The 72,089-nt window shown below is 31.9% G+C and overlaps 3 protein-coding genes across 4 annotated transcripts in view; 2 read left to right on the top strand and 1 right to left on the bottom strand.

Annotated features, from left to right (window-relative positions):
• LOC123692680 (guanylate cyclase alpha-like) overlaps positions 1-5,547 on the top strand; it is a 7,298-nt gene extending 1,751 nt beyond the window's left edge. The window contains exons 2-8 of the mRNA XM_045637453.1: positions 91-621; positions 766-1,902; positions 2,059-2,102; positions 2,327-2,609; positions 2,795-2,829; positions 2,914-4,288; positions 5,531-5,547. Of these exons, the coding sequence (XP_045493409.1) occupies positions 91-621; positions 766-1,902; positions 2,059-2,102; positions 2,327-2,609; positions 2,795-2,829; positions 2,914-4,288; positions 5,531-5,547 (3,422 nt within the window). The remainder of the gene's footprint in view (positions 1-90; positions 622-765; positions 1,903-2,058; positions 2,103-2,326; positions 2,610-2,794; positions 2,830-2,913; positions 4,289-5,530) is intronic.
• Positions 5,548-5,972: 425 nt separating this feature from the next.
• LOC123692776 lies at positions 5,973-11,835 on the top strand. Of its 2 annotated transcripts, none has more exons than XM_045637566.1 (12): positions 5,973-6,261; positions 6,352-6,514; positions 6,608-6,805; positions 7,063-7,173; positions 7,252-7,353; positions 7,496-7,646; positions 8,531-8,635; positions 9,085-9,201; positions 9,603-9,730; positions 10,111-10,243; positions 10,463-10,564; positions 11,415-11,835. In XM_045637566.1, the coding sequence occupies exons 1-12, from the start codon at positions 5,978-5,980 to the stop codon at positions 11,492-11,494; spliced, it is 1,674 nt and encodes a 557-aa protein (XP_045493522.1). In that variant the 5' UTR covers positions 5,973-5,977; the 3' UTR covers positions 11,495-11,835. The 2 variants fall into 2 exon arrangements, with proteins under 2 accessions (XP_045493522.1, XP_045493523.1); XM_045637567.1 differs by having other exon boundaries at positions 6,150-6,261; positions 6,347-6,514.
• Positions 11,836-22,178: 10,343 nt separating this feature from the next.
• LOC123692679 (zonadhesin-like) lies at positions 22,179-53,288 on the bottom strand. The gene is made up of 30 exons (XM_045637451.1): positions 53,208-53,288; positions 52,527-52,709; positions 52,111-52,224; positions 51,589-51,648; positions 50,865-51,059; positions 50,411-50,596; positions 49,571-49,759; positions 48,955-49,146; positions 48,736-48,813; positions 48,402-48,608; positions 47,667-47,855; positions 46,987-47,181; positions 46,431-46,628; positions 45,901-46,080; positions 36,053-36,280; positions 35,705-35,896; positions 32,066-32,176; positions 30,810-30,995; positions 30,378-30,391; positions 30,042-30,204; positions 29,095-29,232; positions 25,766-25,816; positions 25,471-25,553; positions 24,999-25,142; positions 24,387-24,590; positions 23,975-24,073; positions 23,729-23,869; positions 23,435-23,650; positions 22,678-22,822; positions 22,179-22,349 (listed from the first exon to the last, which is right to left on the bottom strand). Exons 1-30 carry the CDS (start codon positions 53,266-53,268, stop codon positions 22,216-22,218), a joined length of 4,476 nt encoding a protein of 1,491 aa, XP_045493407.1. The 5' UTR covers positions 53,269-53,288; the 3' UTR covers positions 22,179-22,215.
• Between the last annotated feature and the right edge of the window lie 18,801 nt (positions 53,289-72,089).

Below are 72,089 nucleotides of genomic sequence, written 5' to 3'. Positions count from 1 at the left end.
TATTTCAGTTTATAACTATCGATTGATCAATGCACAATGTTATGATTATAATCATTATATGTTCATAAAATTTCTCTATTTAAATTTCAGAAGATAAGAATAGCGTTGGAAATGCCGCTAATTCTAATAAAAAGGGTTATGTTGATATCACCATGATACAAAAACCAACAGATATAAATAAAACTTACAAAAATAAAGACCACGGCAAACTTAGACTTTTTCATAAAGAATTGAGATTTAATAAGCAACGTAAAAACAAAAATAGTAAAAGAGACGTTTTATACCGAAAGACAAGGTTTAATCCATTCAAAAATTTAAAAGATATATTCAAAAATCCTGGATCGAATACTGCAATTACTAAGATATTTGATTACGACATAATATCTTCCAGTTCGGATCCATTTACATCATTTAATTTTGGTCAAAATCCCAACATAGAAGCTATGATAAGACAGATACCTAATATCACAGGTAGTTCAGAATCACCATTTGATATTGATGACAACGAACATTATGTATCACAAAGTATAATGGGTAGTAAGAACTACCTCCACAATGATGGTTTCTATAACTCACGACTAAGAAATGATAACAAAATAAATAGATTCTCTAATCTTCACGGTACGTTTCTTTTTCTCTAAGTAAACATAATAATTGTGATCGGACCATGTTATAAATTGTCTTTAAAATATACCTGAGAAATATATAACTAAAATTTACACTTTTTGTGTAAAACTTGATTTAATTTATTATATTTCATTTTAGAAAATCGTATGGAAGATTTAGAAAGATCTCTAAACCAAAATAAAATAGACAATAGTAATTATTATAAATATATTGATCACAACAAAAGACTCGACGATATAATAAACGTAAGAATAAAAACAGAGGCCCCTTTAGTGAATCCATGGAAAATGACATTACCATCATTACCTACTGGGAATCAAGAAAATGATGACTTAGATAATTTAGCAGTAAGTATTACATACATTGGTGATGATCCATTGAAGAGGTTTGGTATTATGACTGGAAATAACTCACCCAATAAAGTCGATTACGATAATGTGGAAGCAAATTTTCATAAGTCAATAACGGATATCAATGACATGAACAATATTTACCAAAAGTATTATCAAAATATACCGTTTAGATTAAATTTACCACAAACCACAACTAAGGATGAAATAGAAGATGATAACATACAAGATTATAGAAATAACAATCACCCCAAAGAAGTGAATTATTTTTCTAACAGTAATAGCGCAGGAAATCGTTTAAGTACTGAGAAAGAAATTGCTAATAGTCGTAAGCTTTATAATGTACAACTTTTTAAAAATGGTGTGAGAAATGATAATTCCCACAAATATAAGTCATTTGATAGGAACAAGATTATTTCAAGTGCTCACTTTAAGCCTATGAAAGATAGTTCACTGTTACCACAATCAAATTTGCAGATTCAAGATAGAATGAGATATCAATATGAAGTAAAACAAAATAATAATGTGCTCAATGAAAACATTAACCCCATTAAAACGGTTGCACAAGGAAAACCAGAAAACAACAATAAACCAGTCGCTAAGCGTTTACATATGAATGATAAAAATAGTTATCAAGCGTATTTAAAAACAATAAAATATAGCAAGCCTAATGTTGATAATTATAATTTCTACAAAATACCAGAGACAAATTATGATAACCATAAGATACACAATAAAATGAAAGTTTTGGATCGCCGATATACAGCGGGATTGAGACCCAACATTTTACATGGAAATTTACAATCTTCTAAGAATTTAGACAGTTCTTCTCATAATAACCATATTATAAGTAAACATAAAGCTCCTTCTGGAATAAAGAAAAATCCCACCCAATTTAATAAGACTCACACCTGGAATAATATTGGTGAGTTTCTATTCTTTGTAATTTATGTATAGTGTCATTCTCTTATCTATTTATGAAATCCTAAATAACGTCATGTAAACAGAAGACTTGTCTTCACCTTATTGATAACCAGCAATTTTACACTATAAAGATTAATGATGAATAACTTGTTTTCAGTAAATAATAATAAGAAATTACCTCACAATCACCGTGGAATACAGGTAATCAATAAATAATAATCAATATATTTTATCAATAGTCATTATTTCCTGTTAACATTAATAAAACCGATATAAATTAATATTCTTTGGCCTAATAATTATAATTTATATTACATACGTTATGTATTTCCAAACAAAACAAATTTTAGTCAAATTTAATGTCGGGTTCTAAACCAAAAGCAAATTTGCACAAACCTATTCGATATGACTATGTTCAATTCCAGAAAGCAGCGCTAACACAAATAATTAAAGTTCCGCAACAATATTTCATAACACCCTTGCCAATGGATGCGGATGATTTTGACAGATTTCTTAAGGAGCATGAAATGGACGTGGAATCTGTTACTGCATCTTTAAAAGACGGTTTTATTTCGAACAAAAGTTACACGAAAGCGGATAGTGTTACCAAACCGTTTATTTCTTATGTTAGGAAAAATTATCACATCAATAAAAGTAAAGAACGTCACGAAAAAAGGAAGAAGCGGAAATATACCAGGCTACGACGAGGTATAATAATTATGTATATTAAACAAATTCAATAAACGTTCATTTAAGCAATAAAAATTTATGGTTACGTTAAAAACAATAACTTTTCAGTAGGTCATCTTTTATAAATGTATTATAATCGTCACTATACTTTTTTGAAACAAAAAATACTATTATGGTTTCATTCAAACGATTACTAATTTCAGACCTAACAACTACAGCTTCAAAGCTAGTTCACGAGGTAAGATTTTTATATTCTTAGTTAAACTAGTTCGTTGGAAAATAATAACTTAACTTAATTGATTCATGAAGTTATTGTTTCTAGAAATCTAAAAGAAAGCGAGAGTTAGTACGAGAACATACATTTACTGCGAAAGATGTCGCTGCCTTAGAAATTGTTATAGATTTGAGTAAAAATAACCAAACATATTGTAACGAAAAGGAAATTACTAGTACGCAAACAGAACGTATGAGTAATATTGTAACAAATACGGTTGCAAGAGACAAACAAAAGCTTATCACAAATGCTATTCAAGTCCATATATCTCTACCCGGTAACTCTGATAAAAGAAAAAGATCTGCTGAGTCCGTCCAAGTAAGGAAAGTGTTTTCTGCAAAGTTTTCATCTCCAGTTGACTTGGAATATCAAGTAAATTCATTTGAAAACGAAACAAGTACAACAACTACCGTACCCAACGATTCATGTTCACCAGGTATCTATTTATTAATTGAGAATTCAAATCTTTCCGATCCATCCGGAAAATTAATATTAAGGCCTATGCAAATTAAGAAGTCTGATATTGAAACAAGAAACATTGCTGATGATTTAAATAACTCTTATAGTTCAACAAGTGCAGTAGCAACTTATAAAACTGGAAATTTAACAAAGGTTGCTATTAAACGCACAATTAGAGATCGTAAAACAAAAAGGTACATTAAATGGGATCCTATAAAAAAATTCTTTGGACATGAAAGAGTTTGTAACTGTCGATGTAAAGCCAATAAAACAATGTGTAAGCCATGTGCAGCCGGTGATGTTATTATATCTGAATTAGTTTTTGAATTAGATAATTTGGCAAAATTTATGCAAGATCATTGCACAGAAATACAAACATTTTTCTGGATGAATCCAACCGGTGGAAAGAAACTGAGAGAGGTCGTAAATAAAATAGACAAATCTTTGAACCATTATTATAAACGAGTTAAAGGGAAATGCCAGGGTCGCCCTTGTAAAATGTATTCATCAGGAATAGACAAAAGAAGATCACAAAGAGATAAAAATAGTTATGACAGAATCTCCAGTGTTTCTTTACTAGTCAAAGATTTGAATATTCTTGCCAATAATCTTGAAAAGGCAAACATTTTGGATAAAGTTAATTCAAATGTACAGTATTATGGTCAAAATTTATTGCATAACATACATAACTGTATGCCGCAGGTATTAGAGAAACGCTCAACTTCTATAGATAAAAATAAACAAACAAAAAGTTTTCGTAGTGTTTACTCTCTCGACAATGTCAATGTCAATTTAATTTGCAGCCCCAGGCAATATACAACGTATTCTACAGCTAGTATTGAGTCATCAAGTACTTTGTATAATTTTCCTTTCAAAAATAATCCCCGTATAAATTCCTATGATTATGAAAATTATAGGTACAAAATGGATGGTGTAACAGCACGAAATGAAAGAGCAAGAGCAGGTATGAAAAATTTCTTTAAACGTCGTTTTCATTCTAAGAAGAACAAGGAATTATCCTATAAACTGAATAAAAAACATTATAATAAAAAGTTCTTTAACGTGGATGCATCAACTATGTTACCCGAGGTGAAAAAAATATTTTGGGCAGACGGTTTACAAAATAATATTAAACAACATAGATCCAAAAGAAAGATAAGGACTGATACACCCATTATAAAAGTTTTATTTAAGAAAATTAATAACGGGACTACACATAATGACGAAACTGTATCAATAAAAAATGAAAATGCAAATTATTTAAATGAATTTAATAATATAACTACTGAGATAATCAATTTAGACCAATTACTCAAAAATATAAACTATGGGGCCAAAAATCTTTCGCTAATAGATAATTTGAATGCTCTTTTTAAATTATTGGGGTCCAATATCTATGATTCATATACACAAAAGCTGGACGGAAACAAAACGAAAAGAAAACCACCTACGAAACAAAATAAGGTATTTAAAATGAGTCGAAAATGCTATACAAAGAGCATCGTCGAAAATGGTGAGTCAAATAGAGATAATTGCATTGTTAAAAGCCGATTACGAAATGTAACTAAACATTTGGACATTGTGCAAGGTAGATATCGCCAATCTACACAATACGAACTACTTGGTTCAAAAAACACAATTGAAAATAGGAAGGGTCGGAATGTAACTTTGATGAATACAGAAATACCCTTCAGAAACTTAAATTATTTTTCTGATAGCGAAAATGTTTCCGATGTGATTTCGAGCATGACGACAAACGATAGCCCAACAATAATAATAATTGACGATAATAATAATCATTCAAACGATCAAAGTTCGTTTTCTACGAGTTCGAATGCACAAAATTTGTATGATAAAAAAACAAACGAAGGTATCCGAAGTCTTCTTCTTTCTATCTTGAACTTTAATTCAAAATTGCTCAATAATGAATGGGTCAAGGCATCCAAAGTCAATCATGATAAATTTTTAGGAGTTGCCAATAATTCATTATATCAGGATGTCAAAGAAATCAATGACGAATTCATAAACTTATCAGCTTCGGATAAACCGACAACAATTAATGAAAAGAGAGGCATTGTTAATAAAATAGCTCATAAATTTGCTTGGAATTATGTGTACAATAATAAAAAGAATAAGGTACATTATTTAAATTAAATATGCAAATTATGAGAATCATTGATTTATAATCCTTAATTATTTAATACAGGCACACAACACGATTGAACAATCAAATACTAAGCCTCATTACAAAACTTTATCCAATACGGGAAGGATAAAAAATGTTACAGGTATTTTTGCTAATAATGAAATAACAGTAAAATGTCTTGTGTTGTAATTTATTTTATTGTTAATTTCTAATTTAACAATAACTAATATGTATTTTATTAGAATCGTTAAGAAAGATGCCTAAAAAAATTACGAACATATCTCACAAGACAACATTACCCGCTACAAAAACTACAAAAAAGGTATGTATCTGATATTAATATGGCTTACCTAATAGTGAATAAAATTTTGTCTTATTTTTGTGATAGTAATTTATATCTTTCAAAATAATACTCTCAAAATTTTTCAAGAGATTGGCGACAAGAAAGTAAGATCACTCTGTGACATAGCCTCAACAATTGGTAACGTTATAAGCGTTCAAAGGGTGATGAATAAAATCAACTTTGAACAATATGTGAAGAATGTTAGGTGTTACAAATACCAAACACTTCCGGCACACTTCTTTATTAAAGCTAGTAAAAGAAAGGAACAACGAAAGAAAAAAAGGTGCTATAGATGTGCCAAAGTGCACCGGAAAAATAGACGATATTTCTACAGGCAATTTATTGAAAATAAAAGGGAAGATGCAAGAGTAGAACTTGAAGATGACTACGATAACGGTTGTGATGAAAGTGATATTTCGGATAACCAGCCATATATAGACGTCTCTCGGTATGTGCGATAGTGAATAATTGTTAACGTAGATATCATTAATTCTGTGTAACATTTTTACAATACACTTATTTGTTTAATCGAGGATAGACAAGGATTTACTTACAAGATAATGGACGGAGGTCAAGATGTTTTTGAGAAGTATCGTATAGGGTTGGCAGGTATATATGAACCTATGACAAGAAATAAAAGAGATACAGTTAGTGAATTGGAAAAAGGTTTGACCAATTTATCACCCTTGAGGCCATTAACGGTAAGATTTTATTTCTGGATAAATTAATTAGTTCCTGATCAGAGACTGTATGAAATTTTCTTTTGATTCTACTAATTTTTATTCATATTTCAGGATGAAGTATTCATTATGGTTGGAGATTCATTTTCTACTGATTGTTCTTATCCTGATGATATGCAGAGTCAATCTGATTTTGTTTGGACAACAGATCGTGAAAAGATGCTTACGGTCGGCAACGTGTTTATGAATGGATCTAAAATAATAATTGAAAATGCTCAAACAAGAAATTTCGGGACGTATACTTGTTATAAAGTAATTTAATCTGTTATAATTAGCGTTACAGTGTTCTTCTTGTGTTCATGTTTATATATACTTTGGTAAAAAGAAAAAAGTGATTGTTTAAATTCAATAATACAAATAGAGATTTGCCATAAGTTCCTACGAAGTGACAAGCAAAAGCAAAAAGCTGCTCTGATTTGGTTTCTTCGAATGTCTTAATAAATTAATTGATATAATGCTAAATTTTTATAGCAAATACACAAGCAATAAGATATTATTTAAATTTTCAGCACAATGTCGTTGTAAGAAGTGTCAAACTAAATGTGGTAGATGTTCCAAACTTTAATATAGTTTTCATACAACTTTACACACAAACAGTCTCTTCGACTTGTTCATATGACGTAAGATAAATCGATCATGTATTTTGAGTATTATCCATTATTATTTTTTATGTATAGATTTTTCTTATTTTTATACAGGATTTAAGAGCGATACAAAGTCTTGGTTTGATAATGACACAATTGTTGTGCGGTAATTACTGTTCCGTGAGGATAGACGAACCGGTTTGCTTAAGAGATCGGGTAAGAACTTTAATCTGCTCAAAATAAAGGGACCCTTAAAAAGGATAATGGTCGTAGAGCAGATCTATACATTTGCATCAATATTGGAAATTTTAACTATCCACTCGGGTATTATTTATTTTATTATTTTCACTTTATGCAGGTTGACAACTCATCTCTGATGCGTATAGTTCCCGTAATATCGTTTGATGCGTCATTTAGTCTAAGCTGCTCTGTAGAGTGTCAAAGAGATTTAAAATGTTCTCTAGCTCTGCTTATTGCTAAAAATGCTCCAGCATTAGCAACGATTCCAGGTACATGACTAATCAATAATTTTTAACTTGAAATTATAGATTAACATTATATAAGGTATTTTAGTGGGAGGAGATCATCCTTTGATATAAATTGGACTATATTTCGATTTAGGACTCTTTAGTGAGACATATTTGCTTTGTTATTTGATATAGAAGGAAGGAGTTATTTAACATAATCGTCCTTTATATTTTCGATTTTATTGAAACCTTATCAGTCTAGTTTATCCTATTGTGTTATGTAAGGGTTAAGGTTGAAACGCAAACGAGGCTCTTAAAACACATGATAGGGTTTTAAGAGCCTTTAGCTATTATTGGTGTTTATTTTCAACCAGTAATTTGTGAAAATAAAATCAAAAGTTCAGTTCAGTCAGAAGTTTATAAATTTGTTTCTAATTTGCGTTGGTATAATCTTAATTTCAAATATACCTACTTGTACAACATTGTTCCATTAATTACTTAATTACCGGTTATAAGGTAAATGGATATTTGAATAAATTATGTGACCCTAATCACATCAAATGTACCAAAGTATATGAAATATTATTGCTTATTTTTATTCCTCGTTGTATATATAAGCTGCTATGGTCACTGTGAAAATGAAAATCCATACTATAATATTATAAATGCGAAAGTAACTCTGTCTGTCTGTCTGTTACTCAATCACGCCTAAACTACCGAACCAATTTGCATGAAATTTGGTATGGATATATTTTGCTAGGTACCTGAGAAAGGACATAGGCTACCTTTTATTGCGAAATATGTACAACGGGCGAAGCCGGGGCGGACCTCTAGTTTGCTATAAATAAGTTTCACCTTTTCTATATTTTTTAGTCAAGTAAAAAATAAAAAATGTACTTGAAGTAAAGTAGAATATTTAATTTCAGTTATTATGCTCCATAATGAGGGATCATTGTTAGAGGAAATAAAGACCTGGGAACCGTCTTTCCAACAACATGAGTACTTTGTTACACATACGCTAAGGAGGAAAGGTGATTAAATAACATTTTCTTTTCATGTAGAACTCTTTGATATAATAACAAATGTATATCTTATAATTAAAACTACTTTCTATTAATTTGCGACTCTGGAATCAGTAAATGTTAATGTTAAAATTAAGCTATTTTAACAAAACTGATTTTATGAGCACTATATTAAAACAAAATATATTAAGATAAACTGGAGATTATTGAGCAAATTTAACAATTTTCCTAAGCCAAAACAAGAAACGTTGTCACGGAAAAAAATACATTTATTTTCAGAATTTACTTATTGGATCTACCAGGACTATCGAAATTTCTTGCAAAACCACAATATTAACATAAAAAATTATATAAAAATTAAAATTAAACAATTCAATTCTATTACTAATCTAATATTACTACTACTACTACTAATTTAATTTTAATGATTTCCATATTCATTTCATCACGTTATTTAGATTCAAACGGTCACACCGAGTACCATACGCTGGCATCTTATACGGAGCCTGCGACCGTTCACGTCATCATTCTTTGTCCAGCTGGCTTCTTCTTAGTGGCTGCGCAGAAGATTTGCAGTAATTATACATTCTATTACCTTTTTTAGAAATTTTCGTAGATACTCAATTATGAATGTCCGGTTTATTGATGTAGGTCTGTCAATTAGTAAGCCTTTTTAATTTTTGTTTGTTATTAAAACATACGCTTTTTGATTTATTTGTATAGAATTGAAATAAAGTTGGATGGTCTTAGAAATTAACACCACCAAACCATTAAAAAATTCACTCCTAAACTGATTTTCAACATACTACTGTACTGTGTTGTGGTGAGTAAAGTAGGTACTTTTAATAACGCTGCTGCTGTGCAGTGTTGTGATTAGTTACAATGATTTATTTAATCGTAATATTATTTTTCATGGCATTTAGTTAAATGATTTTCCCAATAAACAATTATATTAACTGTATCTAAACACTTGTAGGCATATGTCCGCCAGACTCTTATTCAACAGAGGGCACAAACACATGTATCCCATGCGCAAAGGGTTGGACATCCGACCCAGGGTCTCAATCCTGCCATCTATCAGTACAACGTCTCCGTCGTTCAGCAGTATGGCCAATTTTACTTATTGATGTATCGTTTTGCCTTCCAGTATGACTTTTATTCGTTTCTCCGGAAACTACGTCAACTAAGTTGATAGTTTATTATGATTGATCTGTTTAGTTTATACGCTGGTTGGATACGATATTGAGCGCGGTTTGAGTAGCTTTTAAATTTTAATTGTACTATTTTAGTACATAAAAATAATGAAAAAGCGTAGTTTTGAATTTTTTTTTGAGCTTTCAGAACCACTAATTTTTTTATCTATTTCTAGTATTTCTTTTTGTTTGAAAGTCATAAGCTTTATTATCTACTAATTTATGATTAACTTCTAGTTTTCTTTTCCCATGATAGCTAATAGTAATAATATTCTATTTGTTCTCTAACAGTGGCAGTGGGAATCATTAATGTTGTTGATTATTATCACAATACTGAGCTTCTTAACGTGTTATGGTGTGCTAAGAATCATACGTAGTATTGCAGTATTTACTATGACACACGAAAAACTGGAGAGGAAAAGACGTAAGCACTTGTTTTTTCCTCATAGACTTTAAATTTATGTAAAAATTTATTAGAGGCAGTTAACGTTAAAAAAGACAAAAAAAATTTTAGGTCCATTCTTTCCCTTCAGGAAATGTTTATTGAGTTATTTGTTTAATCTTTTTTTTGGTAAATATTGTTCAAATATTGTAATGAAATATTTGTCAAATTTCATGTTTCTTTTTCTGGGTTTTATAACAGCTAAGAGAACTGAAGCACAGTATAGTAATTTTCGTGAAATATCCCCTTCGAGGGTTATTCTGAATCAACTGCTTCGAGTATCATCCATTCCACGTGCAACAGGTATATTTTTAACAATGTTTACTATTTTTGTGCCTGATCAGTAGATTTCTTTGGTTAAAATAATATGTATTTATAGTCCTTTTCAGCTATGATGATTCCTGTGACACTTCATCGTGTTCCGAATTACGTATTTTATGTTTAAAACGCCAAAATAATTTTAGTGCATAATATTTTTATTTTATGGCGGCATTATTACCAAAAATATAAAAATGAAACATCTTAAGCTTATAAATCAAAAACAGTATTGTTTAGTTTAATATAATGAAAAATAAAATAAAATAACACAAAAATGTAATACCTACGTAACTCGTGTACATGAAATGGATCGTTGAAAAATCATAGAGTTGGAAAATCATATAATCGGCGCCCATCTTGTGATCGTTTGTCAATCGAGTCAATCGTCTGTACGAGTGCGTCAGCCTTGTATACAAGTTGTATTTTTATATTGATACTTTACGTGGTATTCTGCTATTGTTACTAATTGTTATTGTTGACTTTTTGTTGTTGTTGTTTGCTAAATTTCCTTAGTTAATTGATGGCGAAATGCCGAAAAAACTAATTTTGGTACATTACTCAAATCGATTTCATTTCCATATAAAATATTATCGATTATCGGAAAGAATTGATATGATTTCAGTACAGACATCTCTACACGTGTCAAAAATCGATGTGTCACAGAAATCATCTTAGGTGGAAAGGACTATAGAAAATCCACGTTCCGTCAGATTTCTTTTTCCTGTTCTTTGGTTATCAAAAGATCCTTAAGAAAATTTTATTTTCATAGTCATTTATTTCTATGTTGAACAAGATTTGAGATACAAACTTGTACTTTTAATAATATGTTTTTCAGATTTCCAAGAAACCCGTAGAGAAATTTGGAAAGAGAAAAAGCCGCATCCTCCATTACCACCCATAGATTTCGATTTATAGAATTAAAAATTGTTCCTATCATTATACAATATTTAATTTAAAAATGCTGTATCACATGATTTTGTTGAAAGTTGTAAAATGAAACTTACTTTAGATACACGAGTAAATATACGGGTAGGTTTTCAGAACTAGGACAAAATATATCGATAGCGGATTTAATCAGGTTAGTTATCATTAATATGGATGTCATTAAAATAATCCATAATGTTTTGTAGAATATATATATTATGTTTACGAGTGTACGTTATTTATGCTTTTAGATATAGGGTGTATGTAAGAGAGTACCGTAGTACTGGTAAATATTTGTAAGTGGGTTTTTCTTTGTAAGTCTATGGTTTAAGATTTCGGAATAAATTGTATGATGAATAATACTCTTTTATTACCTACATTTTATTTTAGGCATATTTTCAATACTATGAATATTACAAATAGCATGGTTTAATTAAAGTATTATATTATATTGTGCAATAGAGTGTAATGACGTCCGTATTCACTGAATAGAGACTGATAATAAGGAGAATGCGCTAGATATTATACACATACTAAGTGGAATCTCATGATACAAAGCAGCTATTATACTTAATTCATTACCCTTTCTTCCTATTGTTTATTTCTTGACAAATACCGTAGTAAAGTTGAATTTGCAAGCACTTTGTGTTTCCAGAAGTCTAATACATTAGAAAAGAGACTAGAGAAAATGAATGCGGTATACTTAAAATTTAATATATGGCTTCAAAAAACATTTGTGCTTATGCTGTAACATTTAAATAAGCCCGATACACGTATAACCATATTTTTATCAGCCTAAAACAAATTTAACGAAAGTAAGAGGAACATTAGCGTATTAAATTCACCTCGTCTTGTTTCGTCTTTCTCGTCAAGATGTTTATCGAATCGCAGGAGCCTTTCATAAAACACGGTAATTTGCATAGCTTTTAACCGAAGTATACCTACGCACTAGAAAACCATTCCGTCGGGACAAGAGTCATTAATACCTAAAGCAATTTGACCTCATTTATTCAACACCAAGTAAAGTTGTGTCGTGTAAAGTGAAGATTTACGATGAAGTCATTACGTTTTATGGGCCATAATTGATAGAGATAAGATCTTAGGGGCACTGAAATTGCAAAGTAGAGGTTGAAGCAGGTTGAATTCAAAGACGCGCATTAGTGTAAAGAAAAATTGCCTATATTACCATAAACGACTGGCGTCGTGGTTATTAATTATGGAATTTTATAGTAAGCGACACGCGAACATTGCTTTACTATATTGTTTTGGTGTAAAACAATACACGATACTCGAGTTAACTTCATTTTACGACACGGCATTAGGAAAATGAACGTTAACGCTAACTGCCTCTAATTTTTACTTAACCCCTTTTAAAGACTCCTTTGTGAATTTTTAAATATTACCCTTTGATAAAGTCGGTACAGTCTAAAAATAAATCAAAACATTAAAGTTGAATTCGCCAATTAGGTATTGCTCGAACTAGGTATTTAACTATTTAGTATTTACTACTGACCATATCACAAAACTTCATTCAAAGTGATAAAATATGTTTGTGAGTTTCCTTTTATACGCATTGCATTTAATATTTAAATAGTTTTAATTTATGCAATGCTGGAGTATTTTCTTGTTAGGTACTGTTCATCGCTAGTGCCATTACTTTTATAAATTATGATTCTAAAGTGGAAATAACTATTGGTAAAGCAATAAATAAATATCCCCAGTTATCGCTGATGTGTACTTACACTTACATACTTTTGTACTTCTGTAGTCAGAATGCTTTTCTTATATTAAAACAGATTAACCATAGCCCATAAGTGGTAATAAAATCGTCTGTAGCTTTTGAATTGTCAAACAATGTTTGATCACCACTTGGACTAATAGCGCAACTCTGAAAGTAACTACTTAATAGTTTTTGTTTCGTTTTTATTTGAAACGCCATTTATCTTGGTGACACGTGCGGACTCTATCAAAGTTTCGAGAGGCGTCGAATTTATTTACAACATAAAGCAACTTGTTACGTGTAAGAGCAGTAGAATATTAACAGTATGCTTTGCTTTACGAGCTGCAAGTTTATGGGGGAAGTTGGAAACTTATGATTAAGGTGATTCAGGTGTCCGCCATACTTTAGTAGCGGCTGTACTTAAATGTTCAATTAGATGTTTTTGTAACTGATATTTCTTGAACGTTTGACCTTATAAGTTGTATATACAGGATTTCCTGTTCTTATAATAAACAAGTAATTTTGTCTCAATAAACCATTTATCTGTTCTATATTAATATAAATTATAAGACCTTCTAATTAGTAATTTCGTTTTTTATGTACCAAGCTTACCATAATGTACAATAAGCAAAGAAAAATTCATCATAATTTCAAGCCTAAATACGGCTATAATGTAAGCATTTAATATCTTGTTCATGTTCTGCATTCAGTCAATAACATTGACGCTATCAATGTGGATGTTGACTGAACTGTCGATGCAATGGTGACATTCTAAAGAGCTCAAGTGTGTGCCATTTTGCAAGTCTATTTGTATCTAGCATATTCAGTTTGGTGAATAGTTAGAAACTAAAGTAAGCTTTAAGAAGACGAAAGTTGCTTAAGCTTGTACATCTATCTGATAATAATTATATGTAATTCTTAATAAGTATTGCATGTAAAACACAAAATGTGAGACACATCTTTACATACTATAAAAATACACCATGTAATTTTAGTATCTAAGTGTTACCTACTTATACGAGAGTTCTTCCTCGTGTAGTTGGTACCTAAGGGAATCTACAGTTAATTCTTCTTCAACTATAAGTATAGAATATTTCTCTTAAATACTTTTAAATCGCCTCCAGACAATCTGAAACAGAAGCACTTCGCCATGTACAAATATGTTTATTTTCTTGTAAAGGGGCCCTTGATGAAATAACGGTCATATACAACGGGAGAACACCGCCCGAGTCTCATACGTTAGCTCTGCACCTGGTGATGAAGTTGGCTACGCGCCATGCTCTGATGTATAGTGTGTAAATGTTCTTAGTATTTGCAGCCTTTAATATGGTTGCGAGAGCTAAATACAGGAGAGCGGAGTTTGGATGGAGGTAAAAAGGATAGGCTGGAAATGGAAGTTGTTTCGAAAATGTCACATGTAAGAAATTTGATACCAACATACACAACTTTTGGTATCTTATCAAGTAGCCATATTACTTACAACCTAATTAAAATGATTGTATCACATACAGCTTTTTTGTCTATATTGAAAACATATTGATTTAATTTTCTTGTAGAACAATCATTCAAAACTCAACGCACACAATTAACCTTGTATCTTAAAAACATTCATTAAGAAACAAGTATTGCAAGTTAGTTTTAAACTTTATCCATCTCGTGTGTCGTTCTAAGTTGTTTGTAGCAGTGGAGTCGCCTCTATTCTTTATTACATAACTATTAGTGGAAGCTTTAAAACAAAGATACTTCATTATGTTGTCACTGCGAGATCCGGGGAGGCAGTAAACATGTCAACTAGTTAGCAGCCAATAAATCTCAAGAACGGTCCTTGCGATGAGACGAAATTGGATAAGTTTATACGAGGCAAGAAATTATTTGATTAACGTAATTATTAAAGCGACCCTACCTTTACGAGTCTTGTTTACCCTTAAATAAATTATTTATGCGAGGGATTTATTTATGATCCTACTTTTTCGGTAAATTTATTTAAAATTTACGGCTCTGCTCTTTAATTAAGGCTATTGTGCTTTATAATAGATATCATGATAATTACAGTTCACAAATTATGGAAAAATAAGTCGGTGTTGTACTGTGTATAAATTCGATTCGATGTAGGTAGGTAGTTCAATTATTGTCATAATAATTTACGTTTTTCTTTGAAATTCTCTTTGAAGTTCTAATGTTACACTAATAAAACCTTGATGACAAAAATTGTTCAATATCTTCTTTAATTACATATTAGGAATTATATAAATACCATATGCATACACTTAGAGACCTTCAACAAAATAATGTCGAAACTGTGTTTCTACGAAGCGGGGATTTGAAACAAAAGGCAGTTTATTTCGCAAACAAGTAACAAGTCATTCACATCTCTGATATTGTTGACATTTAATGATACTCCTATCATTTCCCAGAGACTTGTGTTTAACTAAGCGTAGTAATTGTAAGTGCTTAGTTGTTTTGTTATTAATTCATTGAGCGTTTCTTGCTTCGAGTTTGTTTTTGCCTTAAGCTATTTTGCTGTTATTAACTTTGTTTATCTAAATGAAGTAATTTGATTAAACGCGAAGCATGTTTAATGTTACTTTAATATTTATAGGAAAAAAATTTTTATGTAGGTTTTCAATAGGTATGAAGACGTCATGTAAATTTCGACTGCTGATTTTATTATGATAAAATCAAATATATACCTATTCATTATTGTATTTGTCTAGATCTTATTTTGCTATGTGGGTAATAAAAATAAATAATTACTTTGAAGAATTGTAACAATGCTGCACTATGACTAAACATTCGTAATTTCGTAAGTATCATCGCAATTAAAAACATCGAATCATTATACATTCCTACTTCGCCGTGCATAAACAAGTTATAACAACTTTGCATACCCAAATTCAAACTATATGTTTGAGATATTATGTGAGACTGTTTCTGTCGAGCAATCGCTGGAAATCTTCGCATCTCTAAGTCACGTAGCACTTGTATAATATCTGGAAATTCAGTGAGACCGTCTAAATTGCTTCAAGTCGGATAATAAACGGACCGGATATAGCTGTGGGTAAATTTATTGAAGTATATATTGCAAAGTCTGTGCTAAATACGTGCTGAGTGGGATTGGGAGATTAGCACATGAGTAAGTAAGTCTTGTATTAGCTTTGTAGCTCATTATTTGCAGGTTGAAGTTTGGTTTGATGAACGTTACGTTTGTCGTTGTCTAATAATTTTCATGCTAACTAGAAAAATTTATGAGCTATATTATATTGATATCATTCCTATATTTCTGTATGAAGTGAAGTTATTATTGTTAAGTTTTAAAATAAAATGGTATTACACTTCTTACTTCTATTTAAGACGAAGAAAGTTTCATCAAAATTGGTTCAGTCCTTCAAATAAAACATTCAGATCAAACATTAGATATTAATAATATCTTGATACTTACCTTAAAATAAAGTAACCAATACTGCTACAATGAAAGATACAATAATTGGATTCGCCATGGTTCACGTTTTTATTTTTATGTGCAAGTTTTTTATTAGTTTGCACCAAGTGTCCACTATCTAACAAGTAATTAATATTTCAGTACCCATGTTCAATTTTGTTGTTTTATTGTTTTTAAACAGCTGCGTATTTAATTTAAAGTCCAGACGCTTCTATCAAAAGCTCGGTTCGAACCCGCATAAAAGCCTTTCATTGTTTACAAGTTGACGGGGAATCATACAATAGAGTGATGGTTTGTTTTAAATGTTATTTCGGGCTTATGTTCAATTAATGTTTTTAGAATTTTTTTTTATTCTGGTTTAATATATTGTATGGGTCTAAAGGTGTCAAGGCCATTGTTTGCGTTAAAACAATGGATATTTATGAATAATTATGTAATACCATGGACCCAATAATATTGGTCCATGGTAATACGTAAAACATACTTCTAACATGCATAAGATAAGAGATCTGATCTCGATGATAAGGATGTGAAATCAGTAGAGTAAAGAGTTACGGGTAACATTTTTTGTGAAAAAATGTGATATGCAAAAGAGTGAAGCCATGGTCGCATACTAGTGTTTATTATTTAAACACCACTTAACGTTTCTCTTTAAATAACTCACAAAATAGTTACTCACTTATTTCATTAGCTAGTCGAGTTAGTGTACCGTAAAAGTCTTTACATCCTCATAATGAAATTTTATCTTCTTAATCCGATAAAATCCTTAAATTCTTACTTACTATAAAACCAATTATAGATCAAGGCCCTATTATTTCTACATGACGTAACGCGAAGAACACAGCTGATGTTACTTGTAATCTTTAATTGCTAAACCAACTGTGGTTAATTGACACATCGAGACACTGGTTTCAATTAGAATAAACAACTCTTTGTTATTTATGTATAACAGCTGTAAGAGATAGGACTTTTCAATCACTATATTGCAAATGAAGGGTAAAAGAACAACTACTTGCGCAAAGAAAAATAGATCTATGTACAGATAAGAATGGATATAAGCTTAGAGATGTTATTTTTTCCTGTTTTGTACTCTTTTCTGTAGAAAACTGTAATAAGTGCTTTAAACAAGTGCTTTCATAATGGGTTGTGGAAATTCTCATTTCGCGATAAAAACTCAGTCACAGTAAATTAATTAATTGATTATTTTTTGTCAAGGTTAATTGTTATTTTACCACAATTGTTTATTGCCCTCGTAAATTTGACATGCTGTAACCGTCTGTAATGACATACTTAATGTAAAATACTGAATTCCTAACTTTTTCAGATATAAATAGAAATACCGGACGGTATATTAAAAGTAACGTAAGAGCAAAATTACACCGGCCGCGGCGCTCCTATAAATACTGCGAATTTATTTTCTTTCAGTTAAAAAACTCATTACGACTTAAAATATACTACAACCGCAATGAAGCTACCTGAAAAAAGCGACGTTTGAAAACTTTCTTCCGAGTTCGTTCGAACCAACCAATGAAGTTTGGATAGATTGGTCTCGTGGTAAATTAGTTCATAGTGAAATTGAGATCGTAGTTCGACCGCGGATCAGTGAGTACGGATCGTCGCAAGCCCAAATTTAAACTAGGATTAGTAAACGTTAAGTACTTTAGGAAATCGATGGATATCGGACGGGTGTTTTATGAATTTTGATCCGCTAGTAGGTCCTTGAAATTTAATGATTAAACATTCTGTGTTAGGAGAGTTACAGTTTTGAAGTTAATACCAGTTTCTAATATTATGTGCTCCATTATATTCTGTTAGAGGTTTAACCGAATTCCTTAACTTTTATTAGGTACTTAATTATCTAGTTCTTGACTTCAATCATACCTACACTATAACCCTATAACCTAACACATTCTTATAAGTAGATTTCTATGTAAGTGTTTTTTTTTCATTGTAGTTAATAGCGTAAAATTTATATTATGGCACTCGTAATCTTAAAATGTACGTGCAGTCTAGGATGTTATCAACTGTTTTAGTGGAGTATACTTACTGTACAGCTTGAAACTCCAATTTAGCTCAGTTGGCAAAAGTCTGAGTAATATGATCTGATACGAGGATAAAAAGCGTGTATCTTAATTTGTCTAGAATTTGTGATCCGTCTCTTTACTGTGTGGTTTGGTTGTTATATTACAGTAAATATTTGGCTTATGCGTATTAATCTTGGTAAATATGTTAATTATTCAACGTGGAAATTAATGCTCCTACTATTTGGGTGTCGTTCGCGACAGTGAATTTATGTTTTATTGCGTTACTTACATAATTAATTTTAAAATAAGGTATTTTACGTCCTAAAATTTATTTTAGTAATAAAATTGGATATTACAAATATAAGAGCAGTAAACACAGGTGTTTTCTGAAGAGGATAGTTATAGAGTTGAAATAAACTTTTTAGAGTAAAAAACACAGCTACTCAAGTCCTCGCATAATAAAACATACTAAAAAGGTTTTAACTATCAGTAAGGACATACATAATTAAACAGCCGCGAAGTGCATTTGCTCCAGACCTCATTAGGGGACACGGGTATTCACTTACACTTAGCAGAATTCAATCAAAGTTTACGATTACAAGTTTCAGCGTGCTATAGTAACGATATGTGCACTGAAGAAGTGATATAACTTTATAACATCCCTGGAAGTCTGCACTCCGAGAAACTTTGCATAGTTAAACGATGCTGCATAAACTTATTGTTGCTACAAAAGTATACTTACGAAGCATTAAATAAAATATATTACCCACGTAAATGTTAAAGATCTGTTAATGTGCTCGTTGTCGGATGCGGCAAATAAAACGAATTTAAATTCGCTCACGGCAGTAAACAGATTTTGTAGAAGACATAGCTTCTTAATTACAAATTCCGACGTTCAGTATAACATTCTCACGGGACCGCGGGACCTTGGAACTCGTAGTACACAAGTTTTTGGGCAACTACACTGCTTAATTAAATCATCAATACTTAATCGACGGATCTGTTCATGGTTTAATACATTGGTATCTAATTGAACTTATGGGTAATGTTTATATCTATATTAATATTTTAAATCTGAAGAGTTTATTTGTTTGCTTGAACGCACTAATCTCAGGAACCACGGGTCTGATTTCAAAAAATATTTTATTGTCTCAGTCCATTGTCGAGGAAGACTGCCTATGTTCCGCTAAGTCCATAATAGGAGCGGAGAAATGCGGGTAAAACCGCGGAGCACAGCTTGTGTTTTTATAAATTTATATTGAAAAATATCAAATAGAGATCAAATAAAGTCGATTCCTATATATTTTACTTCATATTTATGTATACAAAATAGTATGAAACCAATATCATAAATGGAACAAAATTAATTTTCTACCTCTCATTGCTTACTCGTGCTTTTGTTGTGTGATGAAATAGGTGAATTTGCGAGCTTTACACATTCGCAGACCTCACTCGAGGATTATTTGATTCTATTGATCCAACATTGTTTATTATAGTAGTGAAGATGTCTATTAACTTGTTGGCTAGACTATGGCTAGACTACATTATAGTTACAATAAGAGTACGATACATTCACAATTCTACAAGGTTGTTTAAAACTTAAAAAAAATGTTTTGAGGGGAAAAAAAATGTACCTATATATTATTTCTCACCAGCTATGTCAAATTATAATAATTTACATCGCTTTTTTTAAACTAAGTAGGTACAAAGGGAATATTTTTAATTTCACGTAAAATAAATTAAGTTTATTTTAAATTTCATGTAATTACTTTTATCTTTGTCTTCATTCAAAGGTTTCTTGTAATAATAAAATGTTAGTCGAGACCTATGTAATCAAATCTGGGGTTTTCATTTATTCGTAAGTGTAATAATTTCGTATTTCATATTATGTTATTTCAAAGATAATTTTCCTGAACCCATGAGTATAATAAAATGAATGCCGAATTATTTATGGAAAAGCTTTTGATGTTAATGCGAAAAAAGCATCGTGGAAGTTTAATAAGTAAGTATAAATCAATTTTAATTAATAATATATAATTATTACAAACGAAAATTTACAGGAAAATTTGTTCGCGTTATAGCGCAGTTAAATAACCGTAAAAACAATAGCAGAGTATTAAACGTAAATCAGAAAGGAACTAATATGAAAAATAGTACTGCACTTTTATTGTAAGCTGCATATAATCCTGCAATAATAGACGTGCCTTCAAACATAATAAAACAAAGTAAAGGGCGATTTGCATTGAACGTTTGGACTTGTGTATGGCCGTGGCTTTCGGTAAAAGCACGGTAGTTTGAAAAAATATAATTTATTTAGCTAGAAATCCCGAACAAAAACGGCGGGCTATTAAAATAAATGCCCTGAAAAGAGCGATGGATGAAGTTCTCTTTAACAAATGCAAATATGATGTTCGCGAAATGGTGAATTAAAAGTTAAATTAGGTTTAGCTCAAAACATCTGTCTCGTTTGTCTAGCTAGTTTTTGATACTTGATGGATACTTTTCAGGTTGTTATTAGTTTTTAAGGTTCATTTTCTAAACATAAGCATTTATAATAGCTGCAATAATTGCGTTTCATATAAAAATGAAATAAAAGGTTTACGAATTTCGTCAGGGTATAAACTTATTATTACTAGGTATATAAATGGATCTTGAATTTTAAATCAATTAATTCCATACTTTCTATTTACATATTATTTAGAAATAGGTAGATATAAGGTCGATCTTCATTTCTTTGTATTCAACTCTATAACTCATCAACTCTATAATATAAACTAAAGTGTTTTTACTTAATTTGAATACCGTTACACTTAGAAAAAGAAAATCAAAGTTCGCTCTTCAAAATACATTTTATTGAGGTCCCGAGAATAATCCAGCAAATATGATTGTGTCTTTAAACAAAACAAAATGGAGAAAAGGGCGGTTCGCGTTGAAGATTTTAGGTTTGTTTACAACTATTGACCGTATTTCAATCACAGCAGCTGAAAACAATATTTGCATTATTATAGCTCTTCATATTTTAATTTTGGAACTATAGAGTGCCTTAGTATTAGATAATAGTGCCAAATCCAATATACATAGGTTCTTTAAGGATGATTTATGTATTATGGGATACCAGCCGCAGACTGGTCATGTCTGGTCTACAGAGATACAGCCAGACGGTCGATTTAGAGACATTACAAAATGGTAATAGAATTGTGAGTTACGAAATACGTAGTTTATTTGTATAGCTGTTTTTTTATGCAAAAGAGAACCTATGAAATATAAATATAACACTAGAAAAGTAGGGAAATAGATTAGAAGCGAAATTCTTAAAGCCTATTGATTCTTCATAAAAGTTCAAGATTGTGCATCTATTTTAAGGCAGAATTGCCAGAACTGCATTTACAATTATTGATGGTAAGTATAGTTTTTTTACTAAATAACATTAACTATCTAATCTATGTGCAATTCCTATTGTTCTAGTTAATCGTTAGAATAAAACTTCCTACGTAATTGTTTCATTTTATTTTATTTATTTAACTTGAATTTATTGCGGGCCTGAATAGAATCCAGCGAATATTGGTGTATATTGAAAGAGAATGAAGTAAATGAAAGGAGTATTTGCATTAAATTCTTCAGGCTCTTCTTCATAATGAACTGAAGTTACTCCAATTATGACAGCTGAAAGAGACCCGAAAATAATTTTAAATTATCTCTCTTATCTATTAAATTATCAAATCGAATCATTCTTAATTCAATAAATAATTTGGAATAAGAAACTGTCTCAGACTGAAGATGATGTATGGAAATGGGTAGATAATAATTAATTTTATTATCTGTGAAATGAAAATGTTTCAATAAAATTGTACCTATAAACCACGGTTACCCAAGGAATAAACCATACAAAGCATAATATTTATTTTAAGAGAACTTTTCTTTAAATGAACGAATGAATAATAATATATTAATGAATACAGTAAAAAAGATAAAATAACGAAACAAATCATACCATTTCCTGCAGCTGCTTCTGATCCCGATTCGTTGACAATAATTTTTGCTTTTTGTAAAGCTGACGAAACATACATTTTTTGGTCTTGTTTCATAATTCCAGTTAAGTCTGATGTATCGGGATCGAATATTTCTGTCACACCGTTCTGTAAATAGCAATTTTATTGAGGAATTGTTCCAATTTGTAATGCCTCCAAAAATAGGTATGTATTTTATTTCAATAGGTACCACTAAATAAATTATCTGTGTTATTCTAGGCGGACGTAATCTAATGCAAATTAGTTTTTAGTATATTGTCAATAAACTTATTTTTTCAGTTACTTCTAATTAAATTAGTTGCGATTGCATTGCAATGTGTCTATTTGAAAATTTTATAAGTGGACTAGTGGTTCGCCCCGGCTTCGCCCGTGGTACCCACATGTTTAAACTATCCTATCTCTCAAGTTGGATCGAACTGCACATGGTGTGCGAATTTTATTATAATCGGTTAAGTGGTTTGGGAGTCCATTGAGGACAAACATTGTGACACGAGATTTATATATATTAAGAAAGATAACATTTTGATATAATATTTTTATCTTTAAAAAAATATCACTGCACAATAATTAAATTAAATAATGATTCATAACATAAGTCTACCGGTTATCAATGAGTTAATCAACGAAATAGCTCAAATAAAATATCTAAATAATAATGTATTTAGATATTATCTAACTATAGAGGTAATAATAATTATCTGTGGTATGATTAATATTTACCATTGCTAAAATATCTTCTAAATCGGTTGAAGTTTCAATATCCATTACTGGAAGGGATACATTTACTTCTGCAGATTTAAGTTTATTTATTATATCTTCTTTTAAACTAAAACATGGACTTGTAAATGTCTCTGCAATCGATAATACATCTTGATCTTTATTTGGCAATACCACAACAAATGAAACGTTGGTATTTTTATAGAATAATTGGAGGACCTGAAAACAATATTTATTGACTTGAGGATTTGTTGAAGCGCTAGTTAAAAAATTTAAAACTAATATACATGAATATACCTTTGCATTGATGCTCTCAAGGTTTCCATAGTTAAATTTGTTTATTTGATTCATCATATTAACAGACACAGTAATATTTTCGTTTACATAGAAATCTTTTAGTTTAGTCTTCTTCGCGTGGAATGGAATTTTCCAATCACCCTGTAGATATACAAAATAAAAATAAATAATTGGTCATTATGGTCATAATGTTCAATATAGATAATTATAAAATCATTTCATTTCATAGTTTTGAAGTACATATACCTTGAAATAAATAGCGTTTGCCAGTACTAGACGTGTATTTTGATTCAGCAAGGACGAAGAAATCACGTCCTTTACAAGATTATTAGTTCTCGACGCAATCTAAAAACCGAAAATCACAGTATGATAATTTATTATCCTTTATTATCAATTTGAAGTATCTACAAAAACCATTATTAAAAAAGACTAATAATGACTGGTTGCTCCGCTATGTTCTTAGCGTAGGTAGGCGTTCATATGACGTGGTTTTTCAATTTTCGCGCGTAATATTCAGCATTTTTCGGTGTCTCTATTAATTAATGGTAGTTGCATGATTTACAATATAACCTTTTTTTAACGCGTAAATCTTGTTAAGATATATACCTATGGTCCCTGGGAAAATAACAATGTAACCTAATGTGTGAGTGATTTTTACCCAGGAATTTATCGAGTTAGCAGCCTGAATTGGATCGCTGAAATCAAGATTCTCGGCTTCTGCATGGAAAACCAATCTAGTGTCTCGTTTGAACGATTTCTTGAATGGAAATTGAATACTGCCATACACTTTTTCAGCTAATTGAATCGTCACATTTTGTTGAGAATTTATATCGTCTAGATAATTCGGTACAATTAATCTGATCTGAAATTTAAAAAGAAAATAATTTAAAAATATTTTAAAAACGTAAGTATAACTACTGATTTAATGAGAATATTAGATGATAGATATTAATTTAAAAATAGCTTATGAAAAAATATATTATTAAGTTATTCTTTTTACACTCCTAAAGGGTCAAATTATAATATAAATATCCTACTTAATATTATAAATGCGAAAGTTTGTGAGCATGGATGTGTATGTGTATGTTTGTTACTCTTTCACGCAAATACTACTGAACCGATTACAATGAAATTTAGAACACATATAGAAGGTAACTTGGATTAACACATACGATAAGTTTTATCTCGGGAATCCCACGGGAACGGGAACTATGAGGGTTTTCTTTAAAAAAGCTAAAGCGGGCGGAAAGCTAGTTTATTATATAAGTACCTCATTTCTGCTTTTTATATTGAGAAGGTTTGCTAATTGTTCATATGACGTTCCCTTCGCATACAGCGCTAGTTGTGCTAAAAGGAAAAGCACACTGAATGGTGATGTGATGAAGCTGCTGTAAGGACTCTCATCTATTCCACTCTGAAAAAATATTATAAAAGTTTATAACTAAAAGAGTGCGTGTGAAAAGAGTTACATCACCAAGGCATATCAACTTGGAACTTGGACTACTAGTTAGAGATAGAGAACGTTGTTAATCAGAATAATGAATTTTGTGTTTAGTTACAGACCCCGGTTTCAGTTTTACTCAAAAGCCCATTTATAAAGTCGAGATATAATAATATGTTAGAAATAGTAAGTAGAGCAGTTATCTAATGGTTAAATTATTTTTGGCATGATTTGCAGCTTATAAAAATAAAATAAAATTAAATCCAAACTTCTAAATACAAAAAAACAAGCTTTCAGTTACGTATAGAAATGATGCTGTGAAGTTATTGTTGCCGCGATCGAAATCGTCCCTCCAGTTATAGTTTGCAGTTTCCGGCTTTTTAACTGCAAGCGAATTATTCATTTAATTTACAAACGATTGCTATTCACCTCTGTTCACAACGCAATAAAGTCATTAGTCAAGCTGCCAGCATTGTTTTGATTCTTATCGATAAGAAGTTTACACTATAGGTTTTGAATTGTCCTAATATAATATTGTAGTTACATAGAAAAAAATTGTGCTTAATAAAATGCAAGTAATTTGTTCTAGAACTTACCAGAATTCGAAGAAGCATACGCACTTGCGTATGCGTTCGCATGTGCTTGTTCTGAAATCATTAAATCTAGTACGTATCACGTAACTATTCGCAAATAAAAAAAAGTATGGTAAGTATGTATTTTTATGATCTTGAATTTAATATTTTTTGTTTTTATGGCATTCAAATACCTTATAAATATAAATTTATAAAGAATAGAAAAAATTCGACCACGAGGCGGGATTTAAATTTTATATTTTCATGATCATTTTAATAGTGATTAATGATTATAATATGTTAATAAAAATAATATTATACATTACATAAAAACAATTTACGAATTCATACACAAATCCATTTAGCTTTTTTTAATAAGAACTTACCTACCTACTTACATGAAAGTATTCAGTACTAGCTTTCCACCCGCGACTTCGCCCGCGCAGTCAAAGAAAAACCCGCATAGTTCCCGTTCCCGTGGGATTTCCGGGATAAAACCTATTCTATGTCCCAGGGTAAAAAGTAGCCTATGTCCTATCTCGGGTATCAAAATATCTCTATACCAAATTTCATGCAAATTGGTTCAGTAGTTAAGGCGTGATTGAGTTACAGACAGACAGACAGAGTTAGGTACTTTCGCATATATAATATAAGTATGGATTTTTCTTTGTCTACGTTAATTTTTTTATTTTAACAAAAGATACCTAAATATTTTGTTAATACAGGTCGTAAAACTAGTCGTAATAACAATATAAGCATACCTGAAGCACTTGCGCAATTTGAAAATAATAATGCAATTATTGTTAGAAATACCAAACATTTTTCACTATGTGTTATCATTTCCTAAAAAAATAAATTGATGGTTTAAATTTTGTTTACTGGACAACACCTACAACACGACTGCGATTAAAATACTTTATTTCAAGTATAAAAATGTATTATTTAAGAGCGAAATCGTGATGTAGCGAAATTTTACTACATTTATATAGTCGCCTTTTATATTGGACAATTATTTTATTGTCACTAACATACATCTATCTGCTACTGCTAACATTAAATACATTTTAAAAATGTTATGTAAGTGTTATGAGTTTTATATAAGACATTAAATACGATACTTCTTATATAATAAGCTAGTAAACAGAGCTGCGATAATTATAATTTTAAACTGTATCTTTGGGGATGTGGATAATGACAATAACAAAAAAGCCTCTGACTGTTCCATTTCTTAAATACCAAAACCAACACTGCTTATTATAAAGTTATGGGTCAGAGGGGTTAGACAAGTGGCTTTCGTTTAGCGTAACGTTTGATAGAATAGATTATGAATGTATGAGATTGACATAAGCTGTGTGCCTAGTAACGTTTCGTACTCGATGAAAACTCGCACTAGGCACACTGTAGATAAATGTATCGACAGCTTACGTCAATCTCATCTATACATATAATAAATCTGTAGAAGGGTCAATTCTGTACATTGAAAATATTGAAAAAATAAATAGCAGGGGGTGTTACTGGATCGATACCAAACCCAAATATGTGATTAAAAAAAATTTTGTCTGTCTGTCTGTCTGTCTGTCTGTCTGTCTGTCTGTCTGTATGTGAAGGCATCACGTGAAAACTAACGGTTCGATTTCGATGAAACTTGGTATAATTATACCTTATTATCCTGGGCGTAAAATAGGATACTTTTTATCCTGGAAAAATACGTAGAAAAAAATTTATCTTAATTTTTCAGTTTTATCCATAGACGTTGTTCCGTAGAACCGCGAACATACGTTGCGTATTATTATAGGCCTAGCCGTATTTGGGAATTGGGTCCAATAGATATTTATAAGATTTTATTGTCAGAGGTACCTACTCAAAATGGAGAAATAAACCATCCACGCGAAGACCGACATCCGCGCGGACGGAGTCGCGGGCGGAAGCTAGTACATTCATAAAAATCTATTCTATCAAACGTTACGCTAATAGAAAGCCACTTGTCTAGGGGGGCTGGACTACTAAAGTTTATATGAATTTAGTACACTATTATAAGTACACTTGTCATCTACATATTATGTATGTATGTACATACATATGTATATGACAAGTATATGATCATATTCAATGCAATTAAAACTCAAGTTGGGCTTGTGAAAGTAGATTAAAGCGTTATGGTATTAACACTGAAAGCCTTTAAATTCTCTGAGAGTGATCAAAGCGTATCTGCTATTAAATTTAAATTGTTTTATATTATGAAGTTCCATTATGCTATTATCAGTTAATTAATTCAATTATTTATATTATAAGCGAAATTTTGGAATAGGTATGTTCTAAGGGTATGTTTATTATGAAATCATGTTTTTGGTAATTGCTCAAGTACGAAACATGTATATTTTATTATTTGCTGTGCCCCGTGGATAATCTTTAGATTCATTATTTCAGATGTTGATTTAAAAAAGTATCCTCGTTGCAGTGAATTAGCCATGAAACCAAAACAGACTTGCTGCATGCTTATATCTTTAAAACTATACAGCGGATTGAGATTCAGTTTTTTATAGATAGAGTGATTGTAGATGAAGTTTTTAGAATATAATTTAATAGGTTTTAGACAAAGCGGGCGAAGCCGCGGGTGGAAAGCTAGTTTAGAATAGGTATAAAAAATAAAACTTCATAGATCAGAATTATTTATTTTATACATAAGTAATATAAAAAAATTACCTACACGTTGGAGTATTTTTATGATAAATATCAAGTCAAGCTTAAAAAACAACTGTATTTAAACAATGTATCGATAGTATTCTAAGATGAAACAATGTTATTAATAGTTTTTTTTTAAATATGATAATTTTTAAGGAATATTACACAATAATTATCGAGTTGGCTATGGCAAGGGGAGATTAGTAATGATGCTCCAGATCGAGCATATTTTGCAGTTTTCCTGCCTTATTCACTGGATGCTGAAAAAAAAAAACTTTTATATAGAGTTTATTAAAAAATACATTATGAAGTTGAAACGTTATACAGGATGTCCCGTAAGTAGTGGACCAGCGGATTACGGGTAGTAGACATACTTATTATCTTACAAAAATACTAAAATTTATCATCCTAGACCATACAATTTTTATACACCAGCTTTGTTCAAACTTCTGGACTCTCTACCCTCTATCGTGTTGGTGCACTACTTACGGGACCCCCTGTATAAGTCATGTAGTTTTAGAAGGACATGATATTCATCGATAAGCACAGAATAAAGATAATGTATTATAGAGGTATTATAATTTAGGTTTAGGTAGTAACCCGCCACATTCGCGTTGGGCCTGGAGATAGGCTGCCGCTGACGGGTCCGCGGACGCGGTTCTACCGAATACCCGCGGCCCCGTCTATAAAGCGGCACGGCGGAACACAGTGGAGTTTAGTCGGTAGGTCCCTGCACTCAGCAGGGTGAGTCCGACATAACCCAGGGCTCTTTCCCCGAGTGCCCTGGGTATGCTTAAATGCATTCTCCACTATAAAAAAAAAAAAAAAAGGTTTAGGTAGTAAGTAACAGTACAATAATATTCGATTATTTTATGCTATCTTCTTAACTTTACAAACAGCTACTCCAACAATGAAATCTCACATTCAGTTGATGTAAAAAATACAACATTAATGTGAACATATTTATATTTCGACGTTAATTTATATCAATGGAGGATCGGGAAACATTACGTAATTACATCAGTGTTCATTTTTCATTCTGAATTCACAAAGTATCTGTATAAAGTTGATTAAAATGTAATAATTTATTATACCCTTAAAATTGTCATGTTTCATACAACAGATTTTAAATTATTGAAATAATTATATAATTATTTCATAGTGATGTTCAGATATAGGTACTTCAATTTATTATTAATGTCAGGGAAAAGTAGAGTTATCTATATTGTTTGATGTGGTTCATTTCACGCTCCGATTACACCTCTGATGCAATTATTTTATTTTTAACCGACTTCAAAAAAAAAGGAGGAGGTTATCAATTCGGCCGGTATGTTTTATTTATTTATTTTATGTATGTACACCGATTACTCCGAGGTTTCTGAACCGGTTTACGTGATTCTTTTTTTGTTCGATGCGGGATGGTGTCGAATTGGTCCCATAAAAATTTTATTCGGATAGGCCGAGTAGTTTTTATTTTATGAGCATTTTTGTCTGTATTTGTTTATAACAAGTTTGAAGTCGGTTGTTTTTAACGCAGTCATCATTTGTGTTATTGAAAATACTTTGTATGTATATTATGATCGATATTTTTTTATACCCAAAATCTTTATTAACTTACGGCAGTCTTCTGGCAACACGCATCTTTTGATGTCACTGTTGTAAACATAATTTGGCCGACAATCACATCCATCGAGCTGACAAGAGAGAGGACAGGCGACTTGTTGTTTGTAATTTGAACACGTTGTACAAAACGTGCCGCAACCAGCAGTGGCGTTTGCGTCAGCTCCGTCACGCTGGAACCCGCTTTAAAAAAAACCTTACTTTTTTTCAGCCTATTTTACCTACAAACGATGCTTATAAATGTAGTATAGGTCAATTTTTTGTAGTCTTATTAGTTACTTAGAAAACATCATTGATATCGTTCGAAGTAAAAAATATAAATAATAGCGTCGTCTCCACCGCACGAGGCTGCGCATAAAATATTATTGGACATTCAACATCGGCTCAATAGTATTTCCGTTCTGTAATTGGTAGCGTTCGTTGGAAATGGCTGAAATAGCCTGATGTGATACACTGGGTCTTTATTACTAGTGGTGTTAGTTGACATGAATTTAAAACAGCAACCATCGAGTTTCTTGCCGGTTTTTCTCCATAGAAACTGCTTTCCGAATCGGTGGTACCTAAATGGTTAAATTATGTTATGAAGATTCAAAAGTGCTACTAGAAGAAGTCAAATTAAATAAATAAATGTTTGAGTTTGAGTCGATTTTATATGATTTTATATGATGATGATATTAAGTCGATCGTATTAAATAAAATATCGGTATTTTTTTCAAATATTTATTTCATATTTTTTAAAACATGTTCAAAAATAAAAGGAACTAACTGCAATTTTCAATAGATATGCAATTTCCTTGGTCATCCGCCACAAAGCCGTCAAGGCATACACATCTAGGCTCTTGGACGACGTCGTATTGTTCACAGTTCAAGACTGTACCTACTTCGGCACATGATTGCGGTCTGCATATTGAACGTACGTCGTCTACCAATTCCGCGTTGTCTCCGCATCTTGCTGTAAAGAAAAACACTGTTTAAATATGATAGAAAGAACAGGTTTCTTGAATAAAATAATTGAATATTTCAACGGATAACACGAGTTTTGAAATAAGTTTTGAATAATGATTTTGACAATTCTAAAAAAATATGATAAAACATAAGAAGTTTTGAAACACTAGTGACTAGACTAGACTAGTCTGGGACATATTACGTCCCCATCTAGTCGCAAACTAAACATGTATCATAGGTACTTATCTGAGTTATATAACTTAGGTATACTAGAATTATTAAATTATTAATTACATTATTAAATTATTAATAAATTAAAAAGTTAATAATAATTAATTTAATTTTTAATTTAATTATTATTATTAAATTATTAATTATTAATTATTGTTATTATTATTATAACTTATATATAACATATACTAGAATTACAATAACTCAGTCCCCAACCCCTCGTCTGTGGAGCGCGCGGCTTCAAAAGTATCGCATCTGTGTACCCCACTCCTGGAGATTGATTATGGCGTGATATATCCTGTGACGTATTTTTTAAAATTGTATATCGTAAACTATATCTTTACTACTCTAAGTAACACAAAATATCAAGAGAAGAACAAGGATGCCATACATTCACAAATCACATGTTTACATAAGAAAAACATAGCCACGAGCGCCTCCAGCGCTTTAAAAAGTTACCGTGCACAGTCTCGAATTCGCGCGCATAAGCATGATTAAAATTGAGAACGAAACATTTTCGCCTTTGAATTCTTTTGTAATTATTATTAAATTTTGGTAATTACAGCATTGGAGACTATTTAAATATCAGTATAGTTAGATTTTGCATCAGCAAATAATCCATTTGAACTCTGTCTATAAGCATCAGCTTATAGACAGAGTTCAAATGGATTATTTATTACATTACAATAATTAATATATTTATGTTTTGTTCCTTGGCGTCATTTTGTCCTTGGGTTCCATCGAGTTAATACTTACCTTAAATGAAAAATAATATCTTAAGGTACCGAATTTGCTAATTTACTACTTATTACAAATATGCAAATAAAATTAGTCAAAGTTTATTACCATTGTCATTGTCTTCTACCTGGAATCCAATGGTCTCGGTAAAAGCATCGCCGGTGGAAGTAGAAGGAAAATCCGTGGAAGTTGGTGTGGTGGGATATGTCATTCTATCACCTGTAAATTTTTTTATTTATTTTAAGATACTGATTACTGTCTGAAAACAACATAATAAAGATAATTAATTTTAACAGAAACTAAATCGCCGTTAAATTTACAGAACTAGACAGAATTTACACGCACGCTTTCAAATGAAAAATAATCATCAAAATCGGTAGGACCTAGTCGACAGTTTTAATGTAACAAGCCCAAAAACAGTCAAATTGAAAACCTCTTGTTGTTAATTTTTTAAATATTTAATACCAGCAGACCCCGCAATAGACTTTGATTTGCGGGGTAATTAAGATATTATGCATTATTTCTTTATTGAATAAATTTGAAGACACTTTACGCATCACAAAATGTTTACACTACTAATGAAGAAATCATCGTCAGAATGTATTGTCATATCCTACTAATATTATAAATGCGAAAGTAGGTGTGTGTGTTTGTTACTCTTTCACGATGAAATACTGAACCGATTACACTGAAATTTAGCACACATATAGAAGGTAACTTGGATTAACACATAGGATAGGTTCCCGGAAATTTTACGGGAACGGGAACTATGTGGGTTTTTTTTAAAACGAGGGCTAAGCCGCGGGCCGAAGGCTGGTAAAATATTATAATTATGAAATAAAGTACAATTTGTGAAGTGTGCTTTTAATTAACAATGAAAATGTTATTTGGGTCTGTATAGCTTCTTCGTTGCGAATAATTCATTATTGTGGTGGACTCAGGATATTTTTTTACAATTAAACTTTACAAGCTGTTATTTACATACAATAGATACAATGCTCATGCCCCGGCTTCGGACAGGTTAAGAAAAAACTCTCTGTTAGTTAACTGCTAATCTACATGATCGGTTCAGCATTTATAGATTAAAAAATGAGTAGGTACATTATAATAGTGCTCTATACTCTATATTATAGATTAATGAAGAACTAATAAAGAGTAATTTATTACAGCAATACAACTTTTTATACTACTAAAATAAATGAGGTTGTGTTTTCCTTGTGCAAACAGAGCAGTTATATTTTACATTAATTAATAAAAAAATAAATTTCTTTGGCCTGTATCTCTGATTGGGCAAATAACTGTTCAGCCAGATTTGGTCATTTTTTAGTATCCACTGGGGCTCGCTTTATTTAGAAACATTAGACCAACTAGCCCGACAATTTTTAAACAAAGTTAACTAATATATCACTAACGTTAGTTATTTAACATAAGCAGAAAATTCAGTTAGGATGACTCTGGCAGACGTTTTGCAGTAGGTTTTAGTATATTATGTTCTTTTACAAATTCTTGGTTGGGTATAATATTATGTCTAATGTTTAAAAATATGAATAACATAGAACGCTGAGATGATACTTAGAGAGTTATAAGGAATTAGTAAATATTTTGGGTTTGAATAATACAAAAATTAACTAATCAATACATAAGTATGAGCATTAACATCAAAACATATTATAATGATCCATATCGAAAGTAATAACATTATAATATAATACAACATTGCGAAATGGTACAAATAATAAAATAAGAATATACATAAATAATATGTAAAATAATATGTACATACCCTGACATATCACCAAAGCGATATTAGTCAAGATGCCCAAAAAACCTATGCTGTTCAACATTGTGGAGTTCACTACGATATGTCAAGTTTCGTTTTTCATTTAACAATTTATACTTTTCAATTTGCATGTATTTTCAATTATTTTTCAATGACAAAGGCCATTTGTTTATACAATTTGAATCGAAAAACTATTTAAATATAACTTAAAGGTTAAAAGAAATATAATTAAAGTTTTTCTAACACTGGAAATTAGCATAAAATGTTGTTCAAAATGTGTAATCGTAATTGAGTTTTTATTCGTCAAAGATAACAGTTATCATAATTTGATATTAGCTATAGTACCTTTAAACAATTTCAAATACGATTTTGTGTTTTACATTTTTTTTATTAAGCTATTGCATAGCTTTTGTCGCGGGCCTTGAGCGCGGGGACCGAATGCAGAAATTTTGTAACGAAAAAAACACACGCTACCTACGGGGACGGGTACGGAGGTGTGGAGATGCAATAGCTTTAACGCGGCAGTCCCCGAGTGCCACACGTCTTTTCTATTATCAGAAACAATAAGGTTTACAAACATAAGTGTACAGTGACTTATAATAATAAATAACGTAGGGGAGAGGGGGGCATAATGGGGACGTTAAGGAAAATACATAGTAACATGATTAACGCAATGTATTTATTAATTAAAATTTAAAATGAATCACAACACTTTGGGTACTTATTAAACTTTCATTTGGCATAGAATTTGGTGACCAATTTCGGGGTTTGTCCGCATCTTGCTGTAAAGAAAAACACTGTTTAAATATGATAGAAAGAACAGGTTTCTTGAATAAAATAATTGAATATTTCAACGGATAACACGAGTTTTGAAATAAATTTTGAATAATGATTTTAACAATAATCCACTCAACGGTTCGACGCCTCCTGGAGGCACTCAACGGTCAACACTCAACGGTCGGGCGCTCCAAACATCCTTACGTGGTCACTGGTTAGGCCTCTCGCGCGTACTCCCGCTCGCGGGCGCGCAATCGGCTTGTAATGAAGATTTCTCAAAAATGGCAAACACTTATAAAAAATAAAAGAATTACTCGTAATTCCAGTGAAATTTCCATTAAGACAGTATTATTTACATCGTATTTTTATTTGAAATTCAATTAAAAATAATGAGTTGAAGTTGCAAAGAAATATTTCACCATTTTCTTGTTAAAACATGTGATAATACTGATACACAAACATTTATTTGATTCAAATTTATTTTATACTTTACAATGTTGTTTTAGGATAAAATACCACATCTCATATAAAAATATTATTTATTTGAAGACAGAAAATGAAAAGACTCCCAAGACTACGACGAACTTCAAACTAACATAACGCGACAAAATTGTATTGACCTTGACCATAATTCTTCGAATATTGTAAGAATGGGATGTGTAGATTACAATTTGTATAAGTTGGACAGGGACAGGAAGAGTTTGGTGTATTTTAAAGTGGATATTTAAAACAGCTGCGTGCTTGCCTCCAGGGAGCATAGAACCATTCGAGCAGGTCAAAATAGTTGCCGCCAGGAGGCGTTGAACCGTTAAGTGGGTAAGGATGTTTTGAGCGCCCGACCGTTGAGTGGATAAAAAAATATAATAAAACATAAGATGTTTTGAAACACTAGACTAGACTAAGCATGTATAAATATAGGTACTTATCTGAGATACTTATCTTATATGTACTAGAATTCATGGAATTTCAGTATTTCCAGATATTTGTATTCCCTAGTTAGTGACTTGTGATGTCCTTCGTGTAGAAGATATACTCAAAGGACTTGCATATTGAAGTATCCTATTTCGTAATTTAAGTATCCTATTTAGCATTTAGGTTTACAAAAAACTGGCTTATTATGAATGTGCAGGTTTAATTCCTTTTTTACCTACGAAGAAGCCGTTTAACAGGGGACGATAAAGTCAACTTACGGCACTCGTTTTTGGGTACACAGGACCCGTCTCTGGTTCTATACAGATTATCAGCACACCTGCAGCTTGGATTGCAATCACTGTCCCCCAATTGTGGGGCTGCTTTACATAGAATTGAACTTTCGTCAACGTCGCAATCTGGAAGGCAATAAGCCGGGCAGAGATCGAACACCTTGTTCTCTCCGCAGTCCGCTTAAAGTAGAAGATACGTGTTAATGAGATTTATACAATATAAAAGTTATACATTCCTACTCAATAAAGTTAAATTTATGTAATGACAATGCAGTAAAATTGAGACATTAAGTTTAGATAATATTATGATGATTGATAAAATTTGCCGATATTTACGTGTTGGACACTGTGCTACGGGGACACAAATCCCATTTTCGTCTCGCAGATAATTCTCCTTGCAGCGGCAGCCTTTTTTACAATAGCCTGCAATTAAATCGATGCATAATGCTGGTAAACCCAACTGAGAGCAATTTTTCCTTCCACATCCTCCATTGATACAGTCATCTGGAACCTCGTCAGGTCCGCAAATTGGTTCTTGATCCGTTGACGATGACGCTGACGAACCTTTAGAAATACAAAACCTTTGAGACCTTTTTTTCCTGATTTTAATTAATCCAATATGTGTATGAAGATAAATACGCAAATGATTCAATAACATCTGTAATTTAAGTCAGCATTGATTTATTCCACTGCATTGGAAATTTTAATGAAGGTAAAATATTTCACATTTATGAACACATTTTTGGTAAACTCTTTATATACCTCTAATATGGCATGATTAAAATTGGGAATGATACATTTTCGCCTTTGAATTCTTTTGTAATTATTAAATTAATGTTTGGTAATTACAGCATTGGAGACTATTAGTCTTACTTTTATTGAAGTAATTTATTAAATAAATGTTTGTCAATTTTTTACATCTACATACACTAATATTATAAAGAGGAAAACTTTGTTTGTTTGATTGTAATGAATAGGCTCATATACTACTGGACCGATTTTGATGAAATTTGGCACAGACAATCTTTAGACCCTGAGAAAGAACATAGGCTACTTTTTATTGCGAAATATGTTGTACCACGGGCGAAGCCGGGGCGGACCGCTAGTATTTAATACCAGCGGACCCCGCAATAGACTTTGATTCGCGGGGTAATTAAGCAAATATTCATTATTAAAGAGTATATTTTCAAATAAGAATCTGGTTCTATACTCCATTGTCTATTAATTATATCTTTGAGTTTTATACGTGTACACTGTACACTATACAGCTATGACAAGATAGAGTACAGAAGAGTTAATTTGTGTGACCTCAGATTGACTAGACAAAGTTTGTACATATTATTTATTATTTCTTTATTTAATGAACATACGTTACGCATCACAAAATATTTACACTACTGTTAGTTATTTCAATGAAGAAATCATCGTCAGATTGTATTGTCATATCCTACTAATATTATAAATGCGAAAGTAGGTGTGTCTGTTTGTTACTCTTTCACGATGAAATAGTGAACCGATAACAATGAAATTTAGCACACATATAGAGGGTAACTTGGATTAACACAGGTTTTATCCCGGAAATCGCACGGGAATGAGACTATGTGGGTTTTTCTTTGAAAACGAGGGCGAAGCTGCGGGCGTAAAGCTAGTAAAATATAATTATGAAATAAAGTAGAATTTGTGAAGTGTGCTTTTAATTAACAATGAAAAAGTTGTTTGGGTCTCTAGTTTGTTCGTTGCGAATAATGAAGGTGTACTACGATTTTTTTTTGTAATAAAATTAGGCTTGCCCCGGCTTCGGACAGGTTAAGAAAAAGCTCTCTGTTAGTAAAAAATCTTCATGATGTTATGTTCAGCATTTATAGATTAAAAAAGGAGTACATTATAGTGCTCTATACTCTATATTATATATTAATGAAAAACTAATAAAGAGTAATTTATTACAGCAACACAACAGAACAACTGTCACAAACAGGACCTTTTTAATAAAGGAATTGAATTGATTATCCTAGCTGTTTTACTTGCATTATATTCAGCTTTTCACCTTGTGTTTATTGTTGCTTAGTTTCTAATTTTGATTATGAATATAATATTATATAAATAATATTATGTAAGTGTAAATAACCCCTACGTATAACCGAAGCGAGTCAAGATGCCCAAAAAACCAATGTGTTCAACATTGTGGAGTTCACTACGATGTGTCAAGTTTCGTTTTTCATTTAACAATTTATACTCTTCAATTTACATGGCGTATTTTCAATTATTTTTCAATAACAACTTGGCAATTTGTTTAAACAATTTGCAATATTGCTATTTAAATATATATAACTTATAAAGATTACAAGAAATATAATTGAAGTTTTTTTATCACGGGAAATTTGTATAAAATATATTATGTTGGTAATAACTCAGCCCCCGGAATCACAGACACAATAGAAAATCTATTGTGTCGTGATCCGATCGGGCCGCTCGGGGCTCAATAAATGTGTTGATTCACAATCTTTTACAAATTGATTGATTTTTTATTCGTCAAAGATAACAGTTTTCATAATTTAATATTAGCTAATAGTCCGGTCTATTTAAGCCTAAAATCAGGAGGAAGGTTACATAAATTCCCATAAAGCTGAATATTGGCATAGTTGTTCAAAACATCATTATAAAGAAAATCTCAAAAGTCCTCATCGTTCCGAGGTGTGCTAAAAATTTGGCACGGGGTCAAAGGTCAAAAAAATGAGTTTTTTGCGATTTTTAGCGAAACGGTGAGTTTTCTCGCAAAATTATCCCAGTACAAAATTGTAGATCACAAAATTCTCTACAAAAAATATATCAATAATTTTTTTCCTAAAAGCCACCATTTTGGAGATATACGTTCCGAAAAGTTGGATCAGTCGTAATCCCTCTATTTTGCACACGTACGCCACATATGAAAGTCACTAAAGGTGTAATAGAACTAAAATAAGTTCGCTATTATTTATTGTAACTTGCTTATGTAAAATATAAGTTAAATTACGAGAATCTCAGGTATAATGAAACCCCGTTCCTAAATTTGTACGTCAGTATAACCTTGGGATAACATCTGTCTTTTATTCTATTGTCCGCGTGGCTAGGGTCGTATACCTGCTTTATGTTGGCATGCCCAATATATGAAATACTACGTGACCAAGCCAACTAGACCCTTTTCAACTGTGAAGTCACCCGCCCATGTCTCGGGTACAGATAGCAAACTCATCAACATCTGTTTCGGGTATATTACCAAGTTCAAGTGTGGCTTGGTAATCAGCTGGACCCTAAAGACTGGGGTTGGAAGTTGATCGACAATACACTAGAGCCAGTTCAAACTTTACTTCCACCAGCACCTGAGAAACTTCTCAACACAATATTTTGCAACTGCAAGAAAGGGTGTAGTGCAAAATGTGGTTGCAGAAAAGTTGGACTGTTTTGTTCCCTGGCATGCACACACTGTCAAGGCCGATCATGCTCGAATGTTGAGTCACCAACTCTTGAAGATTCGTTTGATACCGATCAGGAATCGCTATTGGGGCAGTTTACGTGTGAAATAGAACAAGAAGAAGAAGAAGAACAAGAGGATGAACAGGAAGAAGAAGGAGAAGAAGATCAAGAAGAAGAAGAAACAGAAATCTTGGACAGTTATGAATCAGACGACTAACTTTTTATTTTAAGTATTTTATTTAATTACACCGCCGTTGTTTTTGCCCACTATAATATATAATATTATTTTGCAATAGTTTTAAAACATATAAAATCTCAGCAGACCCGTGGAATAGGCCTACTGGGGAAACCACGTTAAAAAAAACGCGCTTTGTACACTACCTCATAGGTGGCGTGGAAACGTGTGCAAAATAGAGGGATTACGACTGATCCAACTTTTCGGAACGTTATATCTCCAAAATGGTGGCTTTTAGGAAAAAAATTATTGATATATTTTTTGTAGAGAATTTTGTGATCTACAATTTTGTACTGGGGTAATTTTGCGAAAAAACTCACCGTTTCGCTAAAAATCGCAAAAAACTCATTTTTTTGACCTTTGACCCCGTGCCAAATTTTTAGCACACCTCGGAACGATGAGGACTTTTGAGATTTTCTTTATAATGATGTTTTGAACAACTATGCCAATATTCAGCTTTATGGGAATTTATGTAAACTTGAATGTGTAAATAGACCGGACTATAAGTATTTAAAATATCAAATACGATCTTTTATATTTGTTTATGAAATATACCTATTTACTTTAATATTATAAGTTCATGAATTCATTTTTGTAATAGAAATACTTTTAATTTCCACTTTCAAAATAATAAAGCAGGTACCTAACAAAAAGGCTCTTTTTCTGTTACTTAAACCAACCTCTGAATAATAAATAACGTACCTACCTATTACTTACGTAGTATTTAACTATTTAGTAATGTATTATTACTCTTGTTCAAAACAGAACATATTGTACATAGGTACACACAATAAGACACTAGTATTTTATCAATGATTTCCACTTGTGTTATCTGTTCTATTGGTTTATGTTTTTAACGAAATAACACAATACTTGCATTTACTTAGTTATCATTTTGTAACATTTAATAACCGAACACTAGTCGTTTATTCTTCGTAATTGAGCCAATGTAATATAATGTAGTATTTTGTTAAGAGTTTCTAAAATTAATTTAAATTAAATTAATTAATAGATATATCGCAAAATTTCATACTATCATTTCTCATAGACCACGTGCATTTATCAAATTAATTATATTTGGGCAGTGTGGCTTTTTGACGCTTATTCGTAATGAATGAATGAATGAATGAATGAATGAATGAATGAATGAATGAATGAATGAATGAAATACTCTTTATTGTACATACACAGTAGTAAATTTTGTTACATAGATAAGATAGCTTATAATATAGATGTACAAAGAGCGGCTTTATCGCTCGTGAGCGATTTCTTCCAAGCAACTCTATGTATGTATAGATATAGTGAGCAAGAATTAAAGAGTAGAGTAAGACAAGGAAAGAAGAAAGAGTAAACATAGAAAAGTATTATACATAATGAAGGACACATAAGTTGATACATTAATATTACAATAAGATTAAAATTATACAGATGGAAAGCTTAAATTTAGATTTATTTTAATGATTTGTCAGTGATCGAGCGAAGGTAGTAGTTCTTCAATTGACTTTTAAAGGAGTGAAGGGTCTGTGCTTTTCTTATCGTGACTGGCAAGGAGTTCCACAAGCAGATTGCTTGAACGGAAAAGGAAGAATGGAAAAAATTGGAAGAATGGGAAGGTATATGAAGGGTAAGATTTTCAGCTGATCGTAAGTTCGTATTCCTAGTGCCAAGGAATTCAAAATTAGCTTTTAAGTAGGAAGGTGATGTGGGATTAAAGATAATGGAATAAAGAGAGGCAAGGATATGTGTATTCCGGCGGAAGCGGATGGGGAGCCACTGAAGTCTTGACCGAAATTCCGAAACATGGTCATACTTGCGCAGACCATAAATGAACCGCACAGCAAAATTTTGTAACCGCTCAAGTTTATTAAGTTGTTCTTGAGTTAGATTAGTAAGACATACGTCAGCGTAGTCAAGGATTGGCAGAAGTAAGGATTGGGCCAGCAAAATTTTGGTGGGAATGGGAAGCAAATTACGCAATCGACGCAAACTAGAGGCGGCAGCAAATACTTTGGAACTTATGTTTTTAATCTGCTGAGACCATGACAAAGTTTCGTCTAGTATAATACCGAGATTTTTAACAGATTTACTGTAAGGAACAGTAGTACCATCAAGTACAATCGGTGGCAGAGTCGTCCAATTAATCCTAGAAAGGAGACTTTGGCTGCCAAATATAATTGTTTGAGATTTTGAAGGATTTAAACTCAGTCCAAAAGATTTACTCCAATCAGATATGTGTGAGAGGTTACGATTTATACAGTTCACAGCTTCAGGTAAATCAGTCAAAGTGGCTTGTGAATAAATTTGGAGATCATCAGCGTATAGGTGATAATGTGAGGTCAGTCTTGTGGTAACACAATTTATAAAAATCGCAAATAAGAGAGGTGATAGAACGCCCCCTTGTGGTACACCAGCACTTACGTCACACCAGGAAGAAAAAGTATTTTCAACCTTAACGCGTTGTCGACGGCCGTGCAAGTAGGAACGAAACCATTCTATTGCCGCAGGGGATATATTGACGGAAAGCAGTACACTCAACAATACATCATAATCAACTGTATTGAACGCATTGCTAAAATCCAACAGTGTCAAAATTGTAAGCTCTTTGTTATCCATTCCTCGACGTATGTCATCAGTAATTTTCAAAAGGGCTGTAGTCGTACTATGACCGGGGCGGAAACCAGATTGATAGGGATCAAGGAGACAATTGGCATGAAGAAACTGGGATAGTTGTTGGTGGATGAGACGTTCAAGGAGCTTTGACAGGAAGGGTAAAATTGAGATAGGACGAAAATCGGATAGGGATGAAGGATTTCTTTTCTTAGGAATGGGAATGATACTAGCCTTTTTCCAGATATTAGGAAATACTCCAGTATCGAGGGAACAGTTTAGGATATGAGTTATGACAGGGACAATAATATCAAGGATGGGAACGATCATACTACGACTGACACCATCATCTCCGACTGCTTTAGAGGTAATCGATAAGATATTCTTCTCAACATCACTGCGAGCGATTTGCTTAAAAACGAACGGCGGGAAGCTAAAAGATGAAGTGTTTGAAATATTTTTAGATATTGTTGAGTGTTTATTGCCGTCTTTAAAAGTAGGTGCAGAAGAAGAGAAATGTTTATTTAAGGAGTCTATACAAATGTTATTATTTAAAGGAGAGTCATTATTTTTACCTATGCCTAGAGTTTTGAGAAATTTCCAAATTTTTGAACTGTCCCCATTTTCAACAGATTGATGGATGTGTCGTCGCTGAGCGTCTCTACATACCACATTGCAACGATTCCTTGCTCTTTTGAAAGTTTCCCTGTCTGACAGGATTTTGTATGCTTATATTTAGCTTTTGCTTTGTTTTTGGCATCAATCAGGATTTTTATTTCACTAGAGAGCCAAGGGGCAGGAAGGTGTTTTACTTTAATTGGTCTTACAGGAGCATGTTTATCAAATAAGTTTAAGATCTCAGCATTAAACTTCTCAATTTTTTGATCCACTGAATCTGCTGACATAAGTAGGGTCCAATCTGTGTTTTTAGCGTCTTGCCGGAGACGTTCTACATCCATACCACCAAAATTTCGCTGCATGAGAATTTTGTGTTTGAATTTAGGGGGACGGGTTTTGTAAGAGAGGTAGATTAGATCATGACACGAGAAAGAATCTGCAGGGCATTGACCGTGCTTCGAGACATGATCTAGGGAAGAAACAAGGATAAGGTCTAGAAGGGAAGGGGTACAATTTGGAATTTTATGAGTAGCGGAGAGTGGAAGTATGTGTATATTGCATGCATTTACCAAGGATAAAAGTTTTTTGCTGCGGTGATCGTCTTTTAAAAGGCATGTATTAAAATCTCCCATTATAATAACATGCTTAAAGAGTGGAAGAAAGTTTTCAAGAAGAGTCTCAAAAGAAGAAAAGTAATTGACATGAAGAGAAGGACTGTACACTACTCCAAGTAGGAGCTTTGTGCAATTTAAGGATATTTCAATGAGTAAATATTCGGGTGTGTTCGGCGGGGGAGGCTGGAGAGACTGACTCAGTATCGTAAAAGGAATATCGGAACGCAAATAAATAGCCACTCCACCTCCTCCTCTTCCGATTCGGTCGTTCCGGATTAAGTTAAATCCAGGTAATGAATAGGAGGCACTCGGTAAAATCGGTTTCAGCCAAGACTCAGACACAAGAATGGCGCCAAGGTTCTTGTTATTAAAAGAGGATAAGAGATCTGGATAGTGGGCCGGAATACTTTGGGCATTTATGTGGACTACATTAAAGTTTTTCAAACAATCGGATAAATGGGAACTAATCACTTTGTCTAACGACGAGAAAGTCACACTGGAAAAACTACTATCATTATTCTCGCTATCGGATGAAGCAGTAACATATGTATCACTATCAGAGAAATCTCCGATTAGCATTAAATTAAAATAAAGTACAAAACTAAATTAATTTTACAAATTTATCACACAAATATACTATGTTAATTTAAATACTAAAAAGTTAAACAACAGTACATTCCAGCTATAAAGAGTGAAACCAAAATAGCAACATTACGTTCGATCGTACGCATGACATCTTTATGTTCACATTACGTCCTAAAGAATCTAAGTCAGTTATTCAGATATGGCAATATTAAAACAAAAGTCATAAGTGCCAAATGACATTTAACCCAACTATTGACAATTGACATATTATTAATCTGTGACGTATAGTGACGTTTCTAAAGTGTAAACAAACTTTATCAAGTTGAACTTGAAATTAGGTACTTTTATCAGAAAATAAGTGTCTATTGTAAAAGTACAACAAGATAATCATTGCATTACAAGAAATAAGAAAAATTAGTTAAAGATACCACTATAAAGCAGTCATGGGCGGAAATTTAGAAAAAAATAAATAAAAATAAAATTTATAATACTTTACAAGAGGAAAAGTGAAAGAAAGTGAATAAGGAACTCATTTTCTGTTATATCTCTTAGGTCTAGTACCAACCGAGCTTTCCTTATTGACCGCATCATCTATAGTAGCCATGGGAGGATCAGCATTTGCATCCAATTTATCAGACATCCCAGGAACGGAGTTCAAATCAGAGGAAGATTCAACGCGATGCTTTTTCCCATTCGTGCCTATGACAAATATGATGCCATCTCGTGTCCAGCACTTGTTGACTCCAAAGTTTTGCCGTGCTGCCATAAACAAGTCATGTCTACACTTTGTAAGAAACTCGGATATGGTGACTCCAGAATTCTTGAGAGCAGTTTTGCGCATCCAGACTTTATTTTTTATATGTTGGTCTCTAAATTTGACTAGTATAGGTCTTGGCTTGTTACCTTTAGATGTTCCAATACGATGGCACTTACTTATTGAAGCAGCACTAAGCCCGGCGTCTGGCATTTTATTTGATAAGTTCTTGATAAGAATAGAGGATGAATCCTCATCCTTTTCTTCACCAATACCATGGACAAGCAACATTTTCCTTCTAGATCTCATCTCTTGTTGATCTTGAATCTTGAAGAGGAGACTAATTTGTTTATGCAATAAAGTTATTGAGGAAACAACAAAATTGCGAAATAGTGAAAAATCTTCAGCTAGAGATGTGTTTGTAGAAGTAGTGTTGGTGCCAAGTAGGGAATTTTGAAATTCAGCCATCCTTGTGTTGAACATAACAGTCATTTCAGCAAGTGATTGTTGTAGTGAATCCATCTTGAAGTAGGTTGCAGTAAAATAAGGAGAATTGTATAGGGATACTATGCTGGTGAGTACAGAACACTTTTATATCATGGAAAGTTCACCAAATACTTTAAAATTATAATAAAAAATATAAAAATATCAGAGAGCAAAAATTTTAAATGTTAACAGTTTTACATCTACCCTCGAATGTAATGTATGATAACTATTTTTTTTTCTAGTAAGGACATGAAGGTCAAAGTTTTATGTACATTGTACATACTTCACATTTCTTCTTTAATTAAAGTAAACCGTGCCCTGTCACAGTGTTGCTAGTTTTAAGGATAGGTTTTCCGTGTAAATCTCAATTGGCTTTTTAATCTAAGCAAAACATTTATTTCGGAAAGTAACTTGCTAACACAGCTTGCTAATAATTATATTAAGGAATTAGCATCAAATAAAGGAGAAGCAGTTGTTAGATTCAGAAATGCTATAGTTAGTTACAGAAAGCTTTTACTTTTAAGGAATTAATTTTTAAATTCAAATGATTATAAAATTAATTCCTCACATGGGTCATAGGACGATTTTGAGTTTTGTTATAACAGGCTAACGTGAAGTTAAATCGTCGTAATTTTATTTTTCCAAGTTTGCCAGATATATTTAAATAAAAACAGAATAACGACAAACATATTTATTATTCCATATTTAGAAGGCCAAAATATTTCAGGTCAACTACAAATAATAATATGGTTCCAAGGTTCTAGTACCTGAAAAAGCGAATAACTGTGTTATCACTTTTATTTTTCTCTTGGTATCGTATCAAGAGAAAACTCACCGCAGTTTTGTGGTAGAACACATCTTGATTGTGTTTCATCAAATATGTAGTTCTTTTTACAGTTACAACCGTTTCTAACGCATATCCTTGGGCAAGGTCTGGGACCGTTCCTTAAGGTGTCACAAGTATTACAATATACTCCGCAACCCTTCATTGCATTTGGGTCACCTCCGCATGATGCTACACAACAAAAATAATTATTAGATAATGATTACGTAAATTCTGACGCATGATTGTAATTACACCCATAATAATGGAACTTGGTTGTGCCATCTGAAAGTACTCTCAATAATCGAAAACTAAACTCTACAAATATTTCATTATTCGTGAAAAGAAAACCGCATTCGTTACCACCGGTATCCGGACCGAATAAAATCTCTTAAACACGCTATACTTTTATTGCATTCATCGTTCGGCTCAATTATAACTATATCATCTCTCTAAAAATTTGATGATTCAATTGATATGAAACCGAAACGGGTCAATGCTCTGGTAGCACTTATTTACTAAAGAATAGAAAAATTTCTCACGGCAGTTTTCAGCGGGAATACATTGACCATTATCGTCTCTAAGATATCCTCCTTTACATATGCATCCTGGTTCTGCGTAATTATTGTAATCTTCAAGCATTTCACATTCAAGAGGATATCCCAATTGAGAGCATTTCTTAGGTTGGCAATCAGCTCTGGTATTATTCACGTATATTTCATTTAATCCGCATTGAGGGGCTAAAATAGTCTTTCAAATTTAATAAGTACAAGCTGAAAATACGATCATATCTAGCATATGAAAATACATACATAAAATGAAAGTAGGTACAAAGCAAAATAGTGTTTCTTTTATGTAAGTCAATTTATTTCTAGTTACTACATAACAAAAGTAAATTATAGTATTATGATCCGGAGCCGATCATCTCATTTATATACATATATCGAATATCTCATTTCCGCTATGCTGCAATTCTGATTAACCCATTGAGCCCCAAGCGGCCCGATCGGTCCAAGACACAATAGATTTTCTATTGTGTCTGTGGTTCACACCACACAATTTCTTTCATTGCTTATAATCTATAATGAAAAATCTTACGACATTGTTTGATATGTATGCAGGTTCCTTGATCGTTCCTCACATAATTGTATTCGCAGACGCAGCCCGGTCTCACAGGCAAGCTTTTAAGGTCCACAGGTATATTTGGTCGAGGGCTGTGCAATTCTGCACACGTTTTAGGCCTATTCCATTCGTTTATATTACGTATATATATTTCATTGGCTTTACATTGTGCTGTAAGAAATTAATCTATTTATTCCATGTGGTCTGGTATTAGCGGTGGTATGTAGACATTAAATTATGTATTTTGACGATTCAAAAGCACTTACGAAGGAAGTATAATTGAATGAATGATGTTTGAATTTGAGTTTCATCCGGGAACGGGAAATTTACCTTATTTTAAAAAAAGAATATGTGCTATGTATAATGGACCCTCTGCACTGTGGGCAGCGTTGGGCGATTAGAGGCTATCACGCGTAGAAATCCTAAATGTCTATGATCGGCTGTATTTGTAGATGTTTATTCATAATCACCATAATTGCGGCAAACATTGACGATCATTTGTTGGACAATGCTGCCAATTATGAAAAGGGCCCATAAAAATCAAGAGACCTTAAATTTGTAACGTGTATTTTTGACAAAGCTTCGAGTCGGTAGATAGCTATCGACAAAACCTTGATAGAAAATATTATTAGTAAATAGAATATAATAATACTTACTGCACTGTTGCTTAGTGATGCATTCTCCATGATCATTACGATACATATTAGGCTTACAACGGCATGAAGGTTTACAAGCTATTGTTGCATTTGCGGGACATTTATACTTAGCTTGAAGACCTCTACAAGTTTGAGGAGGACATGTTTTTGGGCATTTCTCATACACTTCATCTCTGCCCGGGCATTTTGCTAAAAGTAATATTTATAAAAAAATAGTTCCAAAATAGTAAAAAAATAGTTATTATTTATGTTTCATGAATTAAACACATATATTATTGATTGAAAAAAATTACATTAAAAATATATTTTTTAGTATCTACATTCATCCATAGCCAAACATTCTAAAAAAGCTGTAGATACAATAGCGTATTTTGTGCTATTGTTCACATAAATAATGAAGTTGAACACACTTGAACAAATAACATAAATGGTAATATTAATAATATACCAGGTATTTAACGTTAACCTTTTTTTTAATTACGACATCTATTATTTGTTTTCGAAGGTTGCCGATCTTACTTCGATATTCGTCAATAATTACCGGTGGAGATTACAAAATAATAAGATGGTAGAATGATAGAAAGGTATCAAAAACTCACTGATAAAAAAAATGTACGCTCATTTCATCTTTTGCCCATATTGTAAACTTTTATGAAACACACAGTCTTCTTTTTGGCAATCTTAATCTTTCAAGTAATATTAAAATAAATAAAATAAAAGAAGAAAATATCTTACGAGCAGGACAATCATCGATAGGAATACAAATGCCGTTTTTATCACGCAGGTAGTTATCCTTACAGCGGCAACCTTTGTCACATTTTTTCACCATAAACAGGCAGTTTTTGGTTGTGGCCAAGTCAAAACAGCTCAATTTGTCACATCCAGTATTAATGCAGTCTGACATAACTTCATTGGCTCCACAAACGGGAGATGGAACGAAATCTAAAAAAATATAATTTAAAATGAAAAATATTGTAAGTAATATAAAGATATATAGTTTTCTTTTAATTTGCGAACAAATTTCAGTCTAGATTTAATAAAGAAAAGTTTTAATAGTCATCATACTTACATGCTACAGCAGTTATCATTATAACCTCGGTTTGGTTTGTATCTAACTTGTCAAAATTAACAACACCGACATCAGCATCTGAAATGAAATTACATATTTACTTGTGTGTAAAATACGAAGATGTTTAAAAATTTAGTGCATCTTTAGATTGGCGGAATTCAATTGTCCTTCTCCCTTATACTTCTTTATTGAATCAAAATATAACAGAAAATATCTCACAGCAATCTTCAGTAGGGATACAACGGCCATAATGGTTCCTTGCATAGCCTTCAGCGCAGACGCATCCAGGTGTTGGTTTACTTTTATTTGCCTTTTCATATTCCATTAGACCCAATACTGACTCCGAACATGTTGTGGGTCGACCAATTGCCTTTACATTTTTAACATACACTTCATTTTCTTTACACTCCGCTGAAATTAATCAGCACGTTAACTTTGTGGGTTTCACAAATTACCGTTTAATTAAAATTGTTTCCCGCTTGATTTGATATCTTATAAGATTCGCGATATTAACCAACATCGGTCCTTATGGTAGAATTTTAAATGGGTTGTCGAATACTTGGTTTCGCATGGACAAGCTAGATCGCAGGTTTGATAGTCTGTAACTACATGAGGTTATAATATATACACTATACGGGTTACTAACAATTCACTTTTATTTCGAGTATGTGTGTAATTTGCTCAGCATAGAAAAAAAATTGGTTAATTTTTTTTACATTTCAAGCTTGAAAGACGTAATCTTATTTTGTTCTAAGTCATGCCTAATTCATAGTTAATTCACTGGTTAAGGCTATTGAATAAACTGTTCCAGAAGATTTAGCTATATTCAACTTACGTGGGCATTGAGCAATGGGGACGCAAATATTGTCCACGTTTCTAGCGTACCCAGGTTCACAGTAACACTTCCTATTACAAGTGATGTTTATGATGGGACAGCTGGTCTGATTCTGTCTGCTCAGCTTGTCGCACTCGTTGTCACAGGCACCACCACAGGTGAAATACTCGTGCGGTCCACGGCACTTCACTAATAACGAATGAATGAATGAATTGTTCATACATAGAAACAAAAGTTGGTAAATGGGATTTTTCGTGGAAAATGTGGTTTGATAGTTTGATTTAATAATTGTGGTAATTATGGTGTGAGATGTCGTACATTTTAAATTGGTGTTATTATTTATAAGCATTTACGTATCTATATTCGAGATTTAAGTTAAATATTTTGTATTTATCGTACTTGTTTGTGATTTATTAATGTTGCAATTTTTCTACAAAATTAGACAATGTACTTTTTGGCGTAAATTAACAAGTTTTCATTATTACCGAGGAAATGTGACTAGCCGCAAATTAAGTTGGTGATTGGTTCCTTTAGCATAGAATGTCAAAAACGTATCCGTTCGCAAACCTCGGAGAACGGGCCAAAGTAAATATCAGATTTTAATTTTAATTAGTATTCAAAGTGAATTTTGCTTGTAAAATCTTGTTTTATTACCAAACATATTTCTGGAATCTTGCTCTACTAACACTATTCCAATATGCATATGCCTGGAAGAATTAATTTTCTAATTTGTTTTATTGAAATAGTTCTACTTTTCAAGATAAACTGAACCCTAGTTTACTAAAAGTACTATAGAAAATAATAACTTAGTTTAGTTTATTTCTAAAAAAAATGACTCACGGCAATCCTGTTTTGAGATACATTCTCCCAATTTGTTCCTATACATATCAGGCTTGCAGCGGCATGAGGGTATACACACTGCCGGTCTTATTGGGCACGGGGCTGTTGACCAAAGGCTTTCACAGGTCTGGGGTGGACAGGATTTTGGACAGTATTCGTATACTTCGTCTTTTCCTAGACATGTAGCTGTAAGCGAATATTGTGAATTATTGCTCATATTGAATGTATGAATTGTTATTCACAATTTAGTAATCTAATATCATGATACAAAGCTTTGAGAATATTTTTATTGGTAGAAGAATTGTTTGATAGGTTTGATGAGATTTTCTTGGTAATGTTCGCAAGGAAGATTTCAATTAATAGAAGTGATTTGTTGCCTTTTTGTCAAGAATCAAAAATAGCCCGAGATATTGAGAAATACGAACTGTGTATCTAACTAAGCTACTATACTCACGGCATTGACTTTTGAGAACACACGCTCCATCGTTATTTCTATAGTAATTATCAGCACATCGACATCCTGGTACACATTCTTTATCACCTACTTTTGGAAGGCTTTTACATCTAATCACTCGTTCGTCAACATCACATCTCCTGGGTGGACATGGTGCTGGGCAAAGGTCGTAGACTTCGTTGAGCCCACATTTTGCTATAACAAACGTTTTGTTATGACCTATCTGTTTTCTATAAGCATTAAATATATACATTAAACGCATCTTTAATCAAAGTATCTTGTGCTTATTTTTAATCTACTAAGAAAATTATATATCGATTGAGCTTTTGTACCTTTTGTTTCACCTTTTGTTTCAGTTCCAATTCAGGGAAAAAGTATAGCGATGTAATTTTATGCACCAAAGTGCACTACGATTATATGTTTATAATTATGTGTAAGTCTGTGAATACTGCTACTGTGTAGAATGTAACGTATTTACTGAGATCAAGAATGAGCTTTGGTCGAGAGAATTTGATCATAATACGTACGTTGAGGGCACTCAGTAATTGGAACACAAATCCCTTTATCATCTCACAGGAAGTTTTCCTTACACTTACAACCATGTTTGCAGGATTCTTCTAAAGGGTCTATAAGTATTTTGGAAAAACCAACTGCTTTCAGTTGGCTGAAAACTTATCTTAACTTTTTTTATGTAATATTGAAAAATATAAGCTTAAAAACTTACGCTTTATTTGTACTTTAGCAATTTCTTCGCTGCTGCTGGCACTAGATGTAGCGTCAGCCTCTAAAATCAATATAATATTCTGTTATTGATTATTCTATCTATTGGAAAACTTGTGAATTTTACGTGTTTTGTCTAGTTGAGATCTTGTTCTCGATAAATAAAGCCATAAATGAGTCTCATTCTCTTCTCATCTTTGCATTTCGATTATTCGACATTTAAATACACGGATAAATTATATTTTTACTATAAACTCAGCAGTATTAAGACTGTAACAAACTACGTGAACTATGAGCATTAGTTAGATCTGGGTCTGCCAAAGATCATTTTTTTATTTGTGTTAATTATGTTAATACGTGTTAACTATTTCGTGAGTTATTATGTGTTAACTATTTTATATCAACGACGATTTCAACGAATAATTTAACTGTCCACGTCACAATATTGACGCAATTAAAATCATCAATAATGTTATTACTATTTTATGATTTACTTGCAAGTTATCTATTAAAAGTTTAAGCTTACCTGCACTACTGCTTGAAAGATCGTGATTGTTGTTTGGAGATTTTACAGGTGGAGTGGGGGCTGGTGCAGGCGTATCATCTTGTGACGATGAATTTTCGTCACTCATTTGATTATCTTAAAATAAATAAAAACCACAGTTGATTACTTGGAGATATCATTAGTGGATGAGTCGTTAGGCCGGTTGTGCTTGCTTGCGACCTTATTGGGTATCTTATATAATTGGATATTATCTTAATAATTATAGCTCATAGACATTAATATTACAAAACATAATGTATCGATTTGATTCTGTAATAAACTTTAAAAAATTAGTAAAATATATAAGACCACTTTTAACGAATCTTAGTTTAATTTGGTTAATTATGTAATTTTTGAGCAGATAAAAGTATATGAATGAATGCATATTTTTAACTTACAGCACTGTTCTTCCGATATGCATACACCAGCTGAATCTCTATAGAAGCCGCTGATACATCTGCACGCACCCACACAATCATTCATCTTTGGACAGTGGTTCGTTTTGCCAATGCTATCACATGTTTGGGGGTTGCAAGTACTGGCACATTTCTCATAATATTCATTTCTTCCAACACAACTTCCTGAGACACGAGACACGTCATGTATTAACCGATGTCTTAGTTAGTTTTTAGTAATAGTCATAATAGCTTTTTACACGCAGCTTCTTCTACGAAGTCAAAGGAAATTTATAAGGGAATGAGATGTTTCAGCTAGATAAAAAGTGGTCTACGTCACTGTCTAGCCTCCTATCTATATTTACACACAAGAATAAAACTATACAATCTCTTGGTTGTAACGTGAAACAAAGACAAACCAACGAACAAATATACACATACTTTCGAATTTATAAGCAAGGATTTTAAACTAAAATATACAGGTGAATGTAATATAAAACTTTTGTAGGTATAAAAAAATATAAAATGCTTCGCTATACGCAGGAATATCAGAAACTATTACAAAATATTGTTTTATCAATAAACCACAGTAAACAAAGTTATAAAAACTGATCTATTTGTAATTGAATTTCGAATAAAAAGCGTTTTGGAGGTTTGTATATTTATAATTTTGATAATAATTACCTGATCCTGCCACAAAAACAAGACTTTCAACAATAATCAAAATGAGTGTTAATTTTAACATCGTTAAACAGAATGTGTTATGAAAAGTTGTTGGAAATATTAACACTTTTATATGTATTCCGTGGTCACGCTCACAATTAATAATTTAATTTAAATAATAATAAAGTTATTATTGCATACCTATGTTTTGTATTGTATTCGCCTGCTGTTTCAATTTACTTTTTACACAAGCTAGTGTACCTATTGTAAGAACAATGATTATGACTCGAGTTTATGTTTTTTCACTTAACATTACACGAAATGAAATTTTAATATTTATATTAAAGCCATACTTCATCCAAATTATTACTACCTATATTTACTATCTGTGTTTACTATGCTTGTTGAAAATAACTTGACAAATAAAAATGCATAGTTCAATTCACTAGCTTATTTTTACGATGAACGTTCGTACAAGCCGATAAAATAATTGTTGTATTAATTTTAATAGATTTATTTGTGCTATTTTAAATAAATTAATATCGTTTTTATTGATGTCGTTGGTAATAAATTCAATTTGTTCGGTGACCAAAATAAAGAAATTATACACTAGGATATGCTTTGTTGGTATCGATTATGTATTTAAATAGAATTGCGGTAAAAATAAAATTTAATTGAAAATATCTATGAAAATATCTTCTATGAAAATATTCTTGAAATTTTATTTGGCCAATTCTGGTATTTAAGAATTCGTTTTAAATGCATAAAAAGATATCGTTATAATTATTATGCCTCTATTCTTTTTCGATAGTCATAAATTGTCATAACTGTATTTACGGAACAAAAATTTTAGACATTTTAGACCTCTTTTAATATGTTATTTTCCTAAATGTCTATTTTGCATAATAATACATACTACACACTTACATAGGTACTTGGCAAGGAATCGTTCGAGTTCCACTTTTTCCTTTTATATCATTGCACACATTTGTTACTAAATCAAAGGGAATAACGTACGTAGTATCATGCTATGTGTATATTGTATGGTCTGTTATCAAAGCACGTGCCTATTTAATTAGAAGTACAAAGCTTAACATACAAGTATTCACAAAACATATTATATTTACAAAACATCAGATATTCCACAAATATAATTGTTATATTTTTAGTTAATTATTAATTTAAAATTTATTAAACGAGAAATTTATAGAACAACAATTTACTTAACAAAATGAAATCAAGAACTCGAATAAGCTTTTGTGGTTTCCCTATCGTGTTCACCAAAGTTTACTAACCATAAAACTTATTATAATTGAGAATTACATTGATGATATTTTAGAACTCTATTAATTTAAAAAATAAATACTTCAGTGTGAAAAAAATGAATTATCATTCAATTATGTTAAAAATATCTGATAAATATGCAAAAATTTCCCTATCAGACCAGACCCAGGCCTGCTTTTATCGAACTCCTAAATACAAAACCTCCTCATTATACTTTTAAAAGAGACTATAGCCTCGATAACATAAAAAAGTTCAGAGAATGTCTAAATAGTCTCTCCTGGGCTTGTGTTTATGAAGAGATAGATTTTAACGCATCATTTAATACATTTCATGAACATTTGTGCCTTTTTTATAACCTTTGCTTTCCGTATATTAAAATCAAACTGAACACTATCGGAAATGTACCTAAAAATTGGATCAGTAAGGGTCTAAGAAAAAGTTGTAAAACAAAGCGTCTACTTCGATGCAATTACTATAAAGCAAAAAATGCATGTAATAAAATTAGATATCTGAAATACTCGAATGTCTTGAAAAAATGTATTTATAAGTCAAAAAAACTAGCTAACATTAAATTTATACATAACAGTGCTAATACAACTAAAGCAGTTTGGAAAGTTATAAAAAATGAAGTTGTTAATCAAAAAACCATAGATTTCATAGATAAAATAACATACAACAATATTACAATTACAGACCCTACACATATTGCAAATACTTTTAATACACATTATATAAATTCAGTTTCAACCATTACAAATGACAATTTTATGAGGTATAAAAGTAATATTAATTTCAATGCGAATACTATGTTTTTAAATCCCATGACGACTGATGAAGTAAAGATAATAGTAAATTCTTTGAAATCGACTGGCTCTGTGGGTTATGATGGATTAAATACTAAAGTGATAAAGTCATGTATCGCTGAAATTTTAGATGTTCTCACCTATCTTATAAACGCCTCCTTTTTGTTGGGGATTTTTCCAGAGGCTCTAAAAAAATCGATAGTAAAGCCGTTATTTAAGAAAGGAAACAAACATGACGTAAATAACTATCGTCCTATTACCTTGGTACCCATTCTATCAAAAATATTTGAAAAGTGTATGCATAAAAGGTTGATTAATTTTTGCAATAAATTCAATATTATTGTTAAGGATCAGAATGCGTTTCAGAAAAATAAATCAACCACTTTGGCTATATACTCCCTGATGGATGAAGTTTTAGGTAGCGTAAATCAAAACAAACTAACTACAGCTCTTTTCCTTGACCTATCCAAAGCGTTCGACTTCGTGTCACACTTTAAACTATTAAAAAAATTAGAATTGTATGGTATAAGGGGGCAAACGCTACACTGGATAACATCTTACCTTCAAAATAGGCAGCAGTGTGTAGTAGTTTCTAAAGTAAATAAAGACGATGAAATAACGCATTATTTTTCAAACTATGAAATAATAAAATATGGCGTACCACAAGGCAGTGTCCTTGGCCCCATTCTTTTTGTATTATACGTAAATGACATAGTAAATGTAACAAATCACAAGTGCATTTTATTTGCTGACGACATTTCTTTAATTGTAACTTCTGACAAAAATAATATTCATGACCACATAAATGACATTAATTATAGTATTGACAACATAATAAAATGGCTTGACAGTAATGATTTAAAAATAAATCTGGACAAATCAAAATATTTACAATTTAATAAATTAAACTTTGACATTCCTAAAATTGAATCAAACAATGATATAAAGTTTCTAGGTGTAACAATAGATACTAATATAGACTGGAAATTACACATAGAAAATGTTTGTAGTCGATTAAATAAATTTGTTTTTGCATTAAGGCAAGTAAGAAGTGTTACAAACGTAAAAACCGCACTTATTTCTTATCATGCTTATGTGGAATCTGTTTTACGTTATGGACTTGTTATTTGGGGTAATAGTACTGATATAATAAGAGCATTTCTGGCTCAAAAGAGATGTATACGGGCTTTATATGGTATGAGGTCGGACCAGTCATGCAAACCGATATTTAAAAAACATTGTCTGCTGCCTTTACCATCTCTTTACATTTATGAGATGTGCGTGTTTGTGACTAAACATATGTACCTATACAAAAAAGCAAGTGATTTAAATAGCCGTAGTCGCAGAGATGCAAATAAATTAATTTTAAAAGATAATCCTCGACTAAAAAAATATAATAAAAATTGTCTTTGTATGAGTGTAATAATATATAATAAGGTACAAACTAAATTAAAAAACTTAGACTCTAAATTATTTCTAAAAAAACTTAACGAATGGCTTCAACAGAAATGTTTTTATAGTGTTAAGGAATTTTTGGACTCATGAAATGGGATTGTATATTTGTTTCTTGATTTTTATGATGTATGTTATAATAAATTTTGAAATTTTTATTGTATAATGAATAATGTGAATGAATGACAAATAAATTGGATACTTTGAATATAGGTAGATATTATGTAATAAAATAATTTTGCACGCTGTTAAATAACGGCTAAACATGCTGTAACATTATATTGTAAGTTATAACACCTTAAAATACCATGTTTAAATGCAAATAAAGGATTTATTATTATTATGTCTCTCTCCATAATACACGGGTATCGCCGTAAGGATGATACCCGGTCCTTTGGAAGGCTTACGTGGGGACACAGGTCCAACACGCAGAGGCCCTTTAGAGAATTTAATGTGTTGTGGGACACCAGCCGCAGCCTGCCCATGGCTGCACTATAGAGATACAGCCCTGGGCAGTCCGCGGCCAATGTAGGACTATTGCAGAAAAATGAAAATGAATAAAACTGGGTTATGGAAGGGGGTGTTAGATGGACTGGTATATTGGGTCTATGGGGGCTATGGACGTCTGCCTTTTCAATATTAAAAATTGAAAATTATGGCAGACGGTGACTCGCCAGTTCGGTCGATGGGCTCCCAAAAAGGTTACCGATAATGGCAACAAGGGGGCAACATCAGCTGAACGGCTGGGGGTGTAGAGAGGTGCGGCACCGGTTTCACCATCGCGAGCCCGCGGGCCCGGAGCGGGTTTCCCCGCTATTACGCCATTAGACACTTCCACCCCCGAGCATATAGCTCTAGCGGCTCCACTCTGGACGGCCAACAAAGGCAAGCCAGAGGTGGGGGATCCTGAACCTCGTCATTGTTCACTCCGAACTGCCACCGGGACAGCCCAGAGGTGAGGACAGGGACCTCCCCCGGGAGCGCTCGGTTCCCGCGGGGTCGCTACTCCCCAACACCTCGCCACAAGGTGCCCTGCGGGGTGACTGACTGCACGGTTGGGATATCTATTGTAGATATGCCAACCGGGGGCGATGGGGTCGTCACATCCCTACGCCATTATTATTATTATTATTAAAAGCAACATCACAATATAATAAATTCAAACGTTCATAAATGTCCTTATAACATCAGAAACTATAGTTCTGTTTTGAATATTTTATCGTGCTGAAAAAGCCTATCCACTGTCTTATCTACATTCTAACAATTTATGCAATTCTTAGCTTTACTTTTTGCTTGCGTGACTTAGATACAATATTGAGGAAAGAGTAAAGGTATAATTTTCATATTAAAAACAGTAGGTACTTGAACGGATCATTAATTTGTAGGTGCATTATGAGGGTTGGCGTGATCGATAATACTGAGGGAGATTGATGAATTGTTTTTAAACATGCTGTTGACCCGTTATAATGTTTATAAAAATAGCTGCACGTTATACATTAGCTAACAAAAAGTTTAATGGACACATCGCTTAAATATTGTAATGTACTGGAGCGTATTATAAAGGGTTATAAATACTGATGGTATTTTGATAGCGTTAACATTTTTGAAATTATGTTCAAGTGTTAGACTGTATGGAAATTATAATAAACCAACCAATTTTTATTACATAAAAAGTTTTGATTGCATCAAAAATAGAGTCACAAAGACAATATAATTTTTATTTTAAATGGTAATTTGGGTATAAATTTTCAGTTTATAAACGACTCACTACAACTTGCAGACCTCGCGACATGATTATTATATAACTTGCCATAATATGACATTTTATTTCAACAACATACTTAGGCCCGTTTTTCAATCCTTAGTTAAAACTTACCCGTCCAATAAAGTTGTCTCTTACACGATAATATTAAAATGTCACCTATAAACTGCCAAATAAAGGCAAACAGAAAATATATTTGAAATGGTAGTTATGATACCTTGATACCTTATTCGATGAATAAGTTTTAACCAACGATTGAAAAATCAGCCCTTAGTCATATCAAACAGCAACATAATAATATCATGTCATACAAAAATACATTCAGTTTAGTATATTAATAATTGTTCAATTATTTACTTAATAAAACTGATGTTCGTTTTACAAGAAATGATTCATACGTTGGAACAGCTGCAATATTTCACTCATAATATACGTCACAGCGCAGTTTACGGGTTAAATAAAGTCATTTTAATCTATAAGAAATTAAGAATGCTGAGCGAGCAATTCTCCGTCATATTAAGTTTTAATTGTGAGCCTGCGATAGCAGCGGGTTGGCAAAATTATACCCGTAAATTATATGGACATTTGCATGATAACTGTGAGAATGCATGCGGGGACCTGCTTTAATGGTTAAACTATTTAAATGTCTTGCCGCGTATCTTATTCAATTATGAAGCAACCGTGGCTCTGAATGCTTGTTTTTGCGCTTAAAAGTTTGCGAGTGGAATGACATAGAATTCTTAGATTTTATATGAGACGGCTTTCTTTGTGCGATTGCTCTATAAAATATTTTTCTAAGGTTCTCTCTAAGTAGGTAGGTACGCCTTTGTTGTCTCTTAATATTGAGTATGGAACAATGATAATTTTATGAGTACAATTCAAGGTACAATTATAGCAAATGAGTTTGGCAGTGGTATAACTCGCATTGTCGTGTCACAATCGATGTGTCAAATTAATATTTATACTGAAATCAACACTTTATCCTTTTTACGTCTCAATTAATATAATCAAATGAATACCAGATTCTAGCGCGTAATTTGATAAAGACTATAATAATCCCTATTTGAATAAATTTATCGAAAGCAGCGATGACGACAACGGGGGTAAGCCCTTGAGCCGCGTTCAATCAGTGCCAGCCACTCTAGTGATTGATTTTTAAAATTCGTGCCTTCGACCCACTGGTACAATTGAACTTGATGAAAAATGCTTCGAGTTTCCTTCCTTGTATTTCGAGATGTTTTTTTTTTGTAATATATTAAATATATAAAGGATTTTAAACGAATTTTATACATATTATTATTTTTAAAAAGATAAACAAATGTTTTTTACGTAAACCTATTTTACGTACCTAATGATCATAATTTTTTACATTCTTTCTATTTTCTTTCGTATTTTAATCAAGTACCTATAGAATGTGAGTGATTAGTGCAGTGATTAAATCTGTTTGCTCATGGATAACGCGATAGACAAATATGACACGAATACAGCCTTTAACATTCGCGTGACGATAATATTATATTAAATAATATTACTAGCGGTCCCGGTCGGCTTCGCCCATGGTACATGTTTACGTTTTCTCTACATAAGAACCATCCTCGTACTTCAAGAAATATAATAAAAAAAGAATGATCGGAATCGGTTCAGCCGTAGGTACACACGTGATGCCGTGACAACGCGAAACGGGTTTCATTTTTATTTATATAGATATTACGATGAAAATACAAAATTCTTGCTTTTATCAATAAAAATATGCGAATGTGCAAACTGGAGGCTATAAAAAATTATTAATACATTTCTCATTACTTAGCTACCTGTTATCTATGAATATTTTAGTTATTGTCCATATTCCTTTAAATAAATTATTGAATATAATATTATAGGTACAATAGAATTACATTGACAAAATATAATAATCGGCTGATATCCATCAAGTAAACATTGTAAAGAGGAAGAAGAAAAACAGTTCCTTCAAGTTTCATTTTGTCTCAATTACCCTAAAAACAATTCCCCGGAGACAAAAGTATTCGATTTCTTTATCCCACAATATATACGATATCAGAGTCCCATTGTTTCGGCGTAATGGATATTTTATGCATTGTTTTGGTCCTTTATGTCAGCCGTGTCTGTTAGTCGACACATTAAGTTATGCTTTCCCAATAGCCCCAAGTCATGTCATCTGTTATTGATAGTCCGGCCCTCGCAATATGAATGCTTCATATCAGTCCACTCGGTTTGTTTGACTTGGTTTGATTTGTTCCAAACTATTCTATTATAGTCGTTTCATAGAATAGTCTATATTTGCTAATTGTAGCACTGGACGTCATACATGCATAATATGTGTGTGTGGTCTTTCCCGAGCAATAAATTAACTAAAGGAGAGGCACTTTCTACGAAATCAACTTTTAATTAGTATAATAGTGTATGATACCAAAATTGCTTGACCGAAAAATTCGCTATAAATAAGCAAGAGAGATAAGAAACAGCTGATTTTTTTGAGTCTGAATTCGTTTCCTTTCACATACATTTAGTGCGAGATCAGAGCCGATAAGTCGAGCCTGTTAGTTCCCCATCGGAACGCCTTCGCATAAAGCTAAATCTTGTAAATCTACACCGACTCGATACGCTCTCAAAGGGTAAACTATAGCGCCATAACTTGTGTTCTGTTGCGATATCTCCAGGGATGGGCTACAAAGAATAAATTACATTACAGTCTGTCGATTCAAGAATCGATAAAAGTTTGAGAGGTGCCTGCGGGTGTAATGGTGAAATAAGTGCTGCCAACTTTCGTAAAGACGGTCGCAAATCAATGTTATTCTACTTTGCAGTTCGATTCGAATATTTATATCTACAATGATAATTTTAGATTTGTTAACATAATATTATTGTTAACTTTTTTCATGTCGTGTGTGTTCTGTAATATTTCTATTTATTCACTCATAATCTACGTTCAGTCAACGAAAAAAAACCTAAGAAGTAAGAACATAATATCGACATCCAAACATTTCGGCGATACATGACATCTGCTAATCTGAACTCGTCTAAGGTGGTGAATAACGGTGTGAACCCTCAGAGGTTTGAATCCCTGAAGTACCATGATATTGGCCCCTTGACAGTAGGAGCTATGCATTTCACGTCCTTTCCTTTGATTGATTTCCTTTGGGAATCAGTAATAAATGTAGGTGCCAGACTGAGGTTTTATTTGAAATCTGTGCTATGCTGCTGCAGCACTTGTTAAGATATGTTTGCAATTTAATATCTATAAAAAATATAAAAAACTCATGTATAAATACGTACTTGCTTCTAAATAATAGAATGCAAACAATAATCCTGTTTGTTCTATGTCCCGAAAAAACTGTATCCGATAGAAAATGTTACTGTAATTTTCGGTCAATGAGTCTGAAGAAGATGCAAATCTTTTCCTTATTGGTAACGGGGGACGGTCGTAGAATTTTGTTTGTTGAACCAAATAAAAATAAAAGTAAGCGCCGCGTCGCAATACAATTCTTCAATAAAACGAACTCAATATAATATGAAAGGAAATGAGAGTGACTTTGGTGGAAGCCCCGTTCTAGGGTTTAAATATAAATGTATAAATATTTGTGTGATAGTTTTAGTGATATGTTGATATCTATTAAATAGCTGATAATTTTTTTGATTAATTTGATGATCTTTCCTTTATCACATTTACATTCAAATCACTTCAAGGCGTAGGTAGATTACCCTTTTATTACGGAAACTTAATAAATGATTAATTGTATCGTTTATAAGAAATGATAGTATTCCGTCAACTTACCTAAATGAAATAAATATAACGCAATGGATCTTCAAACTTTATTTATCCGAAGTGTAAGTATAGAAACTATTAGCTGAAATATTTATTAGGCAACGACACAGACAAGGCTATTATTTATTTATGACAGAATAAAACTCTGACACCTCGTCTAACTTCCGCAATAACAACTAACAAATTGTCATTGATTTCTGCGTCACCTAGTAACTAGGACAATAATTGAATCCAAGAATTGAACTCTAATAATATCGGGACTTCATAGGACGTCTGCAAACATGCTCCTATATAGCTCCTATAACAAATTACTGAGCCTGTACCGTTGTCACAGGACAGCTGCGGTCCTGTCAACGATTATGCGGAAACAATTTGAATCCAGTCCCTTTGGAGGTCTTGTGTCTTGCGCCTCTATTCAGGAATTTAACAAGATCTTTAGTATGAGTATTGATAACATTTATCTATTTACTAAATTTATCTAGATCATTATTATGACTACGAGAAATAAATCTTGAACGGTAGAATTTTTATGGGTTTGATAAATGCAGATAAAATGTTAAAATATCGGCACGTTTTAACGAATTTAAAAAAAAATATATAATATACTATAATATATAATATTTTTATAAAAAATACTAACATATTATTTATTAGAAAAGTACGAGCTATATGAATTGTTAAACAATTCAATTCTCCTTAAAAACATTAATATAAAGTTTATTTCCACACGTCTAACTTGTACAACAATGCGATTAAGATGTCTAAGGATTAATTCGCGAATGTTAGCACAAAATTGTCAACTTGACTGAAATATTTAAGAAAACTCAGACTAATCGACATTGAAGCCTGCGTTGTTCCAAGGAACGACGAAAATTCCTCAACTTCTTAAAACTTCGTCTCACAAAAAGCTAATTGAATGTTATCTGAATTGTTGCTTATGCTTGTCTCCTTGTAAAAACTTTGTTAATGCCCCTTCTATTATTATTATAAAACTTTCTCTCAACTGGTCTCTGGAGAAAAACGGAACAAAAGCCGAGTGTTATTAATGGTTTTCTTTTTCGGGTTTACCGAGAGCGTTTTATAAGTGCCAAAAATTTTAGATGCGAATAGAATTATACATTTCAGGATAGGTAAAATATAGATTCTATATAAGTGTAAAGTTTGTGTTACAGTCATGTAATATATAACTCTTATCATAGAAAATGACATAGATTAAAATAAATATGTTTTTCCTATCAGTAACGTGTGGTTATTGCCTTTTTTAATTGCAATGTATTGAAGTCATTAGAAATTTGATAATTTTTTTAATTCGCACTGTACGAATATTATCATTACATTCGTAATATCAAAATTGCAAACAAAATTGTGTACAGTTACCTACTGCATAAATCACTTCATAGTATAAATCAAAGTCACTTTCTCTGTCCTTATGTCCCTTTGTATGCTTAAATCTTTCAAACTACGCAACGGATTTTGATGAGGTTTTCAAGAGGAAGGTTTTAGTATATAATTTATTAGGTTTTAGACAAAGCGGGCGAAGCCGCGGGCGGTAAGCTAGTTAATAATAAAACCAATTACCATCCTATATAATTAATGTAGTATCAAATAATACAAATCTTATTACCGTTAGGCGATAAAAGCAATGACAACCACTTGTTTTTCATCGAAACAGCTTAGAGAAAAGGAACAACGGAAAGTGGCATCGAATTTCCTTCGAAGAGCCCGTTTGGTTAAATTACGGTCGTTAATCAAATTGTCACCTGCTTTATTTGCGAATAAAGTTCTTGAGGCTTTTAGGAACCTTATTAATCAGAACAAAAATAATTGGCCATTCCCATTGTTGATGTTGAGCAATTTAATCAATTTATCTTGTGTTTAAATATGATTTTAATTAATGTTGTCGATTTTGTCTTTATTTCCGTACATATGAATATTTATTTTTTATTAAATTTTTAAATCTGTACTTGCGAGCGTGGTGGATTCTGGCCTGTACCTTCATAGGTGGTCCGTCTCTCAGTAGCGGAAAATAATAAGGATTATAGGCTAATGAAGATGATGATAATAATTTTTATTCAATTCCTTATTGTTTTTCTTAGCGTTTGGGTAGGTATTGTTACTTTTAGATATATAACCATAATGTTATAATATTGACAACTCTTAATAAATTAAACACGAAAAAGTTAATCTTCAGTTTCTTGCAGATAAAATGTATCTCACATAAAACATAAACATTCAATGCGTATCACATTGCATCCATCAAGACGGATTTCAGTTCTAAGAAATAAAAGTTATTTCAGACAAAAATCTGCATCGGGCAGACAGTTGTAAAATATATTTCACCATTCCAGTGTTGCGATGGTTATCGTGTTCTATACATTTTTAAACAGATAAATGGTAGATGCAATATAGAGTCATTGCTCTACATATACAGACGGCGCATTGTTTACAAAATGGCCTTTGTCTGTAGTTTATTTCACTCTATCAAGCATTGTAGATTTTCATTTCAGTTTTATGTTTATTTATGAATACTGGGAACTAAATGATTTACTATATTTTAGGTCACTAAATTTAGCCGTAAAACAGTTTTTGACAAAGTTATGTTATTTGTAGCTTTAGCGTTAGCGCAATTAATGTTTAACTAGTTTCATTCGTTTTCATTGCGAATACGTTTTGGTAAGCACCGGAATTGTACAATTTGTAAGTGAAAATATATTATGAGAAAATATATTATGGGGGGTACATCCTGCTTACATACTTCTTGTGAACTAATAACTAAAGAAGATTTTTACGTTTACTAGGTACTACCTACCTAATAATAGAAAATCTACACTAATATTATAAAGAAGAAAACTTTGTTTGTTTGATTGTAATGAATAGGCTCATAAACTACTGGACCGATTTTAAAAATTTTTTCACCATTCGAAAGCTACATTATCCACGAGTAGTATAGGCTATATATTAATCACGCTAAGACCAACAGGAGCGGAGCCACGCGGGTGAAACCGTGCGGCACAGCTAGTAATATATTATAAAATTAAAAAAAAATCTACTGAAAATAAATAATATATTAAGTGTTGCTGCTACACTTAATTGGCATTGAGAATATTAGGCATGAATGTAGATTTCATGTTACCGGTACATTTTTTAAGCAAGTCTAATAAAAAAATAATTTATCCGGCTACCGTTTTATTACAAGTATGAAGTAGGCAATAGAAATAATTATACAGCATTGTAACTCATGGTAAAATATATGAAACCGGACCTAGCAAAATACTAATACACAGTGGTACATGTTCACGAATTAGCAGCTCAAATAAGACCTAATTATTTTTTATGAGGCAAGTCTACATCTAGAAATTCGATAAGGAGGTGTTTTTCGACTGCGTACTGCGTAAAATAATCAACACAAACGCCTTCACATTTCTAAAGGAGCTTGTATTTAACTAACAAATAAATAATTATATACCTTTGGATATTAAATTTACTATCAATCACACACATAACACATTGTTTCATCTTCTAATGTACTATAATTTCACTACATTTACTATTCGTTAAAAAAAACCTTAGGTATGTATTATCTTATTTCGTTTTGTCAGTATTTTAACTACCATCCTACAATAAATAACAGAAACTTAATCCCTATAATCTTATAAAAACCAAGAAAATCGAAGCAATACAAAATAACAATGACATTAAAGGTGCGGTACGATTTAGCCACAAACTTCTCTAATAAATCCACGCTTCACATGATGCTTGTTTGCATAATACAAGACTTAGTCGGCTTTGTTTCAGTAGTTTGATAGGTCGCAACACATGGTTCAGAGTGCTTTACAAGACTTGCGGTTATGCCAATTAGAAAGCCACACGTTTCTACATATATTTATTCGCTCGGAATTAATTTCTATTGATAATAACACGAACATGTTTAATTACTGCGTTTTAGGTATCAATTTCGTTTATAAGTTTTCAGTGAAATAATTATTAACGCTCATTGATTTTACGGTGAATCGTCCGGAAATGTGTTGAATTATGTTTGCTGTATGATAATGACATATTAGTATGTAATCAATTTTGTGATATGGCATAATAGTTATTATGTATGTTTTGATGTGTGGTTAAGTTTATAAATAATGTTCGATGTAAAAGGCTTGTATATGTATTTTTTGCTGCAGTTGTATACACTTAATTTTCAATTAGTCCAGATTCTAGAGTAGAACCTTCTAGTAGAGTCTAGAAGTTTCTAGCTTGTGCTCTAAAATGAATTCGTCTAATAACTTTATTGACTCTGTTTAGATGTGTTATTTTATTGTAGATATTTACCTACACTTTTCTAAATCTCATTCACAGCTGAAGTTATGTTGTATCACTTAACAAAATTAGATTAATTTTTTACTGTGCATTATTTTTACATATTTAGAATCGCTGTAAGCGATAAGACCGCCAATTGTAGGTACTTAGTGTAATTTAAGTGTTTGTATTTTTTTTATTTTTAAGTGCAATAAAGTATTTATAAATAAATAAGAGGCTGCAAAGAAAATAATGTTTCTGAATTTTATTTCGATACATTTTTAAATATTTTATTTGCATCTCCATTAGCCAACCCATATCCCAGATTTTCGACAACGCACGACCATTCTAAAAGGATCTAAATCTGCTATTATGAATCACATTCAGGTTAACAACAATGAAAGGGGCCGTCTAACTTCGCAGATTGCAACATGACGAGGGTGGACATTCCGGCACCACATAAAGAAAACATTGCCACAATTAGGATTATTCCGGGTCATATTTATTTAGCATGGTGAATTTTAATATGTATATGTAGATGATATTTCAAAGGATTGAGATATTGTCGTTATAAGTTAATGGCACATTTGAGGGCATTGTACTTTGTAGTCTTGTAGATGATATTAATTCAATGGATTGAGGAAATTAGATAGAAGTAAAAAGGTACTGATTCCACTTAGAATAGCCAGGACAATTACCTATGTTGTTGAGGAGAGTGATGAGAAATTAGATAGGCCTAGTCATTAGGTATATTCCTAGTTTCCGCTTTAGTACTGATGGCTACATGAACAATGAATTACTTTAACAGTCTTTGTGTATATTTAACATATACCGTATATATTTACGTGGATGCGGTTTATTTCCAAACAAACGCAAAACAACTCCAATGAATGTTGTTTATAAAACGTTCAATAAATAACTGTTCAAATAACTTTCATGGCAGCAATGAATCGAACCATTATTGCCAAAACAACATCACGTTCCAACAACATACATTTTAAATCAACAATAAGATATATAAATAATAGAGGAGTATTTCCAAACTGTCAGGCGGTTCTAGGAATACTTTAGTCGGCATGTATTGCGTTAACGGCCTCTCAGCTCTCGTAAAAATAAGCCCACATTAAAGCGGATCAAAGTAGCATTTTACGTGCTCGACAACCATCAATTATTCAATATCGGTCAGAACACGCCCTCACTCTCACATAAATGTATACCTAGCGACGTTTATCATGAAAAATTTGAATTTCTTTAGCCAATTCGAGTACAATACATTTTAGCACGCGCGTGGGCGGATTATTGTGTAAGTAGTTAGTTGTGGTTATATTGAAGCTAGTTTTTCTACAATTGATACAAGTTGTACAAAATATTTGTGTGGATAGAATAATAATTAGATACTGAAGTTTTGTGTTGGTTCTTCTCTTTACAAGTTTTCTCGTAAATATTATGACAATTCAATCGTTTTAAAAAGGAGCTAAAATATTAAAGGTATATTTTTAGAAAAAGCAGCAATATATATTCTTATTTGATCAAATGGTCATTGCAACTACAATTTTTTATTAATTTAGGTCATTGTCACGTCAAGTAGAATTCAAATAATTTTGCTGAAAAAGTCATGTGCCGGTTGAAATTAAAAGAATATCATGACCATTATCATACTTAGATTAACTGCCTAATTAATGTTGCTTACACGTTACGTCACTTACGTTTAATTATTCAGTAATCTTTATTATATCATAATTTAGTGAGTGTGTCAGACAATTAGTATGGGAGGGTTGTGTGTAGCGTACCTTTATGTTAATTTAAGCACTTATAAACGATAAGTATTACTTTATAAGGACACCCAGTATTGAGTGAAAAGAATCTTACAAAAAGCAGATGTTATCAGCTTTTTAGTGCTCTTTGAAGGAACTGGCTAATGTATTAAAGTACGGAACAAAAAATACGTGGCGAGGTTTAAAGCAAGAGAGATTTTTTCTTTTCAAAGTTAATGCAGTTGAATGTAAAATATTCAAGTTCCTTCTTTGTTGGAGACTTTAAGTGTTGTGAAATTTATATAGGTATCGTGATGAATTTATTTATGCATAAAATTTGAGGATGTCATTTTATTACCGTACCATGGTGGTAATACAGATTTTTTGCGTTATTAATAAACTAGCGGTCCGCCCCGGCTTCGCCCGTGGTACATATTTCGCAATAAAATGTAGCCTATGTTCTTTCTCAGGGTCTAAAAATTGTCTGTGCTAAATTTCATCAAAATCGGTTAAGAGGTTTAAGCGGGAAAGTGTAACAGACAGACAGACAGAATTACTTTCGCATTTATAATATAAAAGTAGGGATTTCAATTACCTAGTCAAAGTATTTTAGAATTCATATATTGTATACCGAGTAATGTTCGTAAATAAAGTATTATATTTTAATAAACTTCAAACCATTAAAAAATAAAACCAGTCTAACTCTATTCGACACCAACGTCCAACATTATAATATGTCTTATCGTAGAATTTCCTACATTTCCGATGTGAGTAAAAAATTGAAATTGAAAATAAATAGAAATTTAAGATGTTTAATAAATTAAAGGTGAAATAAAAACAGTGAAAATTGGCATTCGATCTTTCGATTATAAATTATTATTGACGGACGGTGTATGAAACCATCTCGAGGGAACTGAATAGGAAATTAATTTTTTAAAAGAAAATTCTGTAACACTTTTGTTAAAATGGATCCACCCGGAAGAAGGCATGGTAAATTGATGTTTTCTTAAAAAAAATATTGAGTTCAAAATATGCTTACGCTATAAAAATATTAAATTTTCAATTAGGTTATAATAACAAACATTTTCACCAAAAATTAAATTAAATCTAAATGAAAAACTAGGTACTTATAGGTCAAAAATTGAGTTTAATTTTTTTAAAACTCATAGATCAAAAATTGAGTTTAATTTTTTCGCTATGCGCCTTAAGCTCACATTTTTCGCTCTATCAGATTATTTAAGTTTAAATCTTAAAAGTTGGCAGCAATTATAGTTTTTGTTTGATTTGGTAGCCTTTCACATTGCCGCGTTACAATTTTATAATAATAGTCATCTGAATTTTTCAAAAAAATCGTAATATGATAACTTTATAATTAATATATCAACTTTACTCTGATTGTGGAAAAGACGAATCAGTTATTATCACTCGCTTGCGATTAATCGATTATTGCGCTGAACTTTTAATGAGTCTTGAATGAATGACATTGCTAATTTGCATTGAAAAATTATAGACTATCAAGCCTATTACAAGCTCTATTTATTCTATTTTACTGTTAAGTGAATGCCAAGCTTAATCTTTGATATTATAATTCGCACTAAATAACAGTACTTTTTTCTATTAAGTTTCAGTAATCGTTTTTGTAACACTTGGTTTTAAAGTTATAAATTTATAATAACAGATTATAATAAATAAGCTAAAACTGCACTCTATTTATATTAAAATCGTTTTAAGCAAAAATTTTCAGTCTACAGACTGATCTGAGACTGAACCGAGACTGAACTGATTCCCGGTGGAGACGAAGAAAATATGTCTCGGTCTGGTAGGACACAGAAGGCTGATCACCTACTTGTCCCTAAAGAAAATCGATCAGTGAAATAAATGTATGTATAATGCATCTGCCCCTTACCCCACTACGACGGGGAAACGGGACTTCACTTATTTATACATATTAAGATTACCTTATAAACTACATCAAAGGGTTTTTTTTTAATATCGGTTAAGACGTATTTGAACGCAATATCATAGCCGTTAACTCCTTATTCCTACCATTTTAACACGGTCACGTGCCTCCGTCTCGCCTGCTGATTTATTTGACTACCATATTTATGATTATGTCTCTATTCGTTTAAAATACATTTATTCCATGTAATGAGATAATTCTGGAGTGTTCTTCTCTTAATTAACATTTTACTGTGTGTTTATGTCCTTTTAGCATTGTGTTCTGAAATGGTTCTGAATTCTGTTGGACATACAATGGAAAGTGCCTCTGTTTTCATAATCACAGTAGGTGGTTATAAAAAAAAAAATCGGGTACTCTGGTAACTTCGCATATCCTATTTGTTATAATTCAAGAAAGTAGTTATCACTTTAAAATATTTTAACATTAGTTTGAAAATGGGTTGCAAAAACTTTAAGCGGTTTAAAACAGAACTGTGAAAAGATGAAGAGGGAAGAGGTTTAAGTTTATAAAATAATACAAGTGCATATGAAAGCTGTTTGTGAACTACGTTTAAACTCTGAGATAATTTCACTTTGTAAAATATTGTGCGCTTGTAGCGTCTAACATTACATCTTCAAAGGTAAGAAATCAAAAGCCAACTTGCATCTCCAACAGCTGTTAAAAACACTTTTGAAACAAGAAATTAAAGCTTGGTAAGAGTTATTACAAAACATTTTAGAAGTCTCACTTAAATTTGTTTGTGCAGTGCAAGAAGCTAGAAATTCGGAATTGTAAAACTGTTCTCGACGCTATTTTTAACAGAAAACTGAGTTGAATTTGTAACAAAATGTTTTTAAATGTAAGTATAATTATTTAAATTTATGAAACTGAATATTTCGTTTTCATATATATTTTCCAGAGGTCATGTAAAATTCTATAAACTATATTAATAATTGGTGGATCAAACAAAGTTAATATTAATCCAGACATATAATTCAATCCTAACAATCGATTAATATTTTAACTAAAACTTAACGAAATTCATGGTATTTTAATTAAAACTTCATACAGGTATTTACTGTTAAAATCTACTTTTCAAGTGATTAAAACTTTGAAAATTGTAATACGTATCGGTCGAAAGGTATTTCATATCTAATATAATAGAGTAATATATTATATGAAGAGCCGATTTTTCAATCCTTAGTTAAAACTTATTCATCGAATATCGTATTAAACAACCATTTTAAAAATGTGTTACTTGCCCACTTTTTGACAGTTTTTAGGTGACATCTGTACATTATAATATACTTTATTGGACGGATAAGATTTAACCAAGGATTGAAAAATCAGCCCTAAGGAATATAAACAAGGTATAAAATATTAATGATGTTCAATAGTTTATATAGAACATTTATTTTTTCTATTTCTTGTTTTAAATAACTTGCAATCATAGTATCTAATAGTAGTGTCTCTCTTGGAATTTTCAATTATATACTTCGAGTTGTACTAAGAAATTTATTTAAAAACAACTGACATCACACGAATACATCTCCCTGTTATAGATTTTGCTTTTTGCAAGTGATATTCATAGGTACATAAGATACTTTAGTTTTCATTGTTTATGTAACACAAGCCATAGACAACATACATAGAGACCTATCACATTGAACATAGACAAAGACCAATATACCAACATCGACACTACACGCTCCATATGTGCCTGGTGACAAACAGTCCTCATTCTATTTCATTTGAGGTTTAAATCCGAGCAGTTGAAGCCAATTGCAACTATCGAGAATGGAATCGCTCCTAGGTGATGAGATGACGTCATTAAT

Source organism: Colias croceus, chromosome 6, assembly GCF_905220415.1.
Source record: "Colias croceus chromosome 6, ilColCroc2.1".
NCBI lineage: Eukaryota > Metazoa > Arthropoda > Insecta > Lepidoptera > Pieridae > Colias > Colias croceus.
This window is presented reverse-complemented; position numbering and strand designations above follow the sequence as displayed.

What these genes read in the sequence shown, in the direction of transcription:
- LOC123692776 (XM_045637566.1), top strand. Translation starts at nt 5,978, where the DNA reads ATGAATAAAATCAACTTTGAACAATATGTGAAGAATGTTAGGTGTTAC. An exon ending in CACCCTTGAGGCCATTAACG is followed by an intron (nt 6,515 to 6,607) that starts GTAAGATTTTAT and finishes TTCATATTTCAG; the next exon opens with GATGAAGTATTCATTATGGT. An exon ending in GGACGTATACTTGTTATAAA is followed by an intron (nt 6,806 to 7,062) that starts GTAATTTAATCT and finishes TTAAATTTTCAG; the next exon opens with CACAATGTCGTTGTAAGAAG.
- LOC123692679 (XM_045637451.1), bottom strand. Translation starts at nt 53,268, where the DNA reads ATGTTAAAATTAACACTCATTTTGATTATTGTTGAAAGTCTTGTTTTT. An exon ending in TATTCCCGCTGAAAACTGCC is followed by an intron (nt 46,081 to 46,430) that starts GTGAGAAATTTT and finishes TTTGTTGTGTAG; the next exon opens with CATCATGCGGAGGTGACCCA. An exon ending in TCACAGCATCATTTCTATAC is followed by an intron (nt 25,143 to 25,470) that starts GTAACTGAAAGC and finishes ATATTTTTTCAG; the next exon opens with AGTGGAATAGATGAGAGTCC.